At 43.1% G+C, this 61,768-nt stretch overlaps 3 protein-coding genes across 3 annotated transcripts in view; 1 reads left to right on the forward strand and 2 right to left on the reverse strand.

The window, feature by feature from the left end:
- Positions 1–7,703, reverse strand: part of LOC306924903 (pyruvate kinase PKM-like) — a gene marked incomplete at both ends in the record, with an annotated part of 37,833 nt that extends 30,130 nt beyond the window's left edge. Inside the window, one exon of the mRNA XM_079503586.1 lies at positions 7,700–7,703. Coding sequence (XP_079359712.1) covers positions 7,700–7,703 — 4 coding nt within the window. The remainder of the gene's footprint in view (positions 1–7,699) is intronic.
- A 20,047-nt stretch (positions 7,704–27,750) lies between these two features.
- cyp11c1 (cytochrome P450, family 11, subfamily C, polypeptide 1) lies at positions 27,751–57,396 on the reverse strand (the record flags this gene model as incomplete). Its single annotated transcript, XM_079503587.1, has 10 exons — positions 27,751–27,870; positions 30,089–30,295; positions 30,506–30,584; positions 30,997–31,163; positions 45,881–46,083; positions 47,783–47,986; positions 49,044–49,249; positions 50,291–50,446; positions 55,773–55,917; positions 57,174–57,396. 10 exons carry the CDS (start codon positions 57,394–57,396, stop codon positions 27,751–27,753), a joined length of 1,710 nt encoding a protein of 569 aa, XP_079359713.1.
- On the forward strand, positions 41,866–43,293 carry LOC306924335 (nuclear factor 7, ovary-like; the record flags this gene model as incomplete). The annotated part of the gene is made up of 1 exon (XM_079502827.1): positions 41,866–43,293. The coding sequence occupies one exon, from the start codon at positions 41,866–41,868 to the stop codon at positions 43,291–43,293; it is 1,428 nt and encodes a 475-aa protein (XP_079358953.1).
- Positions 57,397–61,768: the final 4,372 nt, after the last annotated feature.

Consider the following 61,768-nt stretch of genomic DNA (forward strand, 5'->3'; position numbering starts at 1 on the left):
GAATGATACTTCATTTAGTTTTAGTCACAAGTCACCTGGAATGTTTTAGTGTTAGTTTAGTTTTAGTCGACTAAATCTACAGTTGATTTAGTCGAACAAAATGTATTTTAGTGGGCCTTGATGCCGTCGTAATGACTGTTTTTTTCACTTGCTGAAAATAGCCGATCTACAAGCCCACAACGCGTCGCAGCACGACACGTTGTGGGCTTGTAGATCTGCTATTTTCAGCATGCAAGTGTAAAATGACTTATACTGGATCTCTTGTGTAGTCCCTTCCTAACATTTTAGTCTAGTTTTTATTTGTTGACGAAATTGTCAGTATATATTTAGTCTTAGTTTTAGTCATCGTAGCTTAGTTTTCATTTAGTTTCCATTTAGTTTTCCTCACTGGAAAATGGTAGTGGACGAACATTTTTCGTCATATAGTTTTAGTCGACGAAAACAACACTGATGCAGGGCCAAGTTAGCCATTGGGGCCAGCGGGGCCATTTATGGCTCTCAGGGGCCCCTTCGGGGAAATTGGACGACGCGGTACTGGGTTTGAGGCCCTTCATGAGGCCGTTGATTTAGTTAAATGTAGGTCAAAGAGATGATAAAAACACAATGTCACACATTTCTAACCCTAACCCCCCCCCCCCCCCCCCCCCCCCCCCCAAGACAAAAAACAAATTACCGGCCCAGGGGCCCTTGCGGTGGGGGTTAATCTGTCCCTGCTGAGAGAGAGCTGATAGGCCTGAGCTGATAGGCCTGGGTGTGTCCCTGACTATACCAGGAACACTACCACACCGGCTCAGTATACACACATTGGTCCTCATTCACAACGGCGTTTACGATCATACCGTTACGTAACGTGAGCGGAGCGTGAGCGGACAGGCATTTACGTCGATTCCCACATTACGTGGGAATTCATGAACTTCAACGTGAACTTGACGGTGACGTCGGATGGTCGGAATCTCCGCTAAAAGCTGCGCCACCTCAGAGGGTCGTGTACTGCTTGCGTAGATTTATTCAGAAGGCTTTAGTCTTCATTCTGAATCAATTAAAAGTCCCCAAATCTCAGATAAAATATGTAGGCATTTGTCCAAAACATTGGTCAGCACATAAAAAAATGATAGCTTATATAAAAGCCAAGTATCACTTGGATGCCTAAATGCATGCATTCTAGAGGCAGGTTAGTCTAGAGTCCCATACAGAAACTGCCCCTGCAAACCCGACACCTTTTTATTTATTTATTAGGATATTTCTAGCATGCGCGATTGCGCTGCACTTGACAGCTTACTACTCGCAGTGCAACGCGTTGTGAGCTTGTAGATCGGCTCTCGCGGACTCGCGCTGCATGTTAAAAAACAAACTCACAATTATAATAAGAACATACACTTATCTGCATTCTGCACTGTATACGAATTCATTGGAAAATGAATATAACGGTGCGGTGAGCCCGGCCCGGACAGAACAGATTATTTCTATGGTTCACAGACATGCAAGTCCACATTATTGCATCAGCGCGTGCAATTCGGCCAGTCATAGTTTTAAGCCAGTGCACCTTAATTAATTATAATATGGGGAACTTATAGCTAGGCTGTAGGCTACTACATTGATGAGATCAATCCAGTTTGGTGCCAAATGTCTCGCGAAATTCGCGAATCATTTTAATATGACGACATCATCATAAATGAACCTGCACTTAGATCTGACAAAGAGGAGGCTCCCCGCCGTATATGGTTGAAATTTTAAATAGCTATAGGCCTATGCCTACGTGTCCATGATCAGAACAAATCCATTCTCCACATATGGCATTCAGACAGATGACAGTGAGATGATATTAATCTATTCCCCGCATGAATCAATGCAGCTCTGATACAAATATCGGATATATGTTTTACCTCTGCAAAGGTGTGAGTGAGCAATTGTTCAATAGAAAAGAAAAGGCTTTATAATATAATTGCCAAGTATACGCTAGCTTGCTGCCTTGGTCCCGAACTTAAATAAATAAATGGCCAAGCTGCATTTTATACCGTAAGTCAGCTTGACATTGCTGCAGCGGTGCGGAGCAGCGTTCACCGTTTTGTAAGCTTGGGAAAATGATTTATATAGTTTAATGGTAGGCTATAGACAATATAAAGAATCACGCACAAATGTAATGGTATATGGATGTAAAAAAAGAGACTGCAGGTGGTGGTCGTCGCTCCGGCGCTTGACATGGTCAGATCATTTTCTTTTAATTTCCTAATATAGCCTAATTTCTTTCCAGCAATCATTTTTATTTTAATTTGTGAAGCCACTATACTGGAAAATATCATTATTTTGTTGCATTCCGTCAGGAGGACCTCTATTTCGTTTGAGCTGTAAGGCCTTCTTTTTTGTTTTTTTTACTGCTGTCTGCTGAGTCATGCTTGACGCCTTTTATGGTGTGAAATGGGGCGTGGATCAATGCAAATGAAGTTATCCGCTGATTTTCCGATCATTTGGCACCCGCTCGCATTCACCTGCGTACCTCACAACATACACCTGCGTACCTGTGGTACACACCGCTCTTTGAATTGCACGGCAAAACAACGTTGCGTGATCGGACGGAATTTCCCGCATCAGTTTACGCTTCCGTTCCGCTTCCGTTACACTCTTGCGTATTTCTCCTTTGTGAATGAGGACCATTGGGTCATACTGTATACTTATACAATATATACTGATAACCCGTTCACACTACTGGGCCATACAGTGCTAATAATCAGTCTACGACATCATCTGCAGAAGTTATGCAGGAACGCCTATACTGACTGACTGGCAAAAAAACTACTTTCTGGCCTCGACAGCCCGTACATCCAAACAGAAAAACAATAATCTTTGTATTAAACGATGTTAAACTCACCAACATTGCAGCTGCATTACGGAAAGCTTGAATAATCCTCATTGTATCTGTAAAGTTGCTGTTTCATAAAAATCCACCGTAGACATGTTATGAGCTACTTTTTCCGCCAATACATTCCATGCAGGTGATTATTCTTCTAAGTGTCCGAGTTTGGAAGCGCTCGTTTTCAATAACGCAACGTCCTGCTGCCTCCTGCATTATTATATGTGCAATTTAGCAACAGGTGGTGGTGCGCATGGACCGTTGAGTGATTTCCATCAAGCACATTCAAATTAAGCTGCACTCACATATAAAACACAAGTGTCTTGTGTTTGCCTTGGGGAGAGGTGGGTGACAAGGCAGCTGCAATTAATTTCCAATGGAAGTCACATGGTTTGAGGAGACAGCCCTGTTTGATGGCTGTGTGTATGCTCCATGCTGCTCTATGTGTTGCACTCAGTCTAGTCGGCAACTGGCGGCCCCGGGGGCCACATGCGGGCCCCCACCTTCAGTTAATGTGGCCCTCAGGTTAATATCAGAATACTATGATTGCGAACACAGTAAGCCATTACTATGTAACCCTGCAGGCAGTGACACGCTGCCTGCACGCTGTGACACCACCCGTCCGCCACCAGAGGGCGCAGCTGTATCACACACACAAAAAAGAACACGCACACACAAATACACGCACACACACACAGTAAAGTACGCAATTTATTCTAATTGTTGTTATTGCAATTTACGAGCTGCGTTCGCTTCCCGCATTCGCGCGTCTTACTTGTATTATTGATTTGCAAACATGACCCGCTTTAATTACTTAATTACTTCAGCTCAAAACGCATCAGTAATATGCAATGTGGCCCTCCATCAAAGTTGCCGACCCCTGGTCTAGATGGGGGGGGGGGGGGGGGTGGTTCGTGTCCCGTTGGATGCATATATATATATATATATGCATCCATACATCACGGTTTATATTTCGAGGAAAAAAAGTGAAATATCTTTTTTGAATATTGGTTTGAAACATTTCAAATACAAAAGGAGGTAAAGAGGCAGACGAGCCGGGAATCACGTTTTGGCTGAGGCGGCGTGCACACAGAGCCTCACTCCTATAGCCTAGCCTGTTGCTGACTAATGTACAGTCTTTGGAGAACAAACTTAATGATCAAATAAACAATGTTACTTGTGGTGTTACTGATGGCAGGCGCACACACACACACACACACACACACACACACACACACACACACACACACACACACACACACACACACACACACACACACACACACACACACACACACACACACACACACACACACACACACACACACACACACACACTATAAGCAGTGTCTCTCGAGGATGTTGGTATGACATCGGACAGGGTTTTCAGAGTGCATTTATCCAGGCAGGATGGTTCACTCAGTGATCATTGATGGTGAACCTGCACACAGCAAAGACTAAAAATAGAAAGTCAAACAGGAGCCCCAACCCGTTTGGGAGCCCACCCTGACCGTATTAAATCAATAGGCAGTGGTGGAAAAAGTACTCCATTGTTTTACTTAAGTAAAAGTACCAATACTGCAATTTAGAACTACTTCGTTACAAGTAAAAGTACGGAATTGATGTACTTGTAATGTAATTTATGTACTTAAAGACAAAGTACTAAAAGTAAAAGTATTCATATTGCAGAATGTCCCATTTCACAAGTTCAAAATGTGTAGAAAATCAATTGAAAATAGCCGATATACAAGCTCTCATTGAGAGCTATTTTCAAATGGCCGAAATGTTTAGGGTTGAAGAGGTTAATGTATGTTTTCTAATCAAAATTAAAATCGCCAAAGTAACTTGTAACAAAAGTTTTCAAATAACTAGTGAAGTAAAAGTAAAAATGTTGGCTCCGAGATGTAGTGGAGTAGAAGTAAAAGTACTGGAAATTGGAAATACTCAAGTAAAGTACAAATACCACAACATTGTACTTAAGTAAATGTACTTAGTTACTTTCCACTACTGATAACAGGCTTAGTCAGAAGTACAGCAGGTACAGCAGCAAGACGAACGTGGCCGAATTTGTTTAATTCAACTGCAAAACTCCAACGATATAAAAGACACTTTACAGTGTAGGTGATTTAGCAAATCCTCTCATCCAGAGTGACACGTGAGAAATCAAAGAGAATGGGGGCACGACGCAGCCTATAGTCAACAAATGACAGACTGGGTAAATAAGTAGAGTGCTGAGTGCACAGATAGAGAATAGTGCTTCCAAGAAAACTAGGACATACCTGGTAAACACATCCAACCTGGCGTCTGTCTACCCCGTTTAGACCTGAGGACGATTCTACATAATGGGCAGTATTTTGCGTGTCTTATAAGTACCAGGTCTTATTACTTAAAGGTATATTCAGTGATTTGACTTAATCTAAATATCACTTATTTTTTCTTTTTTTCTGGATAATCCACCCTACTATAGAGTGTGCTGCCCATATAAGGAGTTCCTCCATGTCCCCAGTGAGCCCCTGGGGGTCAAAAACCCCTAGTTTCAGTTTTGGTGGCGGGTGGCAAAGCCTTCATCCAATCTGGATGAGAGGGGCCTTCCTCCAATCATGATCGAGTGGGGGCGGGCCTTGGTGCACATGCTATTGGCCTGTTGCACTTCCCCCCACTGTAGAGCGTGCATGTGCACATTTTGTTACCGGGGCGGACTGGGTGGTTTTCCAAATCACTCCAATCACTGAATGCTCCTTTAACTTAAGACCTGGAGGCGTGATCAATGCCATTTGGCCACTCAGAATAGCCAAATGGCATTGACCACGCCTCCATGTCTTAAGTTAAGTCATAAGACCTGGTACTTAAGACACGCATAATACTGCCCAATGTCTTCTAAATCCTGACAGTTTTCTGAAAAACCTCATGTTTCTTTATGTCAGTGGTTCTCCAACCTTTTTCATGCCAAGGACCCCCAGAATTATCTGTATTTGGCCGCCGACCCCCCTCTGAAAATATATTGTCCCAGGGACAAGAAGCAAAGTTTTGAGTTGAAAACGTTCGCTCTGAAAGAATATATGCATTCAAAGATTTGCGCCACATTTTCACGATTTTTCAAAAATAGCAGACCTACAAGCTCGTAGCGCGCCACTCGGTGCCGCGCTATGAGCTTGTAGATCTGCTATTTTTCAATAGCTAAATTATAACATGTTTAAAACACCAAAAGGGGTTCCCGCCCAAAATGGGCTAAACAACATACTATGTAAACAACAGTCTTAGAGTTTTGTGGTCGAGCAAAGCTAAAAATCGAGAAATTACGAGAACATGAACAAGCAGTCAACATACGTAGGTCTGACCTATAGTCTATACTAGCATTAGCCTCACGTTGTGATGCTAATATACCACTGCGTTGCACTGCGCGGGCCTGGGCCAATATGCATATAGAGCACCGAAGTCCTGACGTAATTCGCTCATCCCCTCGATTCCCCCTGGTTCACAGGAAGTCATTTCTCTATGGAGAATAACATGGGCTCGTCTTAAAATCGTTTCATATAAAAATAAAGAAGCTGTCTCGGCGTTATTGTCAGAGATGAGTCTTTGTTTCGTTTATGACAGTCAGTCACTCATAGTCCGTTTCTAGCGAAAATGTAACTAATTCAGCAGCAGTAACAATAGCGTTTTCTCTCAGTCAGTTGACTCTTCATATCCATATGAATGAAGCGGCTGGGGTGACATTTTCAAACCCAGTCCTTATACGAGGCGATCTAAAATCCCTCTATGGGGATTACAATGCAAATAAAAAGTACATGAACCCTCTACCGATATTGACGTCAGACTTCGGTGCTCTATTGCAAAGGCAGATGAAGGTTGTACTGTACTGTACTGTACTGTACTGTACTGTACTGTACTGTACTGTACTGTACTGTACTGTACTGTACTGTACTGTACTGTACTGTACTGTACTGTACTTGTGTGTGTGTGTGTGTGTGTGGCTGCGCAACAGTAAACAGGTCAAAAAACACTATTTCCGTGCTTAGACATACATACATACAGACAGACAGACAGGACAGGCTAGCACCACTCAAAAACGATAAACATATTGTTTTATTTAAAAAAAAGGGCAGGTTTTTAATTCAGTCTTACCAGAAGCAGGGATAAAACATATCCTCGTCTGCCATGAAAATTAATAACCAGAGGGGGGGGATATCGAAAGCAGATGCATGGATCCCTCCGCCCACGCCGAGTGTTGATTTCGTCGACTAAAACTAAGACGAAAAACATTCTGGGTGACTAAAATACCCCTAAACTATTCAAGTTTAGAGACTACGACTAAAACTAAAATCAAAATGTGCTGCCAAAAACAAGCCACCAACTATATAGTCATTCCTCTAAAACATGCAGAGGAAGTGTTTGATGTCAACATCCTCGTTAAGTCCAGATGAACAAACGGATAATTAATAATTAAAAAAAGTTTCATCCTGGAACCAACCTTGACCATGAGTCATCATTATATGAACTGTCTGAAGAAGCTATAACTCATTAGGAAGAGAGCGGTCGACTGTCACAACCCTGATGGTGTCAAAAATATACCCTTTCACGATTTAAAAAAAATAGCAGACCTAAAAGCTCATAGCGCGGCACTCGGTGCCGCGCTATGAGCTTGTAGATCTGCTATTTTTTAATAGCTAAATTAATGGAGTGTAAAGGCCAATAACAGTAATACCGCTAGTAATACACATGCACACGCACGCACGCACACACACACACACACACACACACGCATGCACGCGCACACACACATACACACACGCACACACGCACGCACACGCGCACACCAATCATAATTAAGTTATAACCGAGTCCACTTACCCATTCCTGAGTGTGAACTGTCGTGTTGTTTTAGTGAGAACGACTCGTCGGATGCAACCGGTTCAACTATCCTCTATACTGTGTGTTCTTCTGAGTGACCGGTCAACCTGTCACAGACATGTCACATCCGATCTCTCCACCCTCTCAGCTCCATATTTGGAGTGACACTCACTCACTCACTCACTGGATGAATGGACTGGATCAATGCCATGGACCTTTGTGTTCTAGGAACTGAGAGGCCTGCTGCATGCCCTATAGTTCAGAGATTCCCAAACTTTTTTTTTTACCTCTGAGTCTATAGACCCAAAAGAGAATTATACAACAGGTCGTTTTTCGAGGAAGCAATCCGATTGGTTGAAACAGCTTTCTAGCCGTGCTTAAACCACGATAATGGCACGGCTAATCAAAACAAAGAATTCACACTGCGTGAAAAGAGGCAATTATGGGCAATTATGGGCACTAGATTTGCCCGTAAACCTCAAGTTTAGCAGCATATACAGTAATATACGGTAATATACAGGTGTGATGGTACAATTTGGGAGTTTACCGGAGTTTGTTGGAAAGTTTAACGGGAGTTTCCTGTAATATACACAAACACTGAAACTAAACGTAATGCACATCAAACTAAAGGTTGTTGAACATCAAAAGGTTGAGAGTTATTTATTTATATTCAGATGTTCTGGATAAGAATCAGTTCATTTTAGCCCATTAACCGTTTCAGCACTAGCATTTATTGAAAAATTAGGATCTAATTCACGCCAGCATTTTTTCCAGTCGAGCTCTTATTTTGAAAAGCCACAGTTCCAATCTGCCGGAAGTATATTATCCTAGGACGCTCAACGGAACCGAGACAGGCCTTGTTTACAATATGAATCCAAAACGGAGCTCTGGAGAGCTCCACATCGTCGGTTCTGTGCCGTTAAAGAAACGCTGTTTTGACCAACATGCCATCTGGGACAAGGAATAGGAGATAGGCTACAGGCGATTGAAAGAAACGGATGGAATGGATTATTATGGCGACGACGATCTAAGATGGACGATCCAGTGCTGTGCTAAAAACATAGCTAGCTAACCGGCTAACGTAAGTAGCATTATGGCTCGATCGATCGAATGCACTATAAAAGCGCAATTTCCATTAATCAACGGCAATGGCGGTAAGCGTTAGTATCAAAATTAGGCTTCAATTGGCATTAATCAACGGCAATGGCGCTGAAAGTATTAAGACCTGAGGCCGATTCTACAAATGCCTTCTAAAATCAGTAGTACTCACACTAAAGACTTTTCAAAAATGTTCAAAAATTAGCCAACTCTAAAATGACACAAATGCTTTCCCGGTTTTAATGGCTTAATAAAAATGCAACAAAATTACATGCACGCACATATCTCCCACACCAAGTGATTACATATAGTGCATGACCTAAATGTGTCAACCATTTTATGTCCCAAAACTCAACTTTGTTCTCCCCCAGTTAATGTTTCCACGACCACCCCCCCCGACAAAGTTAAATCTAAACTATAGTGACCCGTCGTCCGTCCGAAATCTGCTGAAGTATTCACTTTCAACCTCGTGTTCCAATTTTGGCATGTCATTAATATAGGCAAAAAGACAGATCAAGCGTTACAGCGAAAAATGTTAAAAACAAGAAAAACTAGAAAAAGTGCCCTTCTGGGCACAGGTCTCCACCAGGAGCATAGGAGTGTGTTTGGCAAAATGTTTAGGAGTAATATAAACATGTTTATTTGTTTGTTTCTTGCAACAATTTTCTTCATTTTGTTGAGGAAATGCAGAGCCAGATCACTCATAGCATCTCTGAGGATAGAATTCTGGGTGAGCAGGACATGTGCAGCATTTTGTACAAAACGGGCTACTCCTGAAAACTTTGGAAGGCAATCTTAGCTAATCAGTGTAGAATCTGAGAAATCCAACAGGCTCGTCTTGATCACATGACTACAGAGATCATGTGTACCGATTTGCGTGAGATTTGGATGAAATCTGTGCGACTAACATAAACAATGCGTTTTGCAGAAATCGGCCTCATGGTGGCGCTATAACCGGCAGATGTGGAGGGATGCAGGGAAAATGTTTGTCCATGGCCTCTAGGGAGTGCACATACATACGTTGTATACAGATCGATGCAGTTATAGGTAAAAACAGGAATTGGCCTGTTATAGCGCCACCATGAGGCTGATTTGGGGGAAAAAGTGTGGCATGTCGTCCTCGGCCTAGTGGAAATGTGCGTGTATAATTTCATGGAAATTGGACACTGTGTTTGTGATTTGTGGCATTTTGTTCGAAACGGACCAATCATGTGAGCTTTGGAAGCCAATCTTAGCCAATCAGGATGGAAGATTGGAAATTGTGCAGATCCGTGTTGATCACATGACTATGGAGATAGGGTATACCAAATTGTGTGATGTATGGATAAAATGTGTACGAGTTATCTACAGAAATGTGTTTTGCCTAAATCGGCCTCATGGTGGTGCTATAACAGGCCGTTGAGGAATATTTGGGGCAAAGGTTCGTCGTTGGCATCCAGAGAGTGTGTGTGCACAGTTTGGCATGGATCGGGATAATGGTGCCGGAGATTAGCTGATAACGGACGGACGGAAGGACGGAAGGACGGACGGACGGACGGAAGGACGGACACACGGACGGAGTGCAAAACATACTCTCTCCCCATGCCTTCGGCCTGGTGGAGACAAACATACTCTCTCCCCATGCCTTCGGCCTGGTGGAGACAAACATACTCTCTCCCCATGCCTTCGGCCTGGTGGAGACAAACATACTCTCTCCCCATGCCTTCGGCCTGGTGGAGACAAACATACTCTCTCCTCATGCCTTCGGCCTGGTGGAGACAATTATCAAAGTTGTAAGTATACAGCATGAGTCTGGACCATTCTGGACGGGAACCCCTTTTGGTGTTTTAACTAAAGCATTATGTTATACTTTAGCTATTTAAAAATAGCAGATCTACAAGCTCATAGCGCGCCACCGAGTGGCGCGCTACGAGCTTGTAGGTCTGCTATTTTTGAAAAATCTTTGAATATATATTCTTTCAGAAGACTTTTTCTTTATTTCGACGTCAGCCCTAAATGGGCTAGACCGACTGTAAACATCTATGTCTGTCCAGACTCTACAGCAGGGCTGCCCAGAAGGTAGATCGTGATCTACCAGTAGATCACAAAGGATGTGCAGGTAGATCACATGACATGGCCCTAAATATATATATAATTTAACCCATTTAGGCCTGATGTCAAAAAAAAAAAAAAACATTCGCTCTGAAATATATATTCAAAGATTTGTGCCGCGGTGTAGCAACTCATAATGTAATAACTGCTCATAATGTAATAAGGGCTCATAAGGGCTCATAATGTAATAATTTAAATGTAATAAAAACTCATAATGTAATAATCAGTTCATAATGTAATAAAAACATGAGCGCATAACGTAATAACAGATTTTTCTATAATGTAATAAATTCTAATAATGTAATAATGTGTTACGTTATGAACGAACACATGGCAGCTCATAATGTAATAAAAGTTCATAGTGTAATAATGGCCCATATTGGTGAGAAAATACTTTCTTATGGGCCATATAGTCTTACACTGTCATTTGAATAACTCTGTTGACAAATGTAGACTTTCTTATGGCCCATATAGTCTTACACGGTAATTGTATTACTTCTGTTGACAAATGTAGACTTTCTTATTGCCCATATAGTCGTACACGGTCATTGTATTACTTCTGTTGACAAATGTAGACTTTCTTATGGCCCATATAGTCGTACACAGTCATTGTATTACTTCTGTTGACAAATGTAGACTTTCTTATGGCCCATATAGTCTTACACTGTCATATGTATTACTTCTAGACTTTCTTATGGTCCATATAGTCTTACACTGTCATATTCATTACTTCTGTTGACAAATGTAGACTTTCATATGGCCCATATAGTCTTACACTCTCATTTGTATTACCTCTGTTGACAAATGTAGACTTTCTTATGGCCCATATAGTCTTACACTGTCATTTGTATTACTTCTGTTGACAAATGTAGACTTTCTTATTGCCCATATAGTCGTACACGGTCATTGTATTACTTCTGTTGACAAATGTAGACTTTCTTATGGCCCATATAGTCTTACACTGTCATATGTATTACTTCTAGACTTTCTTATGGTCCATATAGTCTTACACTGTCATATTTATTACTTCTGTTGACAAATGTAGACTTTCATATGGCCCATATAGTCTTACACTCTCATTTGTATTACCTCTGTTGACAAATGTAGACTTTCTTATGGCCCATATAGTCTTACACTGTCATTTGTATTACTTCTGTTGATAAATGTAGACTTTCTTATTGCCCATATAGCCGTACACGGTCATTGTATTACTTCTGTTGACAAGTGTAGACTTTCTTATGGCCCATATAGTCTTACACTGTCATATGTATTACTTCTAGACTTTCTTATGGTCCATATAGTCTTACACTGTCATATTTATTACTTCTGTTGACAAATGTAGACTTTATTATGGTCCATATAGTCTTACACTGTCATATGCATTACTTCTAGACTTTCTTATGGTCCATATAGTCTTACACTGTCATATGTATTACTTCTGTTGACAAATGTAGACTTTCTTATGGTCCATATAGTCTTACACTGTCATATGTATTACTTCTAGACTTTCTTATGGTCCATATTGTTGAGAAAAGTCTTACACTGTCATATTTATTACCTCTGTTGACAAATGTAGACTCTTTTCAAAATATGTTGATTTTTATTGTCCGTCTTTAATACTAATTTACTAAAGACTTTTAAACATTACTATCCTACTCCTTAGAGTTAAAGAAATGAATTACGCATCATATTTGTCCAACTCAGTTTCACTTTTTAACGTACAAGAATAAGAAAATGCATTCCATGCCATCCAGGTAAAACACAACTCAAAATAAATAATACATACAATAATGCAAAAACACTTGTTCGTTGTGTGACACTTGTCACAATCAATTAAATCAATCAATTTGAAAATCACATGACTTTTGAAAAAGAAAGAAAAAAAGAAATACACATTCAATGGATGTATGAATCATTTCATAGATTCTTAACAAGATTATTGGTATTCACCATTCAATGTGTTTAATTGAACCTGTTTAATATTAAAGGATGCATTTACTTTGTTTTTCTGGTTCCTTGTGACACTTGTCACATCACATTCTTAAAACTATAAACAAAAATCCCTGTACAGGAAATACACAGGAAATACACATTAAACCTCTTCCATATGAAACCATCTTTAAATTATGTATAATACTTGAAAAATACTGAAAACTAAACAAAAATAGCTGTGCCACTGCCAGGGGGGTCTATCACATAACCACAAGAAAAATTATTACTTTTTCCAAAACATATCTTGGATTGTGAACCATCCAAAGGATGTATGCCGAATCACAATCCAAGCTAAACCATTTTCTATTTTTGCCAAAAAGCTCCTTGAGATTTAATGCAAGGCCACTATTGCGTCCTGCTCCTCTATACAGTCTCATAATGCTTATGCAGCAGTCTTCATCCCTTGTCAGATCTAAACTTGACACCAAATAAATTCTTGGTAGGAATTTCAGGGAAAGGTCTCTGAACAAGCTAGAAACCCTGTTGAAAGTGCCAAGCATTGCCATATCCATCAACAGGCAATACTGTATGATGGACGACAGCACGATCAGAGGCAAGTTAGGGCTGAAGTCAATGTGGTGGACAGTCTCAGGGCCAACATCAGGTACAGAGTTGAGGTCAGTGTGAGGTATCGGCTCAGAGGCAGGGTGAGGTATCGGCTCAGAGGCAGGGTGAGGTACTGGCTCAGAGGCAGGGTGAGGTACTGGCTCAGAGGCAGGGTGAGGTACTGGCTCAGAGGCAGGGTGAGGTACTGGCTCAGAGGCAGGGTGAGGTACTGGCTCAGAGGCAGGGTGAGGTATGGGCTCAGAGGCAGGGTGAGGTACTGGCTCAGAGGCAGGGTGAGGTACTGGCTCAGAGGCAGGGTGAGGTACTGGCTCAGAGGCAGGGTGAGGTATGGGCTCAGAGGAAGGGTGAGGTACTGGCTCAGAGGCAGGGTGAGGTACTGGCTCAGAGGCAGGGTGAGGTACTGGCTCAGAGGCAGGGTGAGGTATGGGCTCAGAGGAAGGGTGAGGTACTGGCTCAGAGGCAGGGTGAGGTACTGGCTCAGAGGCAGGGTGAGGTACTGGCTCAGAAGCAGGGTGAGGTATGGGCTCAGAGGCAGGGTGAGGTACTGGCTCAGAGGCAGGGTGAGGTATCGGCTCAGAGGCAGGGTGAGGTACTGGCTCAGAGGCAGGGTGAGGTACTGGCTCAGAGGCAGGGTGAGGTACTGGCTCAGAGGCAGGGTGAGGTTCCGGGTCAGAGGCAGGGTGAGGTACCGGGTCAGAGGTATTGAGAGGGACCGGGTCAGGGGCAGTGACAGATTCAGGGGCAGTGATATGGACATAGTTGGGGCCAATGTATGGTGCACTCTCCTCTGCTTCTTGAATTATGTGGATGAAGTTTGTGACTGGTCCATCAAGGCTAACATAATGGTCGCCATGACCTTCGGCGAGGTGGCCCAGAACCAGCAATGGCAGACTACTGTCATAGTGACCACATGGAGATATTATGGATGTCGCATCCACACCCAGTGTTGAAACAATAAGAAACTGCACATTGAATATTATAGCTGCTCTTTGTACAGTTAGATGATCCCCATAGGTATGAATGCTTTGCACATATTTGGACCATTGTCCTTCCACAAAATTTGAAAGGTGTGTTCCATCCAAGGCCCGTGGGTGACGTATTAGGTCACCCACAATTTCTTGCCTTAAATTGGCTGCAGACCGGAAAATTCCAATTGTGGCTAGTTGGTCTACCATGGCAGCAAATTGGCAGCTTCCATCTGGGGTAGGGTCCACACGAGTCGTGAAATCTATTGATTCAAAAGACTGTAGCCTCTCCTCATGAGTGATGGGCTCTAACAACCTTATGCGCTGTCTAGTGACCTTGGAACGCTTGGAACGTTGCTTCTCTCCATGTATTGTGATACTTGTCACATCAGATACCGAAAACCACTTCAGATGTTGACGGGGGCTGTCTGGAATTTGATACTTGATTTTGTATTTCGACATATCGTCACTTCTTTGCATAACTATGCCTGGTACCACAGTATATCGTGAAAACCTGAGACCTTTTCTAATCCTCACCAACACCCTGTCATGCATGTTGTATACTGATGCTGGATTTTGGTTTGATTTAGTTATACGGTTCATACAACGCTCGGTAGCCTTTAGTGCCCTCTTTCTCATGTTCTGGCGTTTTTCCTCAAACAAAGCACGGTGTCTTCTGGATGGAAGTGGATCCCAGTACTGTCCATCGGGATGGATCGAGTCAGTGCCAGCATCACTTGCATGGCTGGATAGGTGAGGAGCCCTGAAGTTATTTTTCCGCCCATAGTACACTTCATATGGAGACATCCAGTTCAGGACCTCTTTTTTGTCCAGATTCATGATTTTTGCATACTGTGGCATATGTGCAACCCAGTTAACACCTCCTCGTTTGAGATTGGTAAAGTCATACATAATCTTTTTACGTAGCTCACGGTGTGTTCTTTCAACTTTTCCTTGACTCTGTGGGTGGTATGGAGAGCTCTGAATTACCTTTATCTGATACTTGTTCAGTTGTTCATCAGTTTCTGGACTGAACCTTTAAACTCTTTCCCTTGGTCATGTTGCATAATCTTGGGTGGGCCATGTTCAGTGTAGATTTTAGCTAAATGCTTTGCAATCTCTTCGCTCCGCTTGCTCTTCAGTGGGCGTAGCCACATGTATCGGCTAAATATGTCAACCACGGTGAGGATATACCTATATTTGCCATCACTGTGCTCGACAGCCCATTTCCCCATGTCAAGGAGGTCAATTTGGTGGCGTTCTTGAACTTCCTTGGCTTTGATGGGCTTGGGAATGGGCACGTTCCTAAAAGTAGCCTTCATGCGATGATAGTGCTTGGATTTATCCAGTACCTTTTTCACATTTCTTGTACTTATGCCTGAATACTGATCTTGTAAGTATACATTAAGTTTCCTGGCACCACACCCCTTGGTCTCTTCAAGCCCGGTCTTCACAATACCCTTAAGGTTTGTCTTCTTTACCACCAATTTCCCATCAAATAGCAATGCCTTGCCATCCTCTGTTAACCCGAAAAGGTGCTTATTCCTCCACAGTCGAATCAGGGCAGAGCGTTGGGTCTGGGTTCTTTCCTTCACAGGAACATGAAAGTCCCCCCTCAGTTTCCTCATAATGACATCATATGCAATGCATTGTGTGCTTGTAGATCTGCTATTTTGTGTGGGCTTCTAGATCTGCGTGTGTGTGTGTGTGTGTGTGTGTGTGTGTGTGTGTGTGTGTGTGTGTGTGTGTGTGTGTGTGTGTGTGTGTGTGTGTGTGTGTGAGAGAGGTACAAAATTAAAGCTTACCATTAACAGTAATAAGTTTGGTTTAGTTATTTGTAGTCATTGGCTGCCTTCTGTCCTATTTCAAGGGCTTGAGAAACACAACTGTCTGCCTGCCTTCCATCCAATTTCAAGGGCTAGTCACAGGTGCTTTAAGGTGATGCTGATGCTCACTAATTGACCTACTTTATTCAGTTGGGTCATTGTGACCTTATGTGGGTCACTGTGACCTTATGTCACTTGATTGATATTTTGTGTTCAGCCTAGAGAGGGACTGGCATCTACTATATACGTGTATATACGTCTGCGTACGTGCATACGTGTGTGCGTACGTACGTGTGTGTACGGTTTTAATGCACGTAACTCGAGAACCGTTTGACCCACCGACTTCACATTTGACACACGCGTTCCACAGTCGGTCCACCGTGGGTCGGTCGGACCCACGGTTCTCCAGAACCACCACAAAAGGCTCTGCTCAGGCTCTGCCAGTGGTCCCCTCACCTGTGCAATTCCCAGCCTCTGCCTCAGCCAATTGATTGCCATGGCAACCCCACACCTGCAAATTGATTACATAACCAGTACACTTTTCACAGTCAGTTTGCACATTTCAGACACAGGCAGACAGACAGAGGCAGACAGACAGATACAGAGATCTCCATATACAGTATGGGCACAAAAGGGACACAGACAGATAGTTAAAACAATATTGACAATAATAGTAATAACGGTATAGTAATAATAATAATAATAATAATAATAATAATAATAATAATAATGGCCGACAGGCACGTACAGGTCTAGTCTAATTACATTCACAGAGTGAATACCTATTTTCTGTTTGGCACGCATTCCTTGTTTTTTATCGTGTTTTTCTTACATAAAACAAGTTAAGTTGTACTTACCAAATTATCCATTCAATATTTCTTTCCATCCCAGGGTACAATTGATATGACTCCTCGGAATATGTGGTATAATGAATTAAGCAACATCTCACTTTACATGGCAGCCTATACAGTTCCTGCAGTGTGATTCGGATCCGCTCCGACATTGCAGGTGTCTTCCATGTCCCATTGATTGCTGCTTTTTTCATGATCATTCTCAATCTTGCTTAAAGTGTGATGAAATGAAATTAACAAATCTTGCTGAAAGCGTGACGAAATAAAACGAACATACGGACCAGATCGATAATATTTCCTCTAAACTGACCATGATACTGGCCATGATATGGACATGATACTGACTTTATATTGGCCATGATACTGACCATGATACTGTTATGATACTGACCATGATACTAGCACGATACTGATCATGATACTGATCACTGGCCATGTTACTGACATGATATATTTCTCAACAGAAGTAATAAATATGATAAGTGTAAGACTTTTCTCAACAATATGGACAATAAGTTCAAAAGAGGTATTAAATAATTGACAGTGTATGACTTCTCAACAATATGGGCCATAAGAAAGTCTACATTTGTCAACAGAGGTAATACATATGACAGTGTAAGACTATATGGACCATAAGAAAGTCTACATTTGTCAACAGAGGTAATACATATGACAGTGTAAGACTATATGGACCATAAGAAAGTCTGGAAGTAATAAATATGACAGTGTAAGACTATATGGACCATAAGAAAGTCTATAAGTAATACATATGACAGTGTAAGACTATATGGACCATAAGAAAGTCTAGAAGTAATAAATATGACAGTGTAAGACTATATGGACCATAAGAAAGTCTATAAGTAATACATATGACAGTGTAAGACTATATGGACCATAAGAAAGTCTACATTTGTCAACAGAGGTAATAAAAATGACAGTGTAAGACTATATGGGCCATAAGAAAGTCTACATTTGTCAACAGAGGTAATACAAATGAGAGTGTAAGACTATATGGGCCATATGAAAGTCTACATTTGTCAACAGAGGTAATACAATGACCGTGTAAGACTATATGGACCATAAGAAAGTCTACATTTGTCAACAGAGTTATTCAAATGACAGTGTAAGACTATATGGACCATAAGAAAGTCTAGAAGTAATAAATATGACAGTGTAAGACTATATGGACCATAAGAAAGTCTATAAGTAATACATATGACAGTGTAAGACTATATGGACCATAAGAAAGTCTATAAGTAATACATATGACAGTGTAAGACTATATGGACCATAAGAAAGTCTAGAAGTAATAAATATGACAGTGTAAGACTATATGGACCATAAGAAAGTCTATAAGTAATACATATGACAGTGTAAGACTATATGGACCATAAGAAAGTCTACATTTGTCAACAGAGGTAATACAAATGACAGTGTAAGACTATATGGGCCATAAGAAAGTCTACATTTGTCAACAGAGGTAATACAAATGAGAGTGTAAGACTATATGGGCCATATGAAAGTCTACATTTGTCAACAGAGGTAATACAATGACCATGTAAGACTATATGGACCATAAGAAAGTCTACATTTGTCAACATAGGTAATACAAATGACAGTGTAAGACTATATGGGCCATAAGAAAGTCTACATTTGTCAACAGAGGTAATACAAATGAGAGTGTAAGACTATATGGGCCATAAGAAAGTCTACATTTGTCAACAGAAGTAATGAATATGACAGTGTAAGACTATATGGACCATAATAAAGTCTAGAAGTAATACATATGACAGTGTAAGACTATATGGGCCATAAGAAAGTCTACATTTGTCAACAGAGGTAATACAAATGAGAGTGTAAGACTATATGGGCCATATGAAAGTCTACATTTGTCAACAGAAGTAATACAATGACCGTGTAAGACTATATGGACCATAAGAAAGTCTACATTTGTCAACAGAGTTATTCAAATGACAGTGTAAGACTATATGGACCATAAGAAAGTCTAGAAGTAATAAATATGACAGTGTAAGACTATATGGACCATAAGAGAGTCTATAAGTAATACATATGACAGTGTAAGACTATATGGACCATAAGAAAGTCTATAAGTAATACATATGACAGTGTAAGACTATATGGACCATAAGAAAGTCTAGAAGTAATAAATATGACAGTGTAAGACTATATGGACCATAAGAAAGTCTATAAGTAATACATATGACAGTGTAAGACTATATGGACCATAAGAAAGTCTACATTTGTCCACAGAAGTAATACAATGACTGTGTACGACTATATGGACCATAATAAAGTCTAGAAGTAATACATATGACAGTGTAAGACTATATGGGCCATAAGAAAGTCTACATTTGTCCACAGAAGTAATACAATGACTGTGTACGACTATATGGGCCATAAGAAAGTCTACATTTGTCAACAGAAGTAATACAATGACCGTGTACGACTATATGGGCAATAAGAAAGTCTACATTTGTCAACAGAAGTAATACAATTACTGTGTAAGACTATATGGGCAATAAGAAAGTCTACATTTGTCAACAGAGGTAATACAAATGAGAGTGTAAGACTATATGGGCCATATGAAAGTCTACATTTGTAAACAGAAGTAATGAATATGACAGTGTAAGACTATATGGACCATAAGAAAGTCTAGAAGTAATACATATGACAGTGTAAGACTATATGGGCCATAAGAAAGTCTACATTTGTCAACAGAAGTAATACAATGACTGTGTACGACTATATGGGCCATAAGAAAGTCTACATTTGTCAACAGAAGTAATACAATGACCGTGTACGACTATATGGGCAATAAGAAAGTCTACATTTGTCAACAGAAGTAATAAAATTACTGTGTAAGACTATATGGGCCATAAGAAAGTCTACATTTGTCAACAGAGTTATTCAAATGACAGTGTAAGACTATATGGCCCATAAGAAAGTATTTTCTCACCAATATGGGCCATTATTACACTATGAACTTTTATTACATTATGAGCTGCCATGTGTTCGTTCATAACGTAACACATTATTACATTATTAGAATTTATTACATTATAGAAAAATCTGTTATTACGTTATGCGCTCATGTTTTTATTACATTATGAACTGATTATTACATTATGAGTTTTTATTACATTTAAATTATTACATTATGAGCCCTTATGAGCCCTTATTACATTATGAGCAGTTATTACATTATGAGTTGCTACACGCATTTTTACGATTTTTCAAAAATAGCAGACCTACAAGCTCGTAGCGCGCCACTCGGTGGCGCGCTACGAGCTTGTAGATCTGCTATTTTTCAATAGCTAAAGCATAACATAATGCTTAGTTAAAACACCAAAAGGGGTTCCCGTCCAACTATTTTTTTGTGCCACTTAAGTCAACTTGATTGATTGACATCAAAAAGGGGCCTGTCAGCTCAAACTGCATAATGCAATACTCTTGAACAACAAACATCAGTAGCATTACAAGGTTATTTTAAAAAAAAAGAGAGAGAGAGAGAGAGAGAGGGAAAAAAAACACCCTACCAATTCCTTCTATGTCCCGTTCCACGTGCGTGTGTCTCCTAAAGTATGCGTAACGCCAGCAGCAACGCTATTCCAAAGTCTCTTTTGTACATACAGTATATATTTTCAGCAATGGGATAATATATTTCTTTCTTGTTGAGCTGATTGAATGTATAGCTCTCAAGTCAAAAACTGTGTGGTCACCCCTGACTCTACAGTCTAGTCTAGTGAATGAATACCGTTCCTTCTAATCAGTTCTTCCTCTATAGTCGGAGTGCATCGTTTCTGCCAAAATGTCATGTTAATGCCCTCGGTGCATTCGTGACATATCATGTTCACGAGGGTGAGAGACACCACTGTGGTATACATGAGGTCACCGTGACATTTACCCCATTTTGGATGATTAAAAACAAAGGCTTCTGAATTCTTAATTTTTTCTGAAAAAACCCATGTTTCTATGTCAGTGGTGCTCAACCTTTTTCATATCAAAGGACCCCCTGAATTATCTCTATTATTGGGCCACGGACCCCCCATCTCAAAATATGTAGTTCCAGGGACGCCCCCGGAAGCCAATATTTTAGTTACAAATGTTCGCTATATATTCAAAGATTTGCGCCACATTTTCACGACTTTTCTAAAATAGCAGACCTACAGACCTACAGCAGATCTACAAGCGCTACGAGCTTGTAGATCTGCTATTTTTCAATAGCTAAAGTAGAACATAATGCTTAAAACACCAAAAGGGGTGAGCAAACACCACCTGATTCTGAGACCCAATCAATGGTGGAATCCAGGGACGTGCACACATAGACATCAAAGGGGGCTTCAGCCCCCTGCCCTTTTACCCTGTCTGTAAAACAACTGCCCTCTCCAGACCACGAATGCAGCAATTATACTATAGTGAAAGAAATGCACATGTCCTCCTCTCCTTTCCATGCCATATATAGAGCGTCGCAGTCCCGCCCCCTACCATGGACCAGGAAATGATTCTCCGTTCATTTTCCTCATAGACATTTCAGAAAGTATTTATTTAAAGACGTTTACGCCGCGGACAAAGCCAACTCGAGTCGTGACAAATCATGACAACAAACACAATTTTTTGGGCCGAACAAATAATTAGAAAGAAGAAAAAAACGGCAGGTTACAACACTTTTTTTGTTGTTTTTCTTCTTTGTAATTATTTGTTTGGTCCAAAATATTGTTTGTGTTGTCATGAGTTGTCACGACTCGAGTTGGCTTTGTCCGCGGCGTAACCGTCTTTAAATAAATACTTTAAGAAATGTCTATGGGAAAAATGCATTGGGATTCATTTCCTGGTCCAGGGTAGGGGGCGGGACTGCGACGCTCTATACCGGAAGGCAGCATTCAGGAGAATAGCTTTTTTTCCTCCAAAGTCTCCTGAACTTGCGGCACAGTATTTTAATGTTTTTTTTTTTTGTGGCTTTCTCCATTATTTTATATTTTTTATGGAGGGACAGACAGTAGGCTGACAGGAAATGGGGAGAGATATGGGGGGGGGGGGGGGAGAGACATGCAGTAAAGGCCGTCGGGATCGGGAGTCGAACCCACGGCACACTGCCAGACTGGATTACCAGCCAAGGTGCCTGGACCACTGAGCCACGGCCCAGGCCAACGACACAGTATTTTGCGTTGAACAAATTTGTTTAGAAATCCACGTCGTATACACCTGCATCTCCACTCCAAGAGTGCTGGGTTGCGCCACGAAAATAGCTGATCTACAAGCTCTCAACGCGTCGCAGCGCGACGCGTTGAGAGCTTGTAGATCAGCTATTTTTGTCCAAAAAGTGCCCTCTTGCGGGATTGCAGCCCCACTCTCTGCACGTCCCCCTGGTGGAATGCATCTGTCGAGGTTGAAGGAGTTCAGCGTGTGAATGACTTTCACTATCTGTAGATCATTGAACCAATGTGGACTTCAGCATCATATGCTTGCACGCACACACGCACGCACACACGCACGCACACACACGCGCGCACACACATGTACGCACACACACACACACACACACACACACACACACACACACACACACATGTACGCACGCACACACAAACACACACACACAGCGTGTAACTAATGGATAAACCGACCTTTGTCCCTGAGCTGCCTGCAGGGAATTTAGCCAGCAACCCACGCCCTGCCCTTTGACTCTCTCTCTCTCCTCTCTCTCTCCCTCTACCTCTCTCTCTCTCTCTCTCTCTCTCTCTCCTCTCTCTCTCTCTCTCTCTCTCTCCTCTCTCTCTCTCTCTCTCTCTCTCTCCCATACGCACATGGAAGCCTGTGTTGTACTTCACCGCACACCAGTGTTGCGCACTAGAGGCTGAACTACAATCACGCCGTGAGCTAAATATATATATTATAGTAATTTGGGTGTGTTGTGCCAGCCCGGCACGCACACACACACACACACACGCAGTCGCACACACACACACACACACACACACACACACACACACACACACACACACACACACACACACACACACACACACACACACACACACACACACACACACACACACACACACACACACGCAGTCGCACACACACACACACACACACACACACACACACACACACACACACACACACACACACACACACACACACACACACACACACACACACACACACAGCCCGGCACGCATGTACAGGATATGTATGACTCAGGCAGGACTCTAACCGGTGGTGGAAAGTAACTAAGTACATTTACTTAAGTACTGTACTTACGTACAATTTTGAGGTATTGTACTTTGTATGCACACGCACGCACGCACACACACGTACACACACGCACGCGCACACACACCTACGCACACGCACACACACACACACACACACACACACACACACACACACACACACACACACACACACACACACAGTGAGCATCTCATGTAAAAGATGAACGTACAATATTATCACACACACACACACACACACACACACACACACACACACACACACACACACACACACACACACACACACACACACACACACACACACACACACATGCAGTACAAGTACATGTAGTAGTATTGTGTACAACTCAGCTCACCACACTGAAATGGAAGTATGCTCACATTAAACATTAATAACAATGTGGTGTGACTGGAAAATATATCAGCTTGAAAACAGAACTACAGAGAGAGAGAGAGAGAGAGAGAGAGAGAGAGAGAGAGAGAGAGAGAGAGAGTAAAGCTAGCAGACAGGTCAATAGCTTCATTAAGTAATCATTACTTAAGTGCAGCTTTTTCAGTCTGTTCATAGAACAAGTCAATTAAAGATCAGCTTCATTTCTGTATGCTTTGCATGTTTCTGTGCGTGTTTTGTAGGCCTATTGCAATACAAAACAAGCACAGAAAACATAATTACAATGCAGTTGAAGTGCATTGTAATTATGTTCTGTATAGCATTTTAGTTTTAACATTGTACATCAAGCACTGCAGAGGATGTAGGCTATATTATTGCTAATAACTCCTACTGTATATGGTATGTTAATTTATACTTCTCCTTCCTAACTGTAAATGTATACTGCATTGAATTGGATTGCAATGTCTATTAATATGCTGTCCCTCTCAACTAAAGACACAAGTCAAGCAGTTTGTATAAGCACTAGTGTGGAGTCAGAGAGAATGATCATTTATTTTAAAGAAATGTTTAAAATATCAGAACTATATCAGCTGATCAGAAACACTATAATGATACAGTCATATAAATCACTACAGTGTAATCCAGTAAAGCATGGTATTATACTGCATTCAGTCTGATTGAGAGAAGGAATAATCAACCCACCTGTGAGAATGAGAGCTGAAGACAAGAAGGAAGGAAGGAACACGTAGAAGGAATAGCGTTGTCTGTAGGAGGAATGGAATCCTTGCAGGAGGTTTTGCTGCCATCTGGTGGGGGAAATGGTGGTAACAGCACAGGTGCATACATGTACGGTAGGCTACTCAGGGGTTCTCAACCCGGGGGTCGCCTAATTATTTTTGAGTGGTGTAAACCACTCCAACAACTGGCTTTGTTAGTTTACGTGTCCACGTGTTTGTTCGTACCAAAAAAATTAGCATGGTTGCTATGGTCACTCAGTTCACACGGGTGTGATTTCATTATGTCAGACATTATGTCAGACCACAGCTGAGCAGGCTATATAATACCTTACACCACTCAGTTCACACGGGTGTGATTTTTTTGATTATATAGATTATAAAAAAAATAAAAAAGGCTGAATGGCTTGAAAATAGAATGAAGAGTTTACATAGTAGGCTACACATAGTACATGCATAAACTTTCCTTAATGATTATATCTGGTTACAGTATTCATTTATGATGTATTTTCTCTATTATTAAGGTTATTGTAGGGGGGGGTCCCCAGGCAAAAACGTTGAGAACCCCTGGGCTACATAATGCATATTTAATGCATGTCACAACTTGCTTTAGTTAGAACTAGACCTGTGCCCATCAGGCACTGGCCTGCATGAGAACGATGCAAGTTGGGATTTGAATATCAGTAATGCATTCCCGACCCTAGTATAAAATACCCATCATACAACAGGTCGTTTTGAGGAAGCAATCTGATTAGTTGAAACAGCTTCTAGCTGTTGAAATAACCACGTTATTTATTTTACCATAACCACGTTATTTCACCGGCTATAATCAAAACAAACAATTCAGCCATGCTTTTCTCTCAGAGGGCAACAGACTCGGTGGCTAGGCTAGCTAGTTTCTTGGGACATCTGTGGTCGTAGTGACTACATCTGTCATTGAACTTTTTTTAAATTTTCAGCGATTCTCTTAGTTTTAAGGGTAACTGTTGTATAATTGCAATATTACACGAGAAGGTGTTCGTTAAGGTCATTAATGCACTTCTGTGATACCTTTCGGAACTTGCCCTGCGGGCGAGTTCCTACGGCAGCGCAGGCGTGCAGTAATGACGTTAAAGAACACCCTCTCGTGTAATATTGCTTAAGACGAATAACAGTCTAAGTCCACACTATTGATCCATAATGTATAAATGATAGATAAGGGTTCAGGACAACGAGGCCTTTTCGTGGAGGGGTCAGAATGAAATATGGACTTAGACTGTTTTTCGTCTGTGGTACTATTATAATAACCATTAGATATATATCAGAGATCTCTGTATCTGTCTGTCTGCGTTTTCATTCAGATTTAATTATAGTTTGTCAGTAAAAAAAAGGTAGTCGATGAACATTTTTCATCATAGTTTTAGTCGACACTGTAGTTATTATTGCCTTTAACCCATTCAGGCCTGACGTCGAAAAAAAAAAAAAAAAAGGTTTCTAAATCATGACAATTTTCTGAAAGATTTGAGGCACATTTTAACGATTTTTCAAAAAATAGCAGACCTACAAGTTCATAGCGCGCCACTCGGTGGCGCGCTATGAGCTTGTAGATCTGCTATTTTTCAATAGCTAAAGTATAACATAATGTTTAAAACACCAAAAGGGGTTCCCGCCCAAAATGGGTTTTAAGCACTTGAAGGCCTACCTTACACTGTGGACGTCATCATACCATAAACCGCTTGAACAAATCCTTCTCAGAAAATTAGAATATCACGCAAAAGTTCATTTTCTTCCGTATTATAATTCAAAAAGTGAAACTTTCATACGTTCTCAATTCATTGCGCATAAGGTGAAGTGTTTATCACGTGAATCCGTCTCACACTGTGAGCTTGTAGATCATTTTATAAAAATATATATTATTCAATATTGTTATTGTCATTATGCATCAAGTGGTGATGGGAAACGTAGTTTCTGTGACATTGTGGGTCCACATTGTCACAATGAGAAGCCCAACACACAGTCATACAGAATGGGTGTTTATTAAAGACATTTATAAAATATATATGTTTTTTTCTCCTGTGTTTTTGCACACCTCCTTTTTTGTGTACTATAAACACATCTTCGGTTTGTTCACTAAACTCACCTCAAATAGCCGTTTTTTTGTACTACTGAATCTGATATAGTGGACTAGTGAATCAATTTAGTGTTTACTTTCTACCGTAGGTTTTACTATCGAGTCTCAAACTGGCGCTATTTTTTATAACAGTAAGAATTGACCTATAGCTAAGCCCCTCCTCAAACTGCTATGGTCCAATCACAGCTAAGCATAACATGGGTTAGACAAACCTCTCCACCAATAGTTTTCCTATATGATAACACATTGTTTAAAAAAAAGAAATGTCAAGCACATATATTTTCCAGTGCATATGGCCGGCCTTGTTGACTGATTTTGGAAGAGATTTGGAAGATCTGGTTCCAAAAATGAACCAGTATTTATTGTGTAAAATCCATGATATTTACATTGGAATAAATGAGCCTGGTTGGAACTTGTCCAAGTGGGAGTGTCTAAGTGGGAGAGGGTGGGGCTTAGCTAGAGGTGAATTAAGCATGGATAGAGTGGCGATGGCTGATAACATATGGTGGAAAAAGTACTCAATTGTTTTACTTAAGTAAAAGTACCAATACTGCAATTTAAAACTACTTCGTTACAAGTAAAAGTACGGAATTGAAAATGTACTTGAGTAAAAGTACAAAAGTATCGGCATCAAAATGTACTTAAAAGTACTACAAGTAAAAGTACTCATTGTGCAGAATGTCCCATTTCACAAGTTCAAAATACAAAATCTATTGAAAATAGCAGATCTACAAGCTCACAATGCGTCACGTTGCGACGCATTGTGAGCTTGTAGATCGGCTATTTTCAAATGGCCGAAATGTATAGGGTTGAAGTGGTTAATGTATGTTTTCTAATCAAAGTTAGTGGAGTAGAAGTAAAAGTACCGGAAATCGGAAATACTCAAGTAAAGTACAAATACCTCAAAATTGTACTTAAGTACAGTACTTAAGTAAAAGTACTCCGTTTCTTTCCACCACTGTGACGTATCAGCAACAACTTCGGGTTACTTCAGTAACCTCAGTTGTATAAGTGACTCGAAGAAGAGAGTCATATCGGCAACAACGTGGCGATACGTAACAGGTGACGTTATGAAAACACGAGAGAACAGCCTGCTGGAACCCAGGCTATAGATTATAGTGGGTTGGTGAATGTTGATGCGGGTGTGAGTGATGTCAATGGCAATGTCAGTTTTGTTGTAGCAGGGTGAACGTGATCCTGGGTGACGTCTCTGGTTGGAGGATGAGGGTGTACTTGGTGTCGATGTCCTCAGTGGACGAAACGCTCAGGCGGAAGTTTAACAAGATCTACAGAGAGAGAGAGAAAGAGAGAGAGAGAGAGAGAGAGAGAGAGAGAGAGAGAGAGAGAGAGAAAGAGAGAGAGAGAGAGAGCTTGTAGATCGGCCATTTTCAAGATATTTTGTATACATTTTTCATCCATCCATCCGTCTTCAACTACTTATCCGTAGTCGGGTCGCAGGGGCAACAGCTCCACCAGAGAGGCATTTTAAACATTTCAAAACTTGAAATGAGACATTCTGCATTATGAGTACTTTCTACTTTTGGTACTTTTGGTACATTGTGATGCCAATTATACTTTTGGACTTTTAATCAAGTACATTTTGAATTCCGGAAGTTTACTTGTAGGCTAACTGAGTATTTCTTTATTGCAGTATAGTGATACTTTTACTGAAGTAAACAAGAAATGACTCAAGACTCATTATATATCAGCTTGCATTCCATTCTCTTGCATATTTGTACCTTAGTGAGGCTTTTAGTCTTGTAGTCGCGTTTACAGTCTCTAGTCATGGTGCATTGGTGTCCCATTGGCCGTGGGGCTTAGTGTCCCATTGGCTATGGGGCTTAGTGTCCCATTGGCCGTATAGTGCTAGTCTCCCATTGGTTTAGAGGCCACGACACCACGTGACCAAACCAAGGTTTATTTAAGGGACACCCTTTTTGCAAAAGAATACATGTTAAACTAGAAAAAGTGCCCTTCTGGGCACAGGTCTCCACCAGGAGGATAGGACTGTGTGAGATGTTTGGCAAAATGTTTAGGAGTAATATAAACATGTTTTTTTGTTTGTTAGTTTTTTGCAACAATTTTCTTCATTTTGTTGAGGAAATGCAGAGTGCCTGGTGGCACTATAATAGGCCAATGTGAAAAGGGTGCCATTTCTTCATACGCCTTTAATGGCAATTGGATGATTTGAGGCATTTTGTTCCAAAAATGTGTTTTGCAAAAATCAACCTGTTGGTGGCGCTATAACAGGCCAATGTGAAAAGGGTGGGATATATTCCTCAGCCTAGTAAGAAAATGTGTGAAAGATTTCACGTAAATTGCATGCTGCGTTCATGATTTGAGGCTTTTGTTCAAAACGGGGCAATCTTGCAAAGTGTGAAAGCCAATTATAACCAATTAGGATGGAATATGAAATATCGGACAGATCCGACTTGAGCACATGACCATAGAGATACTGTGTAACGATTTGTGAGATTTTTGGACAGAATCTGGAGGAGTAATATCAAAAAATGTGTTTTAAGAAAGTCGGCCTCCTGGTGGCGCTATAAAAGGCAGATGCGGAAAATGCAGGTCAAAGATTTGTCCTTGGCCTCTGGGGAGTGTGCATGCAACGTTTCACGCAGATCGGTGCAGTTTTAGGTAAAACATGTGAAAAGCTGCCTCATGGTGGCGCTATAACAGGCCGTTCTGGAAAATGTGGGGCAGAGGTTCATCGTTGGCATCCAGGGAGTGTGTGTGCAAAGTTTGGCATCGACCGGGTTAACGGTGCCGGAGATTAGCTGGTAACAGACGGACGGAAGGACGGACGGACGGACGGACGGACGGACGGACGGACGGACGGACACACACACACACGGACGGAGTGCAAAACATATTCTCTCCCCATGCCTTCGGCCTGGTGGAGACAATTAATGACGTTTAGAAGATTTAGGACAATTTCCTGGGGGTCTTTATGTGTAGCCCAGTGTCTATGACATCAGAGACACTGAGCTCACTGCTAAAATCTAAAAGATCTAAAACCACATATTACACACATAAAGATCCCCAGGAAAGTGTTCTAAAGCTTCTAAACGTCATTAACATATATATGTTTTTGCAAAACGGGTGAAGTGTCCCTTTAAATCAGGTTAGGAAGCGAAGACATATGTCACGTCCGACCAACATTACTGTCTGCATGTGTGATGATCCATGCTGGGACTTACTTATCCACTTAAAACTTTGATATAAAAGGTAAAATGCAATGACGTGACATGATACAAGTATCTCTCCTTTCAGAGTCCACCGTACGGTCTTCGCTTCCTAACCTGATTTAATAAACCTTGGATTGGAAGTCCGATCATTGATCAGCTCTTGCAAGCTGATCAAAATGTGATTACTTTTCCCACCACTGGTTCAACACGCACGCACGCACGCACGCACGCACGCACGCACGCACGTACGTACGCACGCACGCACGCACGCACGCACGCACGCACGCACACAACGCACACACGCATCACTCACGTGCATGAGCACGAGTTGCATCTCGTTCTCGGCGATGCGGCGGCCGACACATTGACGCGCCCCGAAGCCAAACGCCAGCGCACGGAACGCCATCTCTGCCCCTCCCCCTCCTTCTGTTCGCTCCCACCGGGCGGGGTCGAACCTCTGCGGCTCCTCAAAGACATCGCTGCTCCTCCCCAGAGGGTAGAGACACGCCTGGACCATGGTCTGGAGAGAGAGAGAGAGAGAGAGAGAGAGAGAGAGAGAGAGAGAGAAGAGACAGAGAGAGAGACAGAGCGAGACAGAGAGAGACAGAGAGAGAGAGTGAGAGTCATTTGAAAATCAATCACAGCAATTGCAGAAACATGACATGTGTGCGTGCGTGCGTGCGTGCGTGCGTGTGTGCGTGCGTGCGTGCGTGCGTGCGTGTTAACTCACTCCTGCAGGTACATGGTAGTTCTGCAGAACAATGTCTCGGACTGGATAACGCTGGACTGTGATTCCTACTGGATACAACCTGCACACACGCACGCATGCACACGCACACACGCACACACACACACACACACGCGCGCGCATGCACGCACACACGCATTTACATGTCAATACATGACATGAAAAGGTTTTGAGAACCATGCACGACCGTGTTCTACATCAGTTGACACTAATCAGCCCGCAGACCCCCATATGAAAACACATGCCAGGGACCCCCAAGAGAAGATGTTTACGGCTCTATCAGAGATTATCAACCCGTTTAATTTCAAGGACCCCCAGTTTGACATGAATTAGTGTATAGTCTAGACTAATTCATGTCAATTTATATTGTAAAATATGAGCAACTTCCACTGAAATGAATAGCAGGGGGGGGGGGGGGGGCACTCCGGTTCAGTCTCTATCCTTTTAATACTCTATGAGTATATGTCACTAACCTGAGGGTCTCTTTGACCGTTCCTTTGAGCAGCGGCGCCCCCTGCAGGGCTCTGAGAGGATCGCCCTCGGCCTGCTCCCACGCTGCTCTGGCCTGCTGTCTGACAGACTCCTGGACCGCCGGGTTACGACCCAGCTCGTACAGAGCAAACTGCAGAGGAACCGCTGTCTGCAGAGAGAGAGAGAGAGAGAGAGAGAGAGAGAGAGAGAGAGGTTAACCTGAACCGCTGTCTGCAGAGAGAGAGAGAGCGAGAGAGAGAGAGAGAGAGAGAGAGAGAGAGAGAGGTTAACCTGAACCGCTGTCTGCAGAGAGAGAGACAGTGTTTCCACACCTAAGCGCAAAACGGCCGACAGCCGCGCACGTCTTAAGCCATCCGCAGCTTCTTTTCCGACTTTTTAGACAGCTGGTGGATGGAAAAGAAGCTCCACCTCCGCGGACGACTGCCGCGGAGGAGAGCGTTTCCGGGAATCTGGCCGTCGTGCAAGTCGTCCGCGGAGGTGGAGCTTAATTTCCATCCACCAGCTGTCTAAAAACCCGGAAAAGAAGCTGTCCGACAGCCGAGAACGTGGCTCTTTAGATAGTGTGGCCGCACCTAGAGAGAGAGAGAGAGAGAGAGAGAGAGAGAGAGAGAGAGAGAGAGTGGGGGGAGGGGTTAATCTGAACGGCTGGGTTTCCGACCCAACTCATTTTTTAATTCATGTGATCGGTTAGCCGATTTGCTCGTCTACATGCGACGTACATTTTCCCTTCATTGTCAACGGCATTTCATGTTTGTGTTGCCACAAATTTACGTCAGATTTCAGGCACACATGACGTAATTCTCCTTCCATTGTCAATGGCAAATGTGAGACGTCACGGGACGAAAAGCTATAGGAGGGGCTAGTGTGCCCCTCAATAATCACACTTGTGTGAAGTGAGGGGCACCTGGTAATGTTTGTTTAAACTGCTCTAAAAACACATTCAAAAAGCCATAGTGTCATGTTCCATGCATGTTTTTTAAAAGGAACCCTGGCTAATAAGACAAATATGCCTTAAAACATTATACTTGCTCTCTACAACTAAAATTAAAATAATAAAAACACCTTAAATATTATATTTCTTTCATAAATAAATAAATATTTCACTCAATAGGGACTGCTCCCGTCGCAAGTTGATGATGATATATGTCCAAATGTGACAACATTTGACTGAGGCTTGAAAGGTTCACTTCTGTGGTCTCTAACATTACACCTATAGCTACATGCCATACGTATTTACGTTGCATTCATATGTAGGCTATGCAATGTCCCGTCAAAATAAACAAATAAAGTGACGTTGACAGATAATTAGCTATAGCTTTATTCAGTATTACATGGTTATAAAATAAGTCCTAAGATTGTACAATCTATATTACTCTAATCACTGTTCTCATTTGGATAGCTATATCCACAGCTATGAAAAAGTCAACATGGACCAGCCAGAGTGTGTCACAATATGTGTGTGTGTGTGTGTGTGTGTGTGTGTGTGTGTGTGTGTGTGTGTGTGTGCGTGCGTCCGTGCGGAACAGGGCGTTGCTGAAAAAGTGCTATAGTTCCTTGTTCAGTCACGAGACTCGAGAGTCAGTCAGACTTGACAGAACATTTAACTTAACTTCATCACAATAAGCCTATCTCACAGAATTTCCCCGCCCCCCTAAATACGCCCCCTTTCGGGGTTAGTGGTGATAGCGTGACGTCACTCCATAGACGCTACATGTTAAAAGAGGTTATTTAAGAAGTCTACAACTTTTGTTTTCTCAAGGTAAGGTTTGTTCTATCTGCTCGACCTGATTTACCATCTTGTTTGCTTCATAATAATATTGGTCTGTCACATTTTTACATTAGAAAATGTACTTAGATTCTCCAGAGAAAAAAACGTGTAAATGCCCATGTTAAAGTCACCACTATTTACCGGAAGTGGGCGTGAAAAACGGGCTGTGAGATAGGCCTATAGCGTGTGCCAACGTGTACGTCACCAAGAGGGGGGCGGCGTCTAAAAAGCTAGGGACGGCCCCCTCGTGGGCATTAAATTCTAGCCCGCATCACTCAGAATGGAGTGACGGTGGTATGTTTTTGTAAATATTGAGCTCGTTCTTGGCGACAACATAGTGAACCAACACCAGGATGGATAGAAAGAACGTCGGGCCCAAATACATTACAAGGACAAGGAAAATGTTGTGAACAAACACGGCTGTGCTTAGATACTTTGTTGAACGTTATGTCTCTGCGCCCGTGCGCCGATCCAAGCCATTCTACGTCTTTTTGTAAACTCGTCAATCTGGGTTCCTTGATACTGTCTCCATGCTGGAAAGCTGAAAATCGAATTCCGTTTTCTGGCTCATTTCCTTGACGCGACCTGCTGTGGCACTTATTTACTGAGCAAGTCTGCACCATTGTGAGGTCAGTTTAAAAAAAGAACGTATACAAGCACACCTGATGGTCGCTCAATGTAAACAAACCAGACAAGCCAGCAAGTATGGCGGCCGCTACCACGTGACACATATGTTGACGCCCTCTCCAGGAGATTTTGTTACACCCTATTGATCAGAATTACATCAATTGTATTTATCTTTCAGTCGATCAAGTAGTAAACGGATCCATTGAACTACCAGATCAACTTCAACACAGACAAGGAAGGGAAAAAAACTTCAAGGCAGGCAGGCAGGCAGGACAGGTCTGTTAAAGCTGCTTCAATCTGAGGTAAGAACACATAATCTATTACTATTACTACTACAGGCTACTGCAAAAAAAGTGTTATTACAATAATAATAATAATAATAATAATAATAATAATAATCCGGCGTTTCCGGGAATCTGGCCGTCGCGCAAATCGTCCGCGGAGGTGGAGTTTAATTTCCATCCACCAGCTGTCTAAAAACCCGGAAAAGAAGCTGTCCGACAGCCGAGAACGTGGCTCTTTAGATAGCCTGGCCGGGCACTGTTCTTTTGGCAAATCTAAGTGAGCAAATATAAGACTTCCGGTGGACGATCTCTTCAAAATAAGAGTACCCTCTAGAGTATTGAAAAAAAGATTAATTTGCACATTAAAACTATAAATTAAGCATTTAAACGATGCTATAGGACACACATTATGTTTCTGTGTAAAAATAAGTAATAAGTAATGTTTCTGTGTAAAGATAAGTAATTAAAAAGTTATCTAAATGGATAAATGCTATTCACTGGAGAGCATGGACTTTATAAAGTGGACACTGGACAAAAATCCCTGCTATGTTTCGACTAGTGTGACATACGCACGCGTCCGGGGAGACCTCCTCTACAACACCACACTGTCCGCTAAGCAGCAGAGGTGTAAAACAAAAATTGGCACCAGGTCACAGGTAAAAAAACATAAAAAAACTTCCCATTTCCAGACTACAGTGGACTAAAGTGGACGCTGGACAAAAATCCCTGCTATGTTTCGACTAGTGTGACATACGCACGCGTCCGGGGAGACCTCCTCTACAACACCACACTGTCCGCTAAGCAGCAGAGGTGTAAAACAAAAATTGGCACCAGGTCAGATGTAAAAAAACTTAAAAAAACTTCCCATTTCCAGACTACAGTGGACTAAAGTGGACGCTGGACAAAAATCCCTGCTATGTTTCGACTAGTGTGACATACGCACGCGTCCGGGGAGACCTCCTCTACAACACCACACTGTCCTCTAAGCAGCAGAGGTGTAAAACAAAAATTGGCACCAGGTCAGATGTAAAAAAAACTTTAAAAAACTTCCCATTTCCAGACTACAGTGGACTAAAGTGGACACTGGACAAAAAATTATCCATTTAGATAACTTTTTTACGTTATTTAATTACTTATTCTTACACAGAAACATAATGTGTGTCTTCACAATAACTGTAATGTAATAACAATACTAATAATGTAATGTAATAATTATTTAATTAACTACGCTTTTAATCTGAAAGCAACCGGATGTCTTAAATTTGCTAGCTCTCAAACAGGAAGTTCTAGATTTGCCAAAAGAACGGAGCCGTGTGGCCGCACCTAGAGAGAGAGAGAGAGAGAGAGAGAGAGTGGGGGGGTAATCTGAACGGCTGGGTTTCCGACCCAACTCATTTTTGTCTCCACCAGGCCGAAGGCATGGGGAGAGAGTATGTTTTGCACTCCGTCCGTGTGTGTGTCCGTCCGTCCGTCCGTGTGTGTGTCCGTCCGTCCGTCCGTCCTTCCGTCCGTCCGTTACCAGCTAATCTCCGGCACCGTTAACCCGGTCGACGCCAAACTTTGCACACACACTCCCTGGATGCCAACGATGAACCTCTGCCCCGCATTTTCCAGAACGGCCTGTTATAGCGCCACCATGAGGCAGCTTTTCACATTGTTTACCTAAAACTGCACCGATCTGCGTGAAACGTTGCATGCACACTCCCTAGAGGCCAAGGACAAACCTTTGACCTGCATTTTCCACATCTGCCTTTTATAGCGCCACCAGGAGGCCAAATTTTGTAAAACACATTATTGGATATTACTCCTCCAGATTCTGTCCAAAAATCTCAAAAATCGTTACACAGTATCTCTATGGTCATGTGCTCAAGTCGGATCTGTCCGATATTTCATATTCCATCCTAATTGGCTATAATTGGCTTTCACAGTTTGCAAGATTGCCCCGTTTTGAACAAAAGCCTCAAATCATGAACGCAGCATGCAATTTACGTCAAATCTTTCACACATTTTCTTACTAGGCTGAGGAATATATCCCACCCTTTTCACATTGGCCTGTTATAGCGCCACCAACAGGTTGATTTTTGCAAAACACATTTTTGGAACAAAATGCCTCAAATCATCCAATTGCCATCAAAGGCAAACATATTACTTATTTATATTACTCCTAAACATTTTGCCAAACATCTCACACAGTCCTATCCTCCTGGTGGAGACCTGTGCCCAGAAGGGCACTTTTTCTAGTTTAATTTATGCGATTTGCTCGTCTACATATGACGTACATTTTCCCTTCATTGTCAACGGGATTTCATGTTTGTGTTGCCACAAATTTACGTCAGATTTCAGGCACACGTGACGTAATTCTCCTTCCATTGTCAATGGCAAATGTGAGACGTCACGGGACGAAAAGCGTGCCCCTCAATAATCACACTTGTGTGAAGTGAGGGGCACCTGGTAATGTTTGTTTAAACTGCTCTAAACACACATTCAAAAAGCCATAGTGTCATGTTCCATGCATGTTTTTAAAAGGAACCCTGGCTAATAAGACAAATATGCCTTAAAACATTATACTTGCCCTCTACAACTAAAATTAAAAAAATAAAAACACCTTAAATATTATATTTCTTTCATAAATAAATAAATATTTCACTCAATAGGGACTGCTCCCGTCGCAAGTTGATGATGATATATGTCCAAATGTGACAACATTTGACTGAGGCTTGAAAGGTTAGCTTCTGTGGTCTCTAACATTACACCTAGCTACATGCCATACGTATTTACGTTGCATTCATATGTAGGCTATGCAATGTTAACCTGACTCCGCCAGATGGGGCAGCAGAGAGTACACTGGGTTCCCCCCTCCTGCTCCCATCTGGGAACTCTCAGGCAGACTTGATGCCCGGCCACAAAACGGCCTGGCCAATCAGCAGCAGCTAGAAGCTAGAAGCTGCTGCTGATTGGCCAGGCCGTTTTGTGGACGGGCATCAAGTCTGCCTGAGAGTTCCCAGATTCCCATCTGGGAAAATTGCAGGAGGGGGGAACCCAGTGTAGTCTCTGCTGCCCCATCTGGCGGAGTCAGGTTAATGCAATGTCCCGTCAAAATAAACAAATAAAGTGACGTTGACAGATAATTAGCTATAGCTTTATTCAGTATTACATGGTTATAAAATAATTCCTAAGATTCTACAATCTATATTACTTTATCCTATCAACAACTAATCACTGTTCTCATTTGGATAGCTATATCCACAGCTATGAAAAAGACAACATGGAGCAGCCAGAGTGTGTCACAATATGTGTGTGTGTGTGTGTGTGCGTGCGTGCGTGCGTGCGTGCGTGCGTGCGTGCGTGCGTGCGTGCGTGCGTGCGTGCGTGCGTGCGGAACAGGGCGTTGTTGAAAAAGTGCTATAGTTCCTTGTTCAGTCACGAGAGTCAGTCAGACTTGACAGAACATTTAACTTAACTTCATCACAATTGATCAGAATTACATCAATTGTATTTATCTTTCAGTCGATCAAGTAGTAAACGGATCCATTGAACTACCAGATCAACTTCAACACAGACAAGGAAGGGAAAACAAACTTCAAGGCAGGCAGGCAGGCAGGCAGGCAGGCAGGCAGGACAGGTCTGTTAAAGCTGCTTCAATCTGAGGTAAGAACACATAATCTATTACTATTACTACTACAGGCTACTGCAAAAAAAGTGTTATTACAATAATAATGTACTGTACTGTATTGTTCCATATTGTACTGTACTGTTGCAGACTGTACTGTTGCAGACTGTACTGTTGCAGACTACTGTACTGTACTGTACTGTACTGTACTGTACTGTACTGTACCGTAATGTCCTGTCGCAGTTTTTTTGTCGCAGTGTTTTGTCTTCTCCCAAACTTCTGCCGCAACAAAAGCTCCTTTTAACAATACAATATCGAAATCATTTCATAATCATCTAATGGCTTGAGTGGTTACAATGGTCCTACAGTATGTATGTATGTACCTATTTTCACACAAGCTCTGACGCATCTTATAATGGAGGCAAAAGCACACATCCTGCTGGGAGCCTGTGGTGAGTGTGGTGGTGTAAACGTGGTCAAACAGCTTTCCATTTACCATCACGCTTAAGCTGACTTGTTGAAATGAGGTTGAGTTGCGTAAAAGCAGAGGACAAATCAATGTAAAAGTGTAGCATGAGCCCCATTTCCTTCCAAGTGTTTTGAAAAGTAAGTTAGTGAGTGACAAGGTGGTGGAAACTATAACTGATCACGGAGCTACAGGATGTGGTCGATCCGTTTCATGTATATGTCTTTGAACCTTGTCACTGTCATGCCAATACAGTTTTTTTATGTGAACTGAAGGATTGCAAAGTATTAAATCCGTATAGGCATGATTTCATTTGACTGAAGGTAGCATAACAGCACTCTGGGCTTGAAATATATTGTGTGGGTGAATTGAAATATTAAATATCTTGGACATACTGACATCCAACAACAGTGTTGCAAAATACATGATCTGCTTTTAAGTACACTTGTTCTGTGAAATGTACACTGTTCAGAGCATGTGTCCCCCCCCCCCCCCCCCCCCCTCTTACAGCGTAAAAGTAGGCTGCTGATTCGGTAGGATTGCACTAGTATCCTTTTATTGTACAGAAGTATGTTTTATCTCATTTGCATTTCATTTATCTTATGGTACCGTAAAAAGAAAACATACAAATAAGAGATTACAATTACAGTAGGCCTACTGAATAAATTATATATATATATATATATATATATATATATATATATATATATATATGTATATGAGGCAGCAGCAAACAGAAAGGACTTTAGCTTTGATTTAAAAGAACTGAGAGTTTTCTGGGAGTTTGTTCCACATACTGTATGTGGTGCAGAATACTGCTTCTCAACATCAACACTGATTCATTCAGTGTTTTTTGTTGTATGCTCGTATCTGTTAAACTGGTATAGAGGATTCTGGATTTTTAAACTGGTATCGAGGATTCTGGACTTTTTTTCTTTTAATCTTTCTGTGCATTTAATGCAGTCTTTACATGTTTGCAGCAAACACCTGTTGATTTGACACATATTACTGTTCAAAATCTACTATTTTGCACGCATGCATCATTATACTCTGATGTATTGTAATACCCACACAGATGAGAGTCTTCTGCCTCTGTCACCTCAAATAATTTCCTGAAAGTAAAGACCAACAAATTATGTAAGACTCTTTTGGGGTATTTTGAATTGCTATGCTTATATGCTATCTTTTTTGTTGTTTGTTAAATTTGTCCTGAATTCGTGTTTTTCTATGTCAAACTTATTTTTCTTAAAGTTGTTTAATAACAGTATATTATACCTGTTTTATAAATACAAATATTTCTATTTGTTCTAATAGTCCTAGAGAAATCTAAAATGTTTCTCACTGTGGTGGTGTATATCCGCATGCAAAAATACATTTTGGGCTGACTGACATTCAGACAGGAAACCAGCAAAACTGTGAGCAAGTGTCTGGTTTCCTGTCATACAGTTTCTAGTCATACACAGTTAGGGATCATACTTGGATATCCTGTGTAATAAGTAGTGGTACCAATTTTACATCTGATTGTAGATCAGATAAGGTATTTGAATGTGGAGGATCATATGATATTAGAAAAGATGCAATTGCATTTCAGTGCCATCAGGACAGTATACTTTCATCAGTTCTATGGTAAAAGTTGATGGTGCTATACTATCAGAACTAACTGGGTTAAGATTTTTAACTTAAAGCATAACCGCAATCAATATGAGATCATCAGCTATGCCTCACTGAGTAAATCTCAATACTGATGCTGCTTGGTTGTCCCAAATTCGATTCCGGCAATTTGTCAATGTATGACCCTGAGCAAGACTTAATTACTCTATGGGCTCACTGCTCCTAGTAGTTATACCGGTATATATGCAGAGGACAAATTTCACGTATGTGCAAATATACTGTGGATAGGGGGGGGGAAAGAGTGGGGACTAACTGTACTGTACTGTACTGCAACACACTGTATTGGACCATACGGTACTGTACTGTGCAATACTGTACCATACTTTTCCGTACTGTACCATACTTTTCGGTACTGTACCATACTGTGCTGTACTGTAGCAGACTGTACTGTACTGTACTGTACCATACTATACCGTTCTGTACTGTACCGTACAATACTATACCATACTGTACTGTGCAATACTATACTGCTGCGGTGTGTGTGTGTGTGTGTGTGTGCGCGCGCACAGTGGAATGGGGTGTGGCCTAAAATGTGATGTTGCGCAATAACATGGTTTTTCATGCAAATGCAAACTGTACAGTAATTAGGACAGTTGCATGGATGCAAAGTAGCGCGTTATGTCTGGACACGTATGCCGGTGGTGTTATGCATGGTGAGATGTGGGCAAACGGTGTGGTTTGGTAGGAGAAGGCGGACAAAGGCAGCCGGATAAACGGGGTGCGTGGGTTTTAATTAGGGTGGCAGGATTATTTGGCCAACTTTTTTATACATTAGGAAGGCAATCAGTAGGAGTGTGCAAAGAGGGTGATTATGGAGGTTGGTGCAGAGCTGTCAGAACCTAAGTCTCTCAATAACCACATTATCAAAACACTCCTTTGAAACAGGTTGATGACTATTATTTGGGTTCATATCTTCTTCCCAAAAGGACTTTCAAACTAAAATGGTAAATGGTGCATTTATATAGCGCCTTTATCCAAGGCGCTTTACATAGATTGTGCATTACATTCACCCATTCACATGTACATTCATACACCGATGGCGGCGGAAACCATGCAAGGCACCAACCAGCACATCAGGAGCAATTAGGGGTTCAGAGTCTTACTCAAGGACACTTCGACAGAAACTCTGGGGGAGCCCGGGTTCGAGCTGGTAACCTTGTGGTTACCAGTGAAATACATTTTGCACTTAAACCCCAAACTAGTACAGTTTCGGGAATAAGAAGATGCCTGTGACAAGTACATCTGAACCCTATCCGTGCCACACTCCACCACCATCCCTGCGCCTATACACCAACTACATACATTATGATAGCTCTGTACTGACTTGAACACCCTCTCTGGGCCCATAAGGGGGCTTTTCTCTCCACTGTATCCCCACTAAGGAGTCCCATCTTCCCCATAGACCAGACAAGTGGCCATTTGTTCCTACTAAGTGTGTTTGCTGCAAAGACTGAGCTTGTAGATCGCCTATTTTCAAAATGTTTGTCCCGACCCCCAGTTTGGGAACAACTGCCCTAGGGGACTTGGATTATTATTATTTTGCCAGACACCTTTACAAACAATAGTGAAGACATTTCTTGTTAAGAAATTTCTTCCAAGATGTGTGTAATATTCCCAGTCTATCACTTGGCAGCCATGCTTTTACAAATGTCACAGTACCAACCATTAATAATGAATGCACTCCTTATTGGTATGGAATCAAATCAAAATAAATCTCCTGAAAGCTTCACAGAATGTGAATTATGTGTATAGGTGATGAATTCACCAATCCTGGGCATTACGGCATATAGAAAAGGGAGAAATGTCCTATTACACTGTTATAACCTTATAACCAATTGCTTTATTATATAATTGTACTTGTAATTGCTTGACTATAATTTAAATATGCTAATTGGATTCCTAGATCACCAAAACATGGGGTTAGGCACCAAAATGACTTGTCTACCGTGAATAATGAAGGAGTAATGGCCTTTTATGGAACTGGGGGCGGCCATCTTGAAAATCTGACCTTTCGCATGGTCAAACTTTGGTAAACTTTTAGTATGTTATTAAGGACACCTAAACTATAGTAAAATACGCACATCACTTCATGGAGGTGCTGGGTTCAAAAAGTAACATAGGAAAAGAGAGGAAGCCGCACACTCATATGCTCCGAAGGATAAGTTTATTGACGACGTTTCGAGCCAAGGCTCTTCATCTGGTCAAAACTTAAGGACACCTAATACTACAAAAAACAGTTGAGAAACCATCTGTTGCAATTTTTTTAGGGTCAAACCATAATTGCACCGACTAATAGCTAGAAGAAGTAGCCTTACTGCTGCTACTATCAATTATTAATCATGTTAATCATTGTTGAATTGTCTTCCAGCTGTATAACAGCCTCCGGGAACATTCCACGTCAGAAAGAGTGTGACTGCAGACAACATGGCTTCTCGTTTGACTCGCCAAGAGGAGGAGCTCACCTGTCCTGTGTGCTGCGACATCTTTAAACATCCTGTTCTGCTGGCGTGCAGCCACAGCTTCTGCAAAGGCTGTCTGCAGCGATGGTGGACAGGAAGACCAACACATGAATGCCCTGTTTGTAAAACAACATCCTCCAGTGACCATCCTCCTACAAACCTGGTGTTGAAGAACCTGTGTGAGAACTTCTTGGAGGAGAAACTGTCGGTGAGCTCGGAGGATCTCTGTGCCGAACACGGGGAGAAGCTCAGGCTCTTCTGCCTGGACGATGAACAGCTGGCGTGTCTCGTGTGTCGGGACTCCGAAAAACACGCCGGACACAAGTTCTTACCTGTGGGCGAAGCGTCGGGGCGTTGCAGAGAGAAAGTCCAGGAATTACTGAAGCCTTTAAAGCAGAAACTGGAGGTTTTAACTTCATCAAAGGATGAAGTTAAAACTAATTATGACCTAACAGAAAATCACCTCAAGGTTCAGGCCCAGAACACAGAGACGCAGATTAAGGAACAGTTTAAGAAACTTCATCAGTTCCTACAAGAGGAAGAGGAGACCAGGATTGCCATTCTGATGGTTGAAGAGGCACAGAAGAGTCAGGAGATAAAGGAGAGGAGAGATGGGCTGAGCAAAGACATGGCGTCCCTCTCAGACGCAATCAAAGCCACCGAGGACCAGCTGAGAGCCGACGACCACGTCTCGTTCCTGCAGAATTACAAGACCACAATGGAAAGAGTCCAGCTAACCCTGCAGGACCCACCACCGCTCTCAGGAGCACTGATAGACGAGGTCAAACACCTGGGAAACCTGGCCTTCAGAGTCTGGGACAAGATGAAGGACATTGTCTCCTACACCCCTGTCATTCTGGACCCCAACACTGCCCATCCAAGGATCAGCATGTCTGATGATCTGACCAGCTTGAGACGTTTGAAATATGAAGAGGAGCTGCAGCTTCCTGACAACACGGAGAGGTTTTACTATCATGGCTGTGTCCTTGGTTCTGAGGGCTTTAACTCAGGGGCTCACAGCTGGGATGTTGAGGTCGGAGACAATACAAACTGGACTCTGGGCGTGTTAGCTGAGTCTCACCCAAGAAAGGGAAAAATCAGTGGTGAATTCTGGATGTTAGAGCTCTTTGAAGGTGCATACACAGTGTTCGAGAATGTCACTAATATCACAGTCTTCACAGATCTCCCAGTGAAGCAGAAACCTCAGAGGATCAGAGTCCAGCTGGACTGGAACAGAGGAAAGCTGTCATTCTCTGATCCTGACACTGACACACACCTGCACACCTTCACACACACTTTCACCGAGAAGCTCTTTCCGTTATTTAGAAATTTTGACGATGACAGTGATATATCTCTGAAGGTGTTACCAGGGAAGATCCGTGTCACTCTGTAAGACCACAGTTAGAATGTATTGCATCTAATACAACCCTTGTACATGCATTTATTTCATATTTACATGTCGATTTCAGCTCTGACACTTATTTCAGACATGCTCTAGTATGTGAAGAGTCTGCCTGTGCTATTAACTCATTTTGGGGAAGAAAAAAAAAGTTTTTCTCCTCTGGTGAAAAGCTGAAATGTGCGTGATGGCAGGCTCTCAGTCAAATCTGGTCACATATCCCTATGGAATGTATGGAATGCATATGCTAATAAAAAAACACTTAATACATCCTAAGGATAATATGAGCATTTAAAATATTGTATTAGCATGTGCATTCCATATATTCCATAGGGCTGGACCACACATTGCTGAATATATAATTGTATTAACGGTTTGTTGTAACTAATATTGTTGTTGTATTACTGTTTTTTTGTATGTAATCTCGACATCATTGTAAATGAGGGGTTCCCTCAATGGTCTCTCCGAGAATTTAAATAAAGGTTGAATGAATGAATGAACATGGACACATGACATCATCAACTTGCGACAGGAGCAGTTCCTATTGAGTGAAACATTCTCTATTTATGAAAGTTTGTTCTCTTGTTGAGCTCTATGTCCTTTGTCTTTGTTGTTTTTTTCTTTCTTTTTTGATGTAATCATGTATGGTTGGTGGCAGCATCAATTAGTTGTTTTTTTCTTTCTTTTTTGATGTAATCATGTATGGTTGGTGGCAGCATCAATTAGATGTTTTTTTTTTAATGATAAGGGCAGGTATAAATAAGATTTATCTTCTTCCTGCTCCTTTTCTTTTCTGGTATGGAATATGTACAAAATAAGTACAAAGTAAAAATTAATATGATCATGTAAAACCATAACTGAAATGAAATAAATAAATATGAAATGAAATGAAATGAAGTAATAAAATATCTAAGGTATTTTTATTTTTTAAATCTTATAGGTATAGAGGGCAAGTATAATGTTTTAAGGCATATTTGTCTTATTAGCCAGAGATCCTTTTAAGACCTTCAGGAAATCTTACTAAGTACGCCTGCCAGAAACCAACAGAAGACATGGAACTGTCCGACTAAAAAAGCGATTTAAACGCTGGTTTCGACCCGTCACTTGCCCGATAGAAAATAAAACATCTTGAGAGCAGGTCCCCCGTACGACCTTTCATTTTTGGATACAATGTGCGGGAAAAAAAGGTACGAATTGTGCATCGTGGGGAAATATTGGCCGGCGTATATCGCCCTTGTGCCGGTACCCAGATGAGTGGGACCGATATCTCGGTACTACTACATAGCGGAGGGAGAGGATCCATATGGAGCTAGCCTATAGGTCTAATAGAGAAGGGGTTCTCAACCCGTGGGTCGCGACCCCTCGGGGGGTCGCCAAATTATTTTGGGGGGTCCCCAAAATATTTTCAAAAAATATATATATATATATATATATATTTTCACGATTTTTCAAAAATAGCAGACCTACAAGTTCATAGCACGCCACTCGGTGGCGCGCTATGAGCTTGTAGATCTGCTATTTTTCAATAGCTAAATTATAACAATGCTTAAAACATCAAAAGGGGTTCCCGCCCAAAATGGTTTAAGGTTATTGTAGCAGTCAATTTATATTGGGGTTTGGGAGGGGGCGGGGCGGGGGTCCCGAGATATTGCCAAAGCATTTCCGGGGGTCCCCGGCCAAAAACGTTGAGAACCCCTGTAATAGATGGTATGCGCGTGACATCATCATCAAACCAGGAAGTTATGCAGGAACGCCTATACTGAGTGGCAAAAAACTACTTTCTGGCCTTGACAGCCCCCATCCACACAGAAAAGTCCTATCTGATTGCATTAAACAACGTTTAACAATGTTAAACTCACTTTAAGCATGCGCATACTCTCTATTGTGGATTATTGCTTTAACCCATTTAGGCCCGACATCGAAATTTAAAAAATGTCTTCTAAATCACGGCAGTTTTCTGAAATACCTATGTTTCTATATCAGTGGTGCTCAATATTTCACATCAAGGACCCCCAGAATTGTCTGAAATTGGCCACCGAGCCCCATCTGAAAATATGTTGTTCCAGTGACCCCCCCCTCCCCCGGAAGCAAAGATTTGAGTTAAAAAACGTTCGCTCTGAAATAATATAATCCAAAGATTTGTGCCACATTTTCACGATTTTTCAAAAATAGCAGACCTACAAGCTCATAGCGCGGCACTCGGTGCTATTTTTCAACAGCTAAAGATAACATAATGCTTATCATCTAAAACTGGACTATGAACAGGCCTTAACTCTCTCTCTCTGTATCTTTCTCTCTGTCTCTCTCTCTCTCTCTCTCTCTCTCTCTGTATCTTTCTCTCTGTCTCTCTCTCTCACGCACACACACACACTCTCTCTCACACACACACACGCACAGTCGTACACACACACACACACACACACACACACACACACACACACACACACACACACACACACACACACACACACACACACACACACACACACACACACACACACACACACACACACACACACACACACACACACACACACACACACACACACACACACACACACACACACACGTGTGTACGTACGGTGTCGACGCCTCCCGCCATCAGCTCAGTGATGTTGGCTTTGATCAGGTCCAGGGACAGCTCTCCTTTCTCCATCAGCTGACGCAGGACGCCCTTGTAGCGTCCCTCTGTGACCCCTGACCCGGTTGACCCCGTTGACCCCGTTGACCTCAGCTGTCCCGTCTGAGACATGTGCTGGTACCCCCGCTGGATCCTAGCCTCAGCTGAGAGGGGACGAGAGACGGAGAGGAGAGGAGTTGTCATTGTTGGTCTGGGATTTATTTTAGGGCTGGGACTTTTTAATCCATTTAGTTGAAATTTTAAAAATGTCTTCAAAATCCTGACAGTTTTCTGAAAAACCTTATGTTTCTGTATTAGTGGTGCTCAATATTTCATGTCAAGAACCCCAAAATTATATGTAATATGCCTCCGCCCCCCCCCCCCCCCCCCCATCTGAAAATATGTTGTTCCAGTGACCTCCCCAGAAGCAAAGATTCGAGTTAAAACGTTCACTCTGAAAGAATATATATTCAAAGATTTGAGGCACATTTTCACGATTTTTCAAAAATAGCAGACCTACAAGCTAAATTATAACATAATGTTTAAAACACCAAAAGGGGTTCCCGCCCAAAATGGGTTTTAACTGATTCCTTTTGATTAATTCACCCTTTGTCAGCCTTCTGATTGGTCCCTGACTTGTTTATGTTGAATTTGCTAAAACATAATTTTTGGAAAAAACTAAAAACAAACATGATATGCCCAGTCACCGTGCTGCACCTGTCATGTTCTTTTTTTACTGACACCAAGTTTAAAATAAGAATTGAACGTTATTTCAATGGTAGTGGATGGAGAGAGAGGATTTTTGTCCAACCAAGAGACGGCAACCAATGGGTGCGAAGAGGGGCACAACCATGGGCGGGACTTGACAAAAGGTGAATTGACCTATAGCTAAGCCCCTCCCCAAGCTGCTATGGTCCAATCACAGCTAAGCACAACATGGGTTAGACAAACCTCTTCACCAATATATTTCCTATATGATAACACATTGTTTTAAAAAATAAATGCCACGCACATATTTTTCCAGTGCATATACGGCAGGCATTGTCAACGGATTTGGAAGAGTTTTTGAAGTTTTTGTGTGGCAGCGGTGGCCGAACGGATTGCGGAGCGGTCTTGATACCGGAAGGTCGCCAGTTCGAATCAGCGGTCCGACACGTTAAAATTACCACAGCTGAAGTGCCCTTGAACAAGGCATTGAACCACTACGATGAAATGTTCTATGAGCAGGGCCTGGCTGGAAACAAGTTCTTGAGCTTAGCCCAGATACCCTGGGTAAATATAGTAATCATTTCATTTCATTTCAAGGTCTGTTTCCAAAAATGAACCAGTATTTAATGTGTAAAATCCATGATATTTACATTGGAATGAATGAGCCCGGCTGGAAAGTGTCCAAGTGGGAGTGTCTAAGTGGGAGAGGGGCAGGACTTTGCTAAAGGTGAATTAAGTGCAGGAAAAATAACACGAAGTGTATATACATTTTAATCGTGCTTATAGTTTTTTCAGAACCTTTCTCACTGGATTTAAGGAAATGTATACTAAGGCCTCACTCACACGGTCGCTGCAGATTGCTCTGTGCTTGCTGTATACAAAGGGTGTGACACATCTTGCCCCAATGCATTTCCAATGGGAGCCACATGGTTTGACACAACATTTGTGTTGTATGAGGGGGAGGGGCGCAGTCGAAACACAGCCGAAAGCCATACGACAGCTTGTAGTCCAAAATGTTGTATCAAACCATGTGACTTCCATTGGAAATGCATTGGGGCGGCCATGACACTTACAACATTCATACAACAAGCATGCATCAATGTTGTAAAGGTCTGAGTGAGGCCTTAGTCTTTTGAATGACTTTCCACCACTGACCGTGGGCGAAGATGTGGTCCCATGCGTTGGCGTGCTGCGTCCACAGGGGGGCGCGCAGGTGGTGCATCAGGCGCGCGGGCAGGTAGAGCAGGGGGGGCGTGGTGGAGAGCATGCGCTCCAGGGCCCAGATGAAGCGCATGGACTCCTGGGAGGGAGAGGAGGACAGCAGACCCATGCGCTCTCCATACAGCACGTGACAGCTGGCTGCACATGCACACACATGCACACACACACACACACACACACACACACACACACACGCACGCACGCACGCACGCACGCACGCACGCACGCACACGCGCCAACAGATGTGCATTAGTCTGACGCGTCGACGCTTGAAGAGATGAAAGGTATCAGATCGGATATTTATAGAAACAGCTGAAATAACTGCAGACAGACAGACAGACAGCAGACAGACAGACAGACAGACAGACAGACAGACAGACAGACAGACAGACAGACAGACAGACAGACAGACAGACAGACAGACAGACAGACAGACAGACAGACAGACAGACAGACAGACAGACAGACAGACACTAAGTCCCTCCCCAAACCCATCCTTGTCCAATAGGCACGTTAGCAGCGAAGAAAGCTTGACCTGCATAGCAACCGTTGCTAAACTATTTGGATTGGCATTGGACAAATCGCTTTTTTTCACTGACGAAAACTAAATGGAAACTAAATGACACTAATCTATGATGACTAAAACTAAGACTAGATATACTGACAATTTCGTCAACACTAGACTAAAATGTTAGGAAGGGACTAGTGGACGAGATCCAGTACAAGTCATTTTACACTTGGTTGCATGCTGAAAATAGCTAAATAGCTAAATCGGCTATTTTCAGCAAGTGAAAAAAAGACTGTCATTACGACGGCTCGCCAAAACACATTTTGTTCGACAAAATCAACCGTAGATTTAGTCGACTAAAATCTTACGATATTTAGTCGACTAAAACTAGACTAACACTAAAACATTCCAGGTGACTAAAATGTGACTAAAACTAAATAAAAACTATTCAAAAAAGACTATGCCAAAAAACAATACTGATGCATGGAGCCACATGGTTACAATCTCACACACACACACACACACACACACACACACACACACACACACACACACACACACACACACACACACACACACACACACACACACACACACACACACACACACACACACACACACACACACACACGCCAAACAACCGCAATGCATGCTGCTGCAGTTTGATTGGACGATGCGGGGACTGACCCTCCAGTGCGAAGCGGAAGAGGTCGGGGCTGGGGTCAAAGGTGAGTGTGCCGCCCCTCCCCCCCTCCTGCCTCACTCTGGTCCGCAGCTGGACGCAGAGGTCCTGACACACCTCGTCCAGCAGGGGGACAAACCTCTTGACCGCCGACGACACCATCACCTCCCTGTTGAGCTGGATGCGGTCCGAGCGCCACTCCTCTCCATTCCTACGAGGAGAGGGGAGGGGAGGGGAGGAGGGGAGAGGAGAGGAGAGGAGAGGAGAGGAGAGGAGAGGAGAGGAGAGGAGAGGAGAGGAGAGGAGAGGAGATTTTTATCCTAAATAAATTGTAGAAAAAAGCTTTCGCACACCTAGAAATAAAGCCGGTACATGGGTTCCGGAGGGACCCAAACATTGCCTTATTGCATTTACAGAGCAGATACTCGTATCTTTCTTCTTATCATTGATATCATATAGAGCGTCGCAGTCCCGCCCCCCTACTACGGCCCAGGAAATGATTCCCCGTTCATTTTCCTGTCAGTTGTCACAACTCGAGTTGGCTTTTTTTCCGTGGCATAATCGTCTTTAAATAAACACTTTTTGAAATGTCTATGGGAAAAATGAATGAGGAATTCACTTCTGGTCCTATAGCGTCGTCATGAAAGGGTGCGGGACTGGTATCTGGAACCACAATTAACATTAATACAGCATAAATAACCATGTTTTAAACTACAATGTAAACCTGGATCTTTGTCTCTCATGAGTGACATGACATGTTTAGACAGGATGCATGGTTGCTGATAGCATGCAGTAGTAGGCCAGGACACCTACGGTTCTTCCTGTGCTTGCTTCCTGGTGACCATATATGGAGACAATTTGGACAATGTTGACCACTTTAGACTTCAGGGGGGTGGGGTAACCTGAGACCACCTTTGCATCGGTTGTTGTCTCTGTATAAAGACTCTACTGAAATGTCTATATGGGTTAGTCAGTGGCCCGCACACGCCGTGAGGCTGTCGGGTGCCTGCATGGCTCAAGCCATGCAACATGGATTTTGTCTCCGACAATAAATGGAACTCCGGAACAACTTTCATCTGCCTGTGTCTCTCCATCTATCTGTCTGCAGAACTTCTCCGTATTTTTGCCTGAGTGTTTTTTAGTCTTTACGTCTGAGGAAAAAACTACCTCTTTGTAGTACATATACTTCAGACGCTCTATTGGCAGGAGGCAAATTCATCCATTTGAAAGTATAGCTGAAAGCAGAACTGACTTGAGGAAGACCCCCTTGCAGTGTTGTCGTGTCTCCCGGTGCGTGGCCCAGGGTTGAAGGGTCATCCTCCGGGGGTGGAAGCCCTCGGCGCGGAACAGCTCGCTGATGTCAGCCGGTAGCATGATGTTCAGACTGCTCTGAGTGCCCACGTACTCCCTGCGCGTGCACGCACACACGCACGCACGCACGCACGCACGCAGACAGACAGACAGACAGACAGACACACACTGACATTATTTAAAAAAAAATCACACCCATGTGAAGTGAGGGGCGCTCTTATCATCGTACATCATCATCTCATACTGCATGGCCAATCAGAATGCCTGTTGCCCGTTACCACACATTTGTGTCATATTTGGCGGGACATTTGACCTAATTTCTCCCTTCATTGTCAATGGCATTTTTATGTTTGTGTTGCGGACATTTTGTGGGGACAAAAAATGGCAAATAAGTTTAGGGAATAATGGGTTAATGGGTTAGCACTTTAATTGCCCGGAACTATTTAATCCATTACATTCATGCGCCCAGTCGATTTATAAACACGGACGCCTTTTTCGGACGGACCGGCCGGAACTTCATGATGTTGTGTAGCAGCTAACAATAGCCACAGCACTTTAGAGTCGATCGACAACAACGGGAGACAAGAATAAATCTATCGAGACTAGCGACTGGACCGCGGAGCGCCGTTCTAACACAGGATCTTTTTTCAGAAAAAGACGTGATGATTTAGATCGCGATTTATGAACGTTTTAAGATTTTGTTTTCATCAGCTAAACAGAGAAGGGAGTTTTTTGATGACGTCTCACTCTTGCGCGTCACCGAGGAGAGCCCAGCAGGCGTGCCTGGGCTATACAGCCAGGCGATCTGTTCTCGTATCAATAAACTTCGTCTTTAGGACAATACTTCGTCCTGAGCGTCGGGCGTTACTAATAGAAAGGACAAAGAACTTCGTCCTGGGCGGTGGGAGTGTTAATGGGTGCACGTCCAGGAGGATATATATAGGGCCCTATGTCAATTTGCTCAGACACTATGATGTAAAACTCTCCATTCATTGTCAAAGGGAATTTAATGTTTGTGTAGTACTAGGACAACGTTTGTGAAGACATCAAAAGCTGGATAGAAATCACACCAGTGTGAAATGAGGGGCGCTCTATATCATCATCATACATCATCTCATTCCGGCCAATCACATTTTGCGTCCTCTCACCTTCGTCTTCAATGTTTGTGTTTACACAAACACTCACAGCTGGACATGCATTGATTGTCAATGGCATGCAATGTTTGTGTTAAAGGGACACTTCAACCCAACCAGATCTTATTTTAATGATGTTTGGGAGACGGGAAACAAATCCTGCGATATTGGGTAATATGTGTTTTTAAGATATTTTAGTATTTCAAAGTGTCCACTTCCTTGCTGGACTACAAGTTGTCTCAGTAAGACAGCCCTCTCCCTCTCCACAAGATGGAATGGACGATGGACAAGCATTATGGTAATTGTAGTCCAGGAAGGAAGAGAGACCAGTGTCTGTGACATCATGGACACTTTGAAATATACTAAAATATCTAAAAACACTGTATATTATATTCTACCCAGTGTACCTGTAGATGGGTCCCAGCGTGTTGAAGTGTATTATATACCTGTATATTATCCCATTTACACCTGAGACAAATGTCTGACAGTTTTTTTGAGTGGTGTAAACCACTCCTACAACTGGCTTTTGTGTGCAGAAAAAAATGAGCATGGTTGCTATGTTCAAAATAATTTCTGACGTAATTAAATCACACCCGGGTGAACTGGATGACCGTAGCAACCATGCTAATTTTTTCTGCACAAAAAAAGCCAGTTGTGAAATCACATCCGGGTGTGATTTCATTACGTCAGATCAGAGCTGATCAGGCTATATAATACCTTACACCACTCAGTTCACACGGGTGTGATTTCTTTGGTACGAACACACACGGGTACAAAGCCAGTTGTTGGAGTGGTTTGCACCACTCAAAAATTGGCACGCCATACAGCGAGGTGAAGGTCACTGTTTTTTTGGTAAATCTAAGCTAGCAAATATAAAACTAAAGTGGACGCTGGACAAAAATCCCTGCTATGTATCGACTAGTGTGACATACGCACATGTCCGGGGAGACCTCCTCTACAACACCACACCGTCCGCTAAGCAGCAGAGGTGTAAACACTTTTTTGGCATGAGGTCAGAGGTTGAATGTTGAAAATGTCACCCAGCAGCTCAGATTCTGCAACCTCTATTGTGTCTGCAATGTCAGGACTGTCTCTAATGCATTCATCTGACTGAAAAATGATGAAAATGTTGAAAAGATGATGAAAAATGTTGAAAAAATGTTGAAAAAATGTTAAAATGTTGAAAATGTCACCCAGCAGCTCAGATTCTGCAACGTCTATTGTGTCTGCAATGTCAGGACTGTCTCTAATGCATTCCTCTGACTGAAAAATGATGAAAATGCCAAAATGCCAAAAAAACAGTGACCTTTCACCTCGCTGTATGGCGTGCCAATTTTTGTTTTTTAAAAACCCCATGTTTCTATCATATCATATATATGTCGTTTTCAAACATTTTCATGTCAAGGACCCCCAAAAATGATATGTATTTGGCCACCGACACCATCTGAAAATTATGTTGTTCCAGGGACCTCCCCCAGAAGCAAAGATTTGAGTTAAAAACGTTCGCTCTGAAAGAATATACATTCAAAGATTTGCGTCACATTTTCACGATTTTTCTAAAATAGCAGACCTACAAGCTCGTAGCGCGGCACTCGGTGCCGCGCTACGAGCTTGTAGATCTGCTGTTTTTCAATAGCTAAAGCATAACATAATGCTTAAAACACCAAAAGGGGTTCCCGCCCCCAAAATGGGTCATATTCTACCCAGCGTACCTGTAGACGGGCCCCAGCGTGTTGAAGTGTACTATATTCTACCCAGTAGTACCTGTAGACGGGCCCCAGCGTGTTGAAGTGTATATTATATTCTACCCAGTAGTACCTGTAGACGGGCCCCAGCGTGTTGAAGTGTACTATATTCTACCCAGTAGTACCTGTAGACGGGCCCCAGCGTGTTGAAGTGTACTATATTCTACCCAGTAGTACCTGTAGACGGGCCCCAGCGTGTTGAAGTGTACTATATTCTACCCAGTAGTACCTGTAGACGGGCCCCAGCGTGTTGAAGTGTACTATATTCTACCCAGCGTACCTGTAGACGGGCCCCAGCGTGTTGAAGTGTATATTATATTCTACCCAGTGTACCTGTAGACGGGTCCCAGCGTGTTGAAGTGTACTATATTCTACCCAGTGTACCTGTAGACGGGCCCCAGCGTGTTGAAGTGTATATTATATTCTACCCAGTAGTACCTGTAGACGGGTCCCAGCGTGTTGAAGTGTACTATATTCTACCCAGTAGTACCTGTAGACGGGCCCCAACGTGTTGAAGTGTACTATATTCTACCCAGTGTACCTGTAGACGGGCCCCAGCGTGTTGAAGTGTATATTATATTCTACCCAGTAGTACCTGTAGACGGGTCCCAGCGTGTTGAAGTGTACTATATTCTACCCAGTAGTACCTGTAGACGGGCCCCAGCGTGTTGAAGTGTACTATATTCTACCCAGTAGTACCTGTAGACGGGCCCCAACGTGTTGAAGTGTACTATATTCTACCCAGCGTACCTGTAGACGGGCCCCAGCGTGTTGAAGTGTACTATATTCTACCCAGCGTACCTGTAGACGGGCCCCAGCGTGTTGAAGTGTACTATATTCTACCCAGCGTACCTGTAGACGGGCCCCAACGTGTTGAAGTGTACTATATTCTACCCAGCGTACCTGTAGACGGGCCCCAGCGTGTTGAAGTGTACTATATTCTACCCAGTAGTACCTGTAGACGGGCCCCAGCGTGTTGAAGTGTACTATATTCTACCCAGCGTACCTGTAGACGGGCCCCAGCGTGTTGAAGTGTACTATATTCTACCCTGCAGCGTACCTGTAGACGGGCCCCAACGTGTTGAAGTGTACTATATTCTACCCTGCAGCGTACCTGTAGACGGGCCCCAACGTGTTGAAGTGTACTATATTCTACCCTGCAGCGTACCTGTAGACGGGCCCCAACGTGTTGAAGTGTATTATATTCTACCCAGCGTACCTGTAGACGGGCCCCAGCGTGTTGAAGTGTACTATATTCTACCCAGTAGTACCTGTAGACGGGCCCCAGCGGGTTGAAGTGTATTATATTCTACCCAGCGTACCTGTAGACGGGCCCCAGCGTGTTGAAGTGTATATTATATTCTACCCAGTAGTACCTGTAGACGGGCCCCAGCGTGTTGAAGTGTACTATATTCTACCCAGCGTACCTGTAGACGGGCCCCAGCGTGTTGAAGTGTATATTATATTCTACCCAGTAGTACCTGTAGACGGGCCCCAGCGTGTTGAAGTGTACTATATTCTACCCAGCGTACCTGTAGACGGGCCCCAGCGTGTTGAAGTGTATATTATATTCTACCCAGTAGTACCTGTAGACGGGCCCCAGCGTGTTGAAGTGTATATTATATTCTACCCAGTAGTACCTGTAGACGGGCCCCAGCGTGTTGAAGTGTACTATATTCTACCCAGTAGTACCTGTAGACGGGCCCCAGCGTGTTGAAGTGTATATTATATTCTACCCAGTAGTACCTGTAGACGGGCCCCAGCGTGTTGAAGTGTATATTATATTCTACCCAGTAGTACCTGTAGACGGGCCCCAGCGTGTTGAAGTGTATATTATATTCTACCCAGTAGTACCTGTAGACGGGCCCCAGCGTGTTGAAGTGTATATTATATTCTACCCAGTAGTACCTGTAGACGGGCCCCAGCGTGTTGAAGTGTATTATATTCTACCCAGTAGTACCTGTAGACGGGCCCCAGCGTGTTGAAGTGTACTATATTCTACCCAGTAGTACCTGTAGACGGGCCCCAGCGTGTTGAAGTGTACTATATTCTACCCAGCGTACCTGTAGACGGGCCCCAGCGTGTTGAAGTGTACTATATTCTACCCAGTAGTACCTGTAGACGGGCCCCAGCGTGTTGAAGTGTACTATATTCTACCCAGCGTACCTGTAGATGGGCCCCAGTGTATTATATACCTGTATATTATCCCATTTAAACCTGAGACAAATGTCTGACAGTTTTTTCTTTTAAACTTTCTATATCATATATATGTCGTTCTCAAACATTTTCATGTCAAGGACCCCCACAAATTATATGTACACCCCAGAAGCAAAGATTTGAGTTAAAAACGCTCTGAAAGAATATATATTCAAAGATTTGTGCCACATTTTCACGATTTTTCAAAAATAGCAGACCTACAAGCTCTTAGCGCGGCACTCGGTGCCGTGCTACGAGCTTGTAGATCTGCTGTTTTTCAACAGCTACAGCATAACATAATGCTTAGTTAAAACACCAAAAGGGGTTCCCGCCCCAAAACCCAGTGTACCTGTAGATGGGCCCCAGCGTGTTGAAGGTCCTCTCCATGTGCTTGTGGAGCGTGCGGAAGCGTCCCTCTCTCCAGAACCTCAGCAGGTTGACCCAGCCGCTCCTCCCCGTGTGGGGGATCTCCTCGAACCTCCGCACGCCTCCCCCTGCAGCACAGTGGGGGATTCCGTCGACTAATACTATATTTATTACAAAAACTGACGAAAACTAAATGGGGTGGCCGGTGGCTCAGGGGTAGAGTGGCTGGATGGTAACCGCAAGGTTGCCAGCTCGAACCCGGGCTCCCCCCAGAGTTAGTGTCGAAGTGTCCTTGAGCAAGACTCTTAACTCCTAATTTCTCCTGATGTGCTGGTTGGTGCCTTGCATGGTTTCCGCCGCCATCGGTGTGTGAATGTGTGTGTGAATGGGTGAATGTAATGCACAATCTATATGTAAAGGTGTGTGAATGTGTGTGAATGGGTGAATGTAATGCACAATCTATGTAAAGGTGTGTGAATGTGTGTGTGTATGGGTGAATGTAATGCACAATCTATGTAAAGGTGTGTGAATGTGTGTGTGTATGGGTGAATGTAATGCACAATCTATGTAAAGGTGTGTGAATGTATGGGTGAATGTAATGCACAATCTATGTAAAGCGCCTTGGATAAAGGCGCTATATAAATGCACCATTTACCATTTAAATGAAAACTAAGCTATGGTGACTAAAACTATAAGGCTAAATATATTGACAACGTCGTGAACAAATAAAAAACTAGACTAAAATGTTAGGAAGGGACTAGGGGACAATAAAAGTTTAAAAAAGTCATTTTACACCTGGTTGCAGGTTTAAAATAGCAGATTGACAAGCTCACAACGCGTCGCAGCGTTGTGAGCTTGTAGATCGGCTATTTTCAGCAAGTGTAAAATCAGCCATTACGACGGCATCAAGGCCCGACCAAAATACATTTTAGTCGACAAAATCAACTGTAGATTTAGTCGACTAAAATCGCATGACATTTAGTCGACTAAAACTAGACTAACACTAAACCTAACATTCCAGGTGACTAAAATGTGACTAAAGCTAAATTAAAACTATTCAAAAGACTATGACTACAACTAATAATTTGCTGTCAAAACAGTGTTGATTTCGTCAACTAATACTATGACGAAAAATGACTAAGACTAAATATACTGACAATTTCGTCAACAAATAAAAACTATTGTGTTAGGTATCCAGTAGAAGTCATTTTACACTTGGTTGCATGCTGAAAATAGCGTCAAGGCCCGCCAAAATACATTTAGTCGACTAAAATCGCATGACATTTAGTCGACTAAAACTAGACCAACACTAATACATTCCAGGTGACAAAAATGTGACTAAAACCAAGTGAAAACTATTCAAGTGACTGCCCTGCATCATCACCTCCTCTGCCCTGCTTCTTCTTCGTCTTCCCCTCCTCCTCGGACTCCTTCTCCTTCTCCCCCGTCGTTATCCTCTGGCGGTCGTCTCTCGTCGCGCCGATGACCACCGGCTCTGCCACACCGACGCCACCGCTGCCACACAGCCTCCGCGTAAAAGACGCCGTCCTCCTCCCTCCTCCACCTGTCCCCCGCGGCAGAGGACACACACGGTACCGACTCCACATGGCTCCGAATGAATGAGACAGACAGACAGACGGGACGGACTAGTGTCTCTGTCTCCGCGTCTCTGCACTCTGCAGGTTCCTACTGCCTCGATCGGCCTCTTTCTCTCTCTCTCTCTCTCTCTCTCTCTCTCTTCGTCCTCCAGGCATCCAACATGATGCTGATAGTGGTTGAGTTATGGATGGAGGGCAGAGTTCAAGAAAAAGACAACCAACACTGTCCAACGCACGCACGCACACACGCACACACATGCACACGCCTGCGCACAGCCACACGCAGACTTTCTTTGAAGTCACAAATTGTATTAGACCTACAAGGAATCAAATATAGCAGTAATGGATAATTCATGAACAAAAAACTAAAGTACAAATAGCACCTTCTCCCACGCACGCACGCTACGCACACACACACACACACACACCAAGGCTCCCAGGCTGTGACAGCTGAAACGTAGCAGGATTTGGCAAGGTGATGTTTTCGCCCCGAGCGTGCGTGCGTGCGTGGTGCGTTGCATCGTGTGCGACTGTGTGCAGCTAATCTGGTCAAAGCGCTGGAGCGTTATAGGTATTCCACTTTGCACGCAACACACACACCCCCAAGTAGAGGCCTAGGAACACACTCCATGGATGCTGCTATACAGTGGTCAGTGAACACACTCCATCACCTGATGGTGGCGCTACAGTGTTCAGTGCACCGTACCAGAACACACTCCATCACCTGATGGTGGCGCTACAGTGTTCAGTGCACCGTACCAGAACACACTCCATCACCTGATGGTGGCGCTACAGTGTTCAGTGCACCGTACCAGAACACACTCCATCACCTCATGGTGCCGCTACAGTGTTTTAACCCATTTAGGCCTGAGATCAGATTCTAAAAATGTCTTCTACATCCTGACAGTTTTCTGAAAAAGCTATGTTTGTATGTCAGTGGTTCTTCGATTTTTCAAAAATAGCAGACCCACAAGCTCGTAGCGCGACTCTGGGTGGCGCCCTATGAGCTTGTAGATCTGCTATTTTTCAATAGCTAAAGCATAACATAATGCTAACACCAAGAGGGGTTCCCGCCCAAAATGGGTTTAAAGGAGCATTCAGTGATTTGGGTTAATTTAGAAGAAAAAAAAACGCCCGGTAACAAGTTGTGCACATGCACGCACTACAGTGGGGGGGACACGCGACAGGCCCACAGCATGCACACCAAGGCCCGCCCCCACTCGATCATGATTGGCGGAAGGCCCCTCTCTATCCTGATTGGATGAAGGCTGGGCCACCTAGCCAAAAACGAAGGTTTTTTTTTTTTTTACCCCAGGGGTTAACTGGGGACAGGGAGGAACTCCTTATATGGTCAGCACACTCTATAGTAGGGAGGATTATCACAACAAAACAAAAAAATAAGTGATATTTGAATTAAGTGAAATCACTGAATATACCTTTAAATAGGGGGGTCGGTAGACTAATTCATGTAAAACTGGAGGTCCTCGACAATAAAACGGGTTGAGAATCACTGCCGTGAAAAATCTTCTCTTCTCCCTGGCATACCTTTTCAAATGGCTAATGAGGGTCAATTTGGGAGTCCTTGACATGGAAAAGGCTTGGGAACCACTAGTGTTCTAAAATACACACGTGGCACGGACGGGTGTAGCCTGGCTTGGCCGGCCTCATGGATTCACTGAAGGGAGGAATAATCTTCAGTGAATAGACGCTATGAGCCAGGCTATACCGGGCAGACGGGCACACACACGCACACACATGATTGTCAGTGCATGGGTGGTCAAACAAGTGTTTTTTTTTAATTATAATATAAAATGTCTCAGTCAGTCTGACATCATCAGAATAAACAACAATAATGGCAAAAGCAACATGTAGTCTACAGTTGGGTGCCACCGATATTGTCCCTTATCATTTGACCCATTTAGGCCTGACCTCAACATTTAAAAAAATCCTTCTAAATCCTCCAGTTTTCTGAAATAAACATTTTCCCGATTTTTCAAAAATAGCAGACCTACAAGCTCGTAGCGCGCCACTCGGTGGCGCGCTACGAGCTTGTAGATCTGCTATTTTTCAATAGCTAAATTATAACAATGTTTAAAACACCAAAAGGGGTTCCCGCCCAAAATGGGTTAACTGTCCTTTTGCGCAGATCACGCAAACCTCAGCAAAAAGAAAAGGACAATATCGATGGCCTCCAACTGTAGTTGTACAGCAGGACTAACAGTACAGAGAGAAGTCTATATACAGTACAGCTACAGAGAGTGTTGTCTCTTCATTGCAAAAATACAGTAAGATATACGCTTTAATCTTTAATAATAAGACAATTGATTCTCAGAGTGATAAACTAAAAACCGAGTCATGATTCCTTGACAGCCCCTACTACGTCGACGAAACAATCGTATCTGTGTGTGTGTGTGTGTGTGTGTGTGTGTGTGTGTGTGTGTGTGTGTGTGTGTGTGTGTGTGTGTGTGCGTGTGCGCGTGTGTGTGTGTGTGTGTGTGTGTGTGTGCGTGTGTGCGTGTGTACGTCATGACTCATGTTAGCATCCATTGTCATTTCATGAACTTCAAAAGTAGCTGTTTGTTTTGTAGTTTTAGCTCTTGTGCTGCTGCTCACGACCTGAGAGGAATTACAGTACATGGATGGAGAACGGTATACATAGATCTAAAAACCAGACAGACGCCTCATTGGCCGCTGCAGTCCGTTGGAGCGACCTGAATCGCGCGGGAGGGCAGAATGCACCGGAAGTGTGGAACACCGGAAGTGTGGAACATGGGAGGGCAGAATGCACCGGAAGTGTGGAACACCGGAAGTGTGGAACATGGGAGGGCATAATGCACCGGAAGTGTGGAACATGGGAGGGCATAATGCACCGGAAGTGTGGAACATGGGAGGGCAGAATGCACGGGAAGTGTGGAACAAGGGAGGGCAGAATGCACCGGAAGTGTGGAACAAGGGAGGGCAGAATGCACGGGAAGTGTGGAACAAGGGAGGGCAGAATGCACCGGAAGTGTGGAACAAGGGAGGGCAGAATGCACGGGAAGTGTGGAACAAGGGAGGGCAGAATGCACCGGAAGTGTGGAACAAGGGAGGGCAGAATGCACCGGAAGTGTGGAACAAGGGAGGGCAGAATGCACGGGAAGTGTGGAACAAGGGAGGGCAGAATGCACGGGAAGTGTGGAACAAGGGAGGGCAGAATGCACGGGAAGTGTGGAACACGGGAGGGCAGAATGCACGGGAAGTGTGGAACAAGGGAGGGCAGAATGCACGGGAAGTGTGGAACATGGGAGGGCAGAATGCACGGGAAGTGTGGAACAAGGGAGGGCAGAATGCACGGGAAGTGTGGAACAAGGGAGGGCAGAATGCACGGGAAGTGTGGAACAAGGGAGGGCAGAATGCACGGGAAGTGTGGAACAAGGGAGGGCAGAATGCACGGGAAGTGTGGAACATGGGAGGGCAGAATGCACGGGAAGTGTGGAACAAGGGAGGGCAGAATGCACCGGAAGTGTGGAACACGGGAGGGCATAATGCGCCGGAAGTGTGGAACAAGGGAGGTCAGAATACACTGGAAGTGTGGAACACGGGAGGGCATAATGCGCCGGAAGTGTGGAACAAGGGAGGTCAGAATACACTGGAAGTGTGGAACACGGGAGGGCATAATGCGCCGGAAGTGTGGAACAAGGGAGGTCAGAATACACTGGAAGTGTGGAACATGGGAGGGCATAATGCGCCGGAAGTGTGGAACATGGGAGGGCAGAATGCACCGGAAGTGTGGAACAAGGGAGGTCAGAATACACTGGAAGTGTGGAACAAGGGAGGTCAGAATACACTGGAAGTGTGGAACACGGGAGGGCATAATGCGCCGGAAGTGTGGAACAAGGGAGGTCAGAATACACCGGAAGTGTGGAACACGGGAGGGCATAATGCGCCGGAAGTGTGGAACACGGGAGGGCAGAATACACCGGAAGTGTGGAACACGGGAGGGCAGAATGAACCGGAAGTGTGGAACACGGGGGGGCAGAATGCACCGGAAGTGTGGAACAAGGGAGGGCAGAATACACCGGAAGTGTGAAACAAGGGAGGGCAGAACGCGCCGGAAGTGTGGAACACGGGAGGGCGGCTGTGGCTCAGGAGGTAGAGCAGGTCGTCCAATGATCCATGGGTCGGCGGTTCGAATCCCGGCTCCTCCTGTCTACATGTCCTTGGGCAAGACACTGAACCCCAAATTGCTCCCGATGTGCTGGTTGGTACCTTGCATGGCTTCCGCCGCCATCGGTGTGTGAATGTGTGTGTGAATGGGTGAATGTAATGCACAATCTATGTAAAGCGCCATTTACCATTTACCAGAATGCGCCGGAAGTGTGGAACGCGTGCTGCCATCGAC

This window comes from Electrona antarctica, assembly GCF_951216825.1.
Source record: "Electrona antarctica genome assembly, chromosome: 6".
In the NCBI taxonomy this organism is placed as follows: domain Eukaryota; kingdom Metazoa; phylum Chordata; class Actinopteri; order Myctophiformes; family Myctophidae; genus Electrona; species Electrona antarctica.